This window comes from Nelumbo nucifera, chromosome 8 (genome assembly GCF_055504915.1).
Source record: "Nelumbo nucifera cultivar China Antique chromosome 8, China Antique-T2T, whole genome shotgun sequence".
NCBI classification, from domain to species: Eukaryota; Viridiplantae; Streptophyta; class Magnoliopsida; order Proteales; family Nelumbonaceae; genus Nelumbo; species Nelumbo nucifera.
Genome location: NC_142656.1, coordinates 56376536 through 56448624, shown reverse-complemented (window position 1 = coordinate 56448624; position 72089 = coordinate 56376536). Strand labels below are relative to the sequence as shown.

General features: G+C 38.8%; 4 protein-coding genes across 37 annotated transcripts; 1 reads left to right on the top strand and 3 right to left on the bottom strand.

Moving 5' to 3' along the window:
• Positions 1 to 15045: 15045 nt before the first annotated feature.
• LOC104590963 (UPF0481 protein At3g47200-like) lies at positions 15046 to 16841 on the top strand. The gene has a single exon (XM_010249737.3). It carries the CDS (start codon positions 15081 to 15083, stop codon positions 16479 to 16481), a length of 1401 nt encoding a protein of 466 aa, XP_010248039.1. The 5' UTR covers positions 15046 to 15080; the 3' UTR covers positions 16482 to 16841.
• A 15203-nt stretch (positions 16842 to 32044) lies between these two features.
• Positions 32045 to 36376, bottom strand: LOC148790027 (uncharacterized). Of its 3 annotated transcripts, XM_088893971.1 has the most exons (3): positions 36170 to 36376; positions 32806 to 33226; positions 32045 to 32697 (listed from the first exon to the last, which is right to left on the bottom strand). In XM_088893971.1, the coding sequence occupies exons 1-3, from the start codon at positions 36359 to 36361 to the stop codon at positions 32369 to 32371; spliced, it is 942 nt and encodes a 313-aa protein (XP_088750097.1). In that variant the 5' UTR covers positions 36362 to 36376; the 3' UTR covers positions 32045 to 32368. The 3 variants fall into 3 exon arrangements, with proteins under 3 accessions (XP_088750097.1, XP_088750096.1, XP_088750095.1); XM_088893970.1 differs by lacking the exon at positions 36170 to 36376 and adding an exon at positions 33498 to 35059 and having other exon boundaries at positions 32045 to 33226; XM_088893969.1 differs by having other exon boundaries at positions 32104 to 33226.
• An 11939-nt stretch (positions 36377 to 48315) lies between these two features.
• LOC104591150 (UPF0481 protein At3g47200-like) lies at positions 48316 to 49964 on the bottom strand. Its single transcript, XM_019196644.2, has one exon. The coding sequence runs from the start codon at positions 49962 to 49964 to the stop codon at positions 48651 to 48653; it is 1314 nt and encodes a 437-aa protein (XP_019052189.1). The 3' UTR covers positions 48316 to 48650.
• LOC148790026 (rRNA processing protein pol5-like) lies at positions 49890 to 69810 on the bottom strand. Of its 32 annotated transcripts, none has more exons than XM_088893033.1 (11): positions 69438 to 69799; positions 69168 to 69290; positions 68983 to 69050; positions 68810 to 68881; positions 68630 to 68701; positions 68372 to 68508; positions 59843 to 59858; positions 59565 to 59776; positions 58734 to 58816; positions 58094 to 58138; positions 57792 to 57966 (listed from the first exon to the last, which is right to left on the bottom strand). In XM_088893033.1, the coding sequence occupies exons 2-8, from the start codon at positions 69216 to 69218 to the stop codon at positions 59674 to 59676; spliced, it is 519 nt and encodes a 172-aa protein (XP_088749159.1). In that variant the 5' UTR covers positions 69219 to 69290; positions 69438 to 69799; the 3' UTR covers positions 57792 to 57966; positions 58094 to 58138; positions 58734 to 58816; positions 59565 to 59673. The 32 variants fall into 32 exon arrangements, with proteins under 32 accessions (XP_088749161.1, XP_088749181.1, XP_088749159.1 ...); XM_088893034.1 differs by having other exon boundaries at positions 58734 to 58772; XM_088893035.1 differs by lacking the exons at positions 57792 to 57966; positions 58094 to 58138; positions 58734 to 58816 and adding exons at positions 49890 to 52585; positions 53208 to 53326.
• Positions 69811 to 72089: the final 2279 nt, after the last annotated feature.

Below are 72089 nucleotides of genomic sequence, written 5' to 3'. Positions count from 1 at the left end.
AAGGAATCAGAATCAAACTGGCATACCTGTGACATACCACCTTGTTTTATTTCAATCTTTCAGTAGTAATATATTATGTGTTGTGCCTATACTCCCTCCAGACTTTTTTATTAGTTTATGAAATGTATATATTATGTTTTCTAAATGAGACTGAACAATAAAAACCCCAAAAATTATTGCACCTCTTCTGTCCAATGTCCGACCAAGTGGTGTGATAGATAAATTAGAGCATGGCTTAGACCATCCAATCATGTGCGATATCTCATTTGTGGGTATTGTTTTATATGGAAAACAATACTTATACAGACTTATAATGCACATTGAAGTGAGTAAATCCCAAAGTCCCAACCATTATTTTAAGAAGATGCTGTGTAAAATATATTTAAAAAAATAAAAGAAAATATGTACTATTAAGGAAAGCTCTCTAGAAGGTAACTCCACAACTCTGGCAATTACCAATGGAGGCTCTTAGTCCAGATTAGCAGCTACTAATAAAGGATCTTTAGCAGCTATCAATGAAACATCTCCTCCTAGAATAGCAGTTATTAATGAAGGCTCTCACACAGATTTGGCAACCACTAAATTAGAAAGAGAATTAATTAGCAATCTTTGTGCATAGGAAACTACCTATTCTATTCTTAGTTTCTTTTATTATTTTTGTTTTTTCTGTATATATACTATACCCATCTCAACCTGGTCATTAGGTCAAACAAGACAAGAATTCTTTTATTTTTTATTTTCTTTCTTCTACATTTCTTATCTTGGTATTAGAGCCTATGACATCTCATAGTGCTGATTCGTTTGAAACTATGAGTTCCAATTCCTCTGATCTTCAAAACATGACTACTACAGTAGCCATGAACTCCATTCCCAACATTTCTCCACATCTCACCATCAAGTTGAATGGAGAAAATTTTCTTCTATGGATGGTTCAACTTCTACCAATTCTTAGAGCCTACAAACTGATGGGCTTGATTGATGGTTCAGCCAAAGCACTACCAGAGGAAATTCCAGATCCCAATGGTGGTAGTAAGAAAATTCTTAACCCAAACTATTCTTCATGAGTACAGTTGAACCAACTCGTTTTAAGTTGGCTTGTTACATCTCTAACAGATGGCGTATTAGCCCAAGTTGTTGGACTGTCTACTGCAACTGAAGTCTGGAGTTCCCTAGAGAGATCATTTTTTTCTCACTCATGATCTAGGATACTACAACTAAGGCAGCAGAGATAATAATTTAGTAAATTTACATGAGATAATAATTTAGTATTTGAATTTCACCTGGATTTCTTTTTATTGAAGGATCATATGGGGAGAATTTTACTCAAAGGATGTAGTAGAGATGGACTTTATCAGTTCTTGTGAGTCAATGATGACTGAGAAAAATCAACCAAAGCACTTGTTGGAGAAAGAGCCTCTTTCTAGGATTGGCATCATCGCTTAGGACATGCATCTTTGAAAATAGTTAAATTAGTAATTTCCAAAATTTGGTTTACCTTATTCAAAACATTTGAATGATCATTTTGTTTGAGGCTTGCCAATTAGGCAAAGCACATCATTTATATTTGCTAATTTCTTCTAGTAATGTCTCTTAGCCTGTTGAGTTAATTTATTCAGATGTGTGGGGACCCGCCCTAATTTTGTCTACAAAAAGCTATAAGTATTATGTTTTGTTTATGGATGCATATTCAAAATATTTTTAGATTTATCCTCTTGAAAGGAAATTAGATGTTTTTTATGCTTTTGTTAAATTTAAAAGACATGTTGAAAATCTATTCTCCACTAAAATTAAGATGTTTCAAAGTGACTAGGGAGGAGAGTTTCAAAAATCATCCCCCCTTCTTGGATAGTGAAGGAATTTGACACAGGGTGATTTGTCCTCATACTCATGAGTAGAGTGGAAGTGTTGAACAGAAACACTGACATATTATTGAGTCCACTCTCTCTCTATTGGCATCCTCCTCTCTCCCCAAATCCTTCTAGGTCAAAAAAGCAAAAACTACAGTGTTTCTCATTAACCAGCTGCCTACTCTAACACTTGGTAATTTCTCTCCTTATGAAAAATTGTTTGGCTGAAAACCTGATTATTCTATATTGCGAAGTTTTGGTTGTGTTTGCTATCCTTTTATTCAGCCATATAACAAGCACAAGATGGACTATAGATCTGTTAGATGCATTTTTATTGGATATAGTTCTTCTCATAAATGGTATAGGTGCTATAATCTAGTCACTTCACAAGAAATTATTGATAGGCATGTGGTGTTTGATGATAAATAGTTTTCGGGAATCTCTCAAGAAAAGAACCCATCTAAACCATTTAATTCGACACCAATCACCCTGCTACCTATTCCTTTAGTCATTGATGCGCAGGAGAATGATATCTCCTCTCATGACTCTCTGTCTCTTGAACAAGGTATAACTGCAAGTTCGTCTTCAAACGATACTAATGAATCTTTATCTCATGCTAATAATCGAACAACTCAGTCACGATAGAGAACACAACTGATTCAAGAGATTCTGGACACCACACCTGTTGTTCTTGCTCTGGCTTTATGAACACATTCTATGACTACTCGTTCCATGAGTTCCCACCATGCGCAGACCGCCACAAGGTATCCCTTTCCTGGAGGACTACTTGTAGATGGTAGTTAGAATGATGCAGGACCAACTTCCTACTCTCAGGCGTCCAAGTCTACTCACTAGCACACTGCTATGTCATCTGAATTTCATTCTCTCATACAGAATGGTATATGGTAGTTTGTTCGTTATGATTCTTCTATGAGTGTTGTTGGCTCTAAGTGGGTTTATAAAATTATGAGAAAACCTGATGGTTTTGTGGAATGATACAAAGCTACATTAGTAGCTCAGGGTTTCTCTCAAGTTCCTGGTGTCGACTTCACTAGCATTTTCAGCCCTATTGTTAAGCTAGCCACTGTCCGTACAGTTTTATCTTTGGCCACCTTACAAGGATAGGACATTATGCAGCTAGATGTTCACAATGACTTCTTGAATGGATTTATTCAAGAAAATATTTATATGAAATAGCCCTAGGGTTTTGGGGATCAGACCTATACAGATTATGTTTACATGCTTAAAAAAGCTCTTTATGGTCTTTGTCAAGTTCCTCGGGCATGGTTCTCTTGACTTAGTAACAGACTTCGTGATCTTGGCTTTAGAAGCTCTCAGTGTGATCCCTCTCTCTTCATCTATACCAAAAATAGTATTTATCTATATCTTTTGGTTTATGTTGATGATATTATTGTTACTAGTTGTTCCACTACTCATGTTTCTCAACTCATTTTGGACTTGTCTCGGAATTTTTTTCTTAAGGACCTTGGATCTCTATACTCTTTTCTTGGCATAGAAGCTCATCGAGATAAGACTAGACTGTTTCTTTCTCAGAGGCGTTACATTTTGGATCTCCTACAAAAAACTAATCTGGTAGCCTCTAAACCCTTGACCATGCCTATGGCTCCCACATCTAGATTGTCTAGATTTCATGGAGACTTGCTTCCTGATCCTACTGAATATCGCAACATTGTTGGGGCCCTGCATTATGTTACACTCAGACATCTAAACATGGCATTTGCAGTGAACAAGGTTTGTTAATTCCTTCAGAACCCAACCAATGATCATTGGACAACAATGAAACACATTTTGTGTTATCTCAAAGGCATAATTGAGTATGGGATATTTTTTGCATCTAATTCTCCTGGGTATTTATTTGCTTTTTCAAATGTTGATTTTTCCAGTTGCCTTGATGACCGCCGATCTACTAGTGGTATGCTATTTTTCTTGGGTCTCATTTAATCTCCTAGAGTGTGAAGAAACAACCTACCATTTCCCATTCTAGCAATGAAGCCAAATTTCGCTCATTAGCTAACTCCACAACTGAATTACTATGGATTCAGTCTCTACTATGGGATTTGGGCATTCGTCGGTCTATTCTGCCTATTCTTTACTGTGATAATATTGGCACCACGTACTTAGTAGTGCATCCAGTGTTTCATGCTCGTACCAAGCACATCAAAGTAAACTTTCTTTTTTTGAGTGATCATATTCTTCATAAAAATCTAGGCATCCAATATATTTCTACTAATGATCAACTGGCCGATATCTTTACTAAATCTCTCGCTCCAGTTTGATTTGATTTTCTCCGGTCCAAGCTTCATGTGCTTCTAGCCCTGTTTCGCTTAAGGGGGCGTATTAAGGAAAGCTCTCCAGAAGGTAACTTCACAAGTCTGGCAATTACCAATGGGGGCTCTTAGTCCAAATTAGCAACTGTTAATAAAGGATCTTTAGCAGCTACCAATGAAAGATCTCCTCCAAGAATAGCAGTTACTAATGAAGGCTCTCACACAGATTTGGCAATGACTAAATTAGAAAGAGAATTAATTAGCAATCTTTGTACATAGGCAACCGTTGATTCTATTCTTAGTTTCTTTTATTATTTTTTTTCTTTGTGTATATATACTATACCCATCTCATCTTGGTCGACATGTCAAACAATACAACAATTCTTTTATTTTTTTTATTTTCTCTCTTCTACATTTCTTATCTTGTACAAAGGTGATTAGGCTCAACAACAAGCTACCCAATACCAGAGAACAAAAAAAGATCCCCCATTTAAGACACATGACCACATGGGATCCCATAAAAGAATAAACAAAAAAAAAAGAAAAACATAAAACCCACTCAAACCAATCCAGCATACTGCCAATATAAAAACTGCCTAATAGCTCTAAAATACGACCCACACTTAGTACATACCGCATTTTGTATTTACATGGTAGTAATCTAGTAATCCAGCTAATAGGGAAGTGCAATTACATAGTGTTGGCACCCAATTTTGCTTGGTTCCTTCACCTTACCTCTTGGTATCCTCTTATTAGACCCCAAATACTCAGAAACATAACCAGATCAACTCGAGACTTCCCAAAATCTGAAATACCCTCATTTGACACAATCCACAAGACAAATAAGAACCTTGAGATCAATATCAACATCCGATCAGACATCTTCCCTAGACCTTGAAAAAGTACAACCTAGTTACACATCAATTGTCATGACTAAGTTCTAAAGATCCACATTTCATTGCACCAACTTCCCTTCTAATGGCCCCAATCTATGCAATATCCAAAATCAAATCCAACATATCCATCACCCTAAGATCACTAGGACATAATCAATAAGCGAATCCCATCACCAATTTACAATGATCAACCGCAAAAAACATCAAAGTCCCATTCTGATGGCCCTAATGATTACCAAGATCAACCATATTTTTCTCAAATCGAAACCATTCACTTGAATGTTCCCCTTAATTCATGCCTACCCACCAAATTGTAGTTCAAAATTCCCCATTTGACCTGCCATTAAGCCAAGATCCCATTTCAACAAATTTTATTAAAATGAAACTGACCACCTATTATCCCAACTACATCTAACAAATCAGACCTTACCATTGTGTTCAAAAACCCAAGAAACCCCACCACATCAAATTTCACAACCAAACACCTCCATTTGACCGTTAAAAAAGTAAGATTTTGATTCAGGCCCTCTCGTTGACTAGAAAGCTAAGTCCATAATCCATCAATCTACATATTTGATCAAAGATCCATCACTTCCATCAGATTCAGGATGTTCAAAAATGCCAACCCACCAAATTTCATCCCAAAACTCCCCTGTTTGACCCTTCATCAAACTAAAATTCTATTTTAACAAATCTCATTGATCCCAACTTGTTACCATAGATCTCAATCATCCTGACCCCATTTGTCTGGTCAAACATCATCACTATGTTCAGAGACCCAAAAAAACCCAGGACACCAAATTTCAGGACCAAATTTGCTCATTTGACCATTTAAGTAGAAGATACAATTTCGACACAATTAGATTAAATCGCAACATCATCTGGCCCAACCTGAAGTCTTATATCGATGATGGCTGATGTTAGACCCATTGTTGACCCATTAGAACACCTAGACCAATGAAACAGGGCATAATAGGCTTAAAAACCCAAAATACCAAACAAACCCCTACTTAAAACCAAGAAAAGACAAAATATCTTTAAAAAGTGCATCAAATTTACATTTTCTGCAATGTCAACCCCAAGTACGAGACTACAATGTCTAGCTTGCTCCAATCCCTCATTAGAAGCACAAAACTTAAGAAAATCGTCCCCAAATCAAAGAAAGAGTTTCATTAAACAAGAAAGCTTGACTGGGCACCCATTTCTTTGAAGAATCTTTGCCTATTTTAATAAAAGAACTTTTCTCAGCCATAGGCACTATAGCTGAGCGAAATTCAGACCCATCTCCTTTCATTTTCTCTATAAATCAAGGCATAGCTCAAGCTTGAAAGGGGGGACTTGAGAGGCAACCTGAGGAAGGGACAGAAGAGAGAAAGCCTGAGGGAATCCCCTAGAGAGAGAGAGAGAGAAGGGAGCTTTCTTCCAACCCATACTGCTTCTTGTTCACCTAAAACTTGGAAGTAATCTAATCCCTAGATTTCAAATTCACCTTATCCATTTTCAAGCGGAAGTTGCTGCAATCGAAAGCACTCCCTAGCTCAAGAGCCCATTCAAGCTTCGTTCTACCTCATTTCGAGCTATTGGAAAACTCACATCAAGGGACATATGGAAGGTAAGTCTTCTTTTATCTTTCTAGGTTAATTGAGGTTCTAAAATATTGGAGAACGATTGCTTGCAATTTCTTAAGGAAATCAATACCTAAGACCCGATAACATCACCTCAAAATCGGTCTTAGGAGGAATTGAAAACATATTCCTCCAGATTTAAGAAACTTTTGCAGTCATTTCTGTTTTCTTTGAAAGAAACTAAGCCTGGACAACTCCCGTTTTGGGCTGCAACAACAGCTTGGAGAGAGGGGTGCGTAACACCTTCCCTCTCCTAATTCTTGGGACCCAAATCTCTTGGTTGTATGCCTTTCCTATGGAGGACGGAGTCATTATCGAAGACTTGAAATCGATATTTTCAAACCTAAAGTGAGGGCCCATTTTCTCTAAAAAATGGGTGGCGGCTCCAACTCTTTTGAGCCGGCCATGAACTTCTCGGTGCTCAACACAATCAATGCAAAGTCCATGCAATAGACCAAATTTATTTTATTTGTCATAATCAGGACTACGGTCTTCTTCAACTCAAACCAGAAATGAAAAGAAAAAGAAAGTTGGGCCTTTCCAAGAAACTTTGTCTAGCATATTATTACTAGTTTACTACTAGCTATCATTCCAATTCCACCATTGACAGGAAGATACCAGGACACTAGACGCTGAGGAATTATGCAGGATTTCTGCTTGAGAGACCCAATCTTGAGTCTTGAACAGGCAACACAGAAGGTATTTATTCCAAACATGTTGCTTACATTCCACTTTCTTTTCTTCAATACATAACTATTAATGAGTTTAGATCTCTTACGATTGTGGTCACAACACTTTTCTATAACCACCTAGTAAAATACAAACAGACCATCGATCAAATCAAAATACTAATGATCCACCACTAGGTGTGAGCTTATTAGGAATAACTACAGATGTGAGCGGAGCCTTAGTTTTACGTTGTAATATTAGAACAATAGAAATAATTTCTTAGAGCCTTCAAACTGATGGGCTTGATTGATGGTTCGACCAAAGCACTAGAGAAAATTCAAGATCCCAATTGTGGTTGTAAGAAAATTCTTAACCAAAACTATTCTACATGAGTACAGTTGGAGTAACTCATTTAAGTTGGCTTGTTGCATCTCTAACAAAGGGCATATTAGCCCAAGTTGTTGGGCTGTCTACTGTAGCCAAAGTGTGGAGTGCCCTAGAGAGATCATTTTCTTCTCGCTCACGATCTAGGGTACTACAACTATGGTAGTAAAGATAATAATTTAGTAAATTTACATGAGATAATATTTTATTAAATTTACATGAGATAATAATTTAGTATTTGAATTTCACATGGATTTCTTTTTATTGAAGGATTGTATGGCGAGGACTTTACTCAAAGGACAGAGTAAATATGGACTTTATTAGTTTCTGCAATCCAATGATGACAAAAAAATTAGCCAAAGCACTTGTTGGAGAAAGAGCCTCTTTCTAGGATTGGCATCATCGCTTAGGAAATGCATATTTGAAAATAGTTAAATTAGTAATTTCTAAATTTGGTTTACTTTCATTCAGAACATTTGAATGATCATTTTGTTTGTGAGACCTGCTAATTAGGCAAAGCACATCGTTTAAATTTGTCAATTTCGTTTAGTAATGTCTTTTAGCCTGTAGAGATAATTTATTCAAATGTGTGGGGACCCGCCCCAATTGTGTCTACATAAGGCTATAACTATTATGTTTTGTTTATGGATGCATATTGAAAATTTTCTTGGATTTATCATCTTGAAAGGAAATTAAATGTTTTTGATGCTTTTGTTAAACTTAAGAGACAACCTGAAAATCTATTCTTCGCTAAAATTAAGATGTTTCAAAGTGATTGGGGAAGGGCGCTTTGAAAATTATCCCCCCTTCTTGGATAGTGAAGGAATTTCACACAACGTGAGTTGTCCTCATACTCATGAGTAGAATGGAAGTACTGAACAGAAACACCGATATATTATTGAGTCCACTCTCTCTCTTTACTAGCATCCTCCTCTCTCCCCAAATCCTTCTAGGTTGAAGCAGCAAAAACTACACTGTTTCTCATTAACTAGTTGCCTATACTAGCACTTGGTAATCTCTCTCCTTATGAAAAGTTGTTTGGTTAAAAACCTAATTATTCTATATTACAAAATTTTGATTGTATTTTCTATCCTTTTATTAGGCCATATAACAAGTACAAGATGGACTATAGATCTGTTAGATGCATTTTTATTGGATATAATTCTTCTCATAAAGGGTAGAAGTGCTATAATCTAGTCACTTCACAAGAAATTATTGACAGGCATATGATGTTTGATGAGAAATAGTTTCCGGGAATATCTCAAGAAAAGAACCCATCTAAACTGTTGAATGTGGCACCAGTCACCATGCTACCTATTCCTTCAGTCATTGATGCGTAGGAGAATGATGTCTCCTCTCATGACTCTCTGTCTCTTGAACAAGGTATAACTACAAGTTCGTCTTCAACTGATACTAATGAATCTTTATCTCATGCTAATAATCAAAAAACTCAGCCATGATAGAGAACACAACTAATTCAAGAGAATTTGGACAACACACCTATTGTTCTTGCTCCAGCTTTACGAACACATTCTATGACTACTCGTTCCATGAGTTGCCACCATACACAAACCGCCACAAGGTATCCCTTACTTGAAGATGGTAGTCAAAATGATGCAAAACCAACTTCCTTCTTCTGTTGGTTGTTTCATTGCGGGCTAAGTTAAGCTCGGTGTGAGCCTTGTGGGAAGACTCTTCGGATACGAGGGCCTGCTTCAAATTCACCTCAGATTGATAAGTCAAGGCGTGGATAGTAGAGTTCATTTGCCAAAGACGAGAATAAGCATCAGTGCAGGAGAAGCTAAGAACAAAATCGTTGAATATAAGTCAGAAAACTTACTACCATGCAGTGGGTAGCCGCTCAGGCTCTGAGCTTAGTAACTAGTAATTCAGCCCAGCTAGCAACTTCCTCGGCATACACCAAGCTTTTGCTCTTGAGGAGGTCATATTTCGGAGTCAGAATGCTCCGAGTTGCGTCATCGTTGCCTGAAGAAGCGGCAGCTACAGGACTGGCTCCGAAAACATTGCCTACTCGGGCGTGTAGGGTAGGGAGAGCTTCCCAAATTACTCCTTGACCAAGTCAATCACAGGAGGTTGCTTGGTGATAGATGGCTTCTCAGGCTCTAGAACGATAGTTGGTGGAGTCTCAACCCGAGCTCTTTTTGATGCCAGCTTCTTCTTCCCTTTCCTTATACTCCTGAAAAGTTCAGTCGTGGGGATGTCCATGATAATTGCAACCTAAACAAACTGTCAGAAACAATACCAAAATAAAATAGAGGAAACACTACAAACAGTGACCTACCAGGACTTAGACCGGCCTACACAGGCTTCTCCTCGGTCACATAGTCTTTGAACTTCAAGTCGAGCTCCGCCCAAGATTGGAGGGCCTCCCTTCACTTCATGTCCAATTGGGATCGGGGTCCTAGATTGCCACCCTCCAATGGGTCAGGAAAGGCCACCCCTCGGTGTTGCAGATCACAAAATAAGGCCTTTTCTAGGTCTAGACCTTGTTCGAGAGCTCATGCAAGAGTTTAAAGCCTAGGCATGGTGACAGGTAGTAAGTTTGCTTGTGCTCAAGCAAAACATAGGACGAGTTCTTTTTCATGGAGGGGGTAGAAGAGAAGATGTCGAGGTCGAAAGGAAGGTTGTGGTCATGGAAAAGTGAGATGGTTCGTAATACGTTATGGATGGAGTTTTGGTACAATTGATTTATAGTGATGTTAAACAACTTTATGACTTTGACTATCATGGGGTGAAGTGGAAGTTGAAGACCAGCCACGAGGTGTTCCTCAAAGATCACAATCCATCATGGCCATACTCCTAAGGAAAATTACCTAAGGGTATACTGTACACAAGGGTACTGGGGAGTCTGTATCGGGCTATTAGGGATAGGAGCTTGTCCGCTGTCATCGTCGATGGGCCAAAGTTATCTGGCACCTGACCTTGACGCGAGGTAGAAGCCAGGTCACTAGAGGCCTTTCGCTCCCCCCAAGATGAGTCCACCTTGGGAGGACCGTGGATTGCATTCTGACTCGAAATAACCTCCTTAGTAGGATGAAGACCTACGGCCTGAGCCAAAGTACCCACCTTAGCTCTAACAGATTCATTGCTCCCATCTAAAAGGCTATCAAAACTAAAGCTAGACATGGAAAGACACCAAATAAAAAAGGAGAGCTAGGGGAGACTCACCAAAGAGAGATCGAACTGAAGAAAGGAAGACGACCTTGGGAAGGAATCGAAATGAAGGACTCAAGCACGACCTTAGAATGCGAATTATCAGAATTGTGGCGAAGAAAATGAGTCCCTTGCCCCCTATTTATAGCCATTGTATCTGGGAATCAGCAGTCAAGATCGTCACGATCCAATGGCTCCTAAGAAAACCGACTATGCGATCCCCAAGGTTGAAATAAGTTTAGCACGTGTTTTGGCATCTGTAGAATTTATAAAATAGCTTGACGCCCATGCGTACACTTGACGTGACCTGGGTTATTCCTAGTTGAGCCAACCAGCTGAGCTGGTCTGACCAATGATTTGCCCGTCAGTCCACCTAGACCTCGTGCCAAATCTACCTATACTCGTCATGAACTCCCCGCACCGGGTTGAGACCCTTGGCTTCGGGAGTGGGGGGCAATTGATGAAGCGTGATTTGGTCCTAACTTAGCAAAGAGGGGACATGTGGACATGACCTGACCAAGAGGGGACAACTCAGCCTAGCAAGTTTAGTTCGCAATAATTATGCTCGGGTATGCAGCCACCTCGACATAATGCTCACCTTGGTATAAGGTTCACCTTGGCATCAAAGCACCTTGGTATCCAATCCAGTTTGGAACTAAAAAATTGAAGTACCAGCTCGGGACCAACAACTCGAATCGCCATGTAACTGATTCCCGCGTAAATAACTCCAAAGGTCTCTCCAACAGATCCCAAATCTCTCGAGATCATGATGAGCTAAAAGATCATGACATTTCTGAGATCACGATGAGGACTCATCCCGAATCCACTGGAGTCGAAAGTGGAATGATAAGCTTTACCTGTATGCTGCTCCGTTGGAAGTGGAACAAACTTTATCTCCACACCCTGGATATCTCGGAGCTCTTTCGTGAGCTCCACGACTATGCTAGTATATAAAGGCACCAACCCCAATGGTGCAAAGGTACCTATGATTTCTCCACTCTCTAGCTCTTTAACGTCTCTAAGCTTTCAAAGCTTTTCAGCTCGCATCATGTTATAGTCACACCATCCGGCAGCGCACTGCGGCGCTGTCATAGGCAGCAGCACGCACAGCAGCAGGAACCGCCTGGCAGCGCCGCACAACAGTAGGAACCGCCTGGCAGCGCCGAACAGCAGCACGCATCGCCGATAGCGTGCAGCACACACCGCCAGGCAGCAGCGTGCATCGTACGCACCGTACGGTAGCACGCACTGCGCACACGCCCGACACACACGGCAGCGGCACCATGGCGCACAGCACATACCGCCAGGCAGCAGCGCACACCGCACACACTGCACGGCAGCACGCACCGCGCACACGCCCGGCACTGCACGGCAGCGGCACCATGAGCCGCGCACACGCACCCATCTGCACGCAAGGGAAGACGCAAGGGAAAGTAGGGCTTTCTTGCCGTGGACCGACCCGTGACGAGATCCTACGCACGGGACCATAACATTTGGTATCAGAGCCAAACGTCACGGGCGATATGGAGCAGCTATCATTCAAGGTCAACGAACTGGAACATAGGCTAGCAGAAACCAGCACGGAGGTTCGTGAAGTCAAGAAAAATGTACGGGAGATAAGACGCCTGCTGGAAGCATTCCTCTCCAATAAGGAAAGGAGTTCTATGGGAAGCACCAACACAAACAGCCGCCGTCCGGACTGGGCAGAGGCATCCAGCGAACAACAGATTGCTGCCCCTACAGCCGCAGTTACTCCCAAGGATCAGCGCGCGGAGGATGAAACTGTAAAGTCTCCTCCTTTGGTCGGGGACAATGTCACGAACATTATAGTAGAACCTGCAGAATGCGCTCCTTTGACGAAGACAGGTGGGCTGGGCGATGTTGCTGGGGCTTTACCGAAGGCCTTGGCTCGGCGTGGACAGGGAGTTATGGTTGTGGCACCACAGTATGGTAACTATGCAGAAATCCAAGAAATAGGAGTGCGCAAGAGATGTAAGGTGGATGGGCAGGATATGGAGGTAACTTTCTTTCAAGCTTATAATGATGACATGGATTTTGTGTTCATCGACAGCCCCATGTTCCACAATTTTGAGAAGAATATATATATGGGGGGCCGAGATGATATTTTAAAATGCATGGGTCTCTTCGATAAGGCTGCTCTTGAGGTTCCCTTCTGTAAGTATACCCGGTGCATTCCTGTGATCCACAACGTAGCACATCGGGGCCATGGACAAGTATGCGATTTATGTTATGAAGATCTTCCACAAAACTACTTCAAACTATATGACCCAGGAGGTGGGAAACACTTCAATGTCCTTGCGACTGGCCTGAGTGCAGCAGATCGTGTAGTCACTGTAAGCCATGGTTACGCCTAGGAGCTGGAAACTAATGAAGGTGGCTGGGGTCTGCATCAAATAATCCAGCTTTATGCACTGAGATACGGGGCAGTCCCAGTTGTTCATACTGTTGGTGGACTGAGAAATAGTGTGCAACCGTTTGATCCATTCGTAGAGTCCCAAGCCATGTATCCGGAATACGAGCTTGAGGAAAATCTCGTAGTCCGGGAGGGGTGTAATGTTATGGTCACACCATCCGGCAGCGCACTGTGGCGCAGTCATAGGCAGCAGCACACACAGCAGGCCGCATAGCAGCAGGAACCGCCTGGCAGCGCCGCACAGCAACAGGAACCGCCTGGCAGCGCTGCACAGCAACACGCACCGCCGATAGCGTGCAGCACGCACCGCCAGGCAGCAGCGTGCACCGCACGCACAACACGGCAGCACGCACCGCGCACACGGCCGACACCACACGACAACGGCACTATGGCGCACAACACGCACTGCCAGGCAGCAGCGCGCATCGCACGCACTGCACGGCAGCCTGCACCGCGCACACGCCCGGCACCGCACGGCAACTACGCAGCAGCAGCGCTGTGCGCACGCACCGCACGGCAGCGGCACCATGAAACGTGTGCACGCACCCGACAGCAGCAGCAGAGCGGGGCCCACACAACAGCTCATAGGGGTGGGCCCACCCTTATCTGGACACATCAAGCCAACTCTCCGCCAGCTTGTCATATCCCTTATCCCTATCTTATCCCTTATCCCTTATCTTATCTTTTTCTTATCCTTATCTTATCTTAAGTAAGAGTGAGTTACCATTAGGAGTAGGTAATTAGGAGTTTGAGTTTAATTAGGAATTTCCTTCTGTAATCTCCTATTTAAGGAGCTACGAATTGAAAAAAAAGCATTCAGTTTTCTTGTCAAGAAAAGAGTGAGGAGAGTTCGGGTGGTCACTTGGACAAATCACCCCAAGGGAGAGTTCGGGTGGTCGCTTGGACAAATCACCCATTCAGTTTCCACAATAGGGTCTGCACGCAGGGGAAGACACAAGGGAAAGTAGGGCTTTCTCACCGTGGACCGACCCGTGACGAGATCCTACGCGCGGGACCATAACACATCAATTTACTGACTTAAGCATCGGAGCGACCTTGCTAGTCTAGCCACCCCAGGTTCTCTAATCATTTCTTGCAAGTTCACTTAGCTTGCCGTTCGACTGGAAGCCAAATCATCCTCCAGTAGGGTGTAGTTAGATCACACAACATCAGGTACGTTCAAGTTCTATGCAAAGCTAACATTCTATGTGTTTTACCAACATAGTTCCTGGATCAACGTTGAAAAAAAATTGCGATCGAAAAGGGTGCAAAAACAAAATTTTGTTCATAAAATATGCAAACAATTTAACTGATATTTTACAGATTCTGAAAGCAGTTTCACGTAGCCATATGTTTTTCACTGAATCAATCAAATGGATATTTTACAAATGACTCCGATTTGTGTGGGTGAAAAAAAAATGAACAATTCTAAGGTCTGGAAAGACTTGAGCGCACGGCTGAGCAAGTATACCTACAAGCAAATTACATATAGGTTGTTAATGTTTTAGCTCTGCTTAAACAAGCACGTGTACACCAACCTAATTAACACGACTCAGCTTACATACCTGTCCTACATTGAGTTTTGACTTTCAGGTTACAATCATCACGGCAAGTAGAATTTCTAAATGGAAATGACAAACAAAAAGCTTTCTTGGTAGTTTTGACCGTTAGCTGCTGATTGGTTTGAAAGTTTAGATTATCAGACCATTGAAATACTGTGATCATCAGTTGTCCAGCTTGTGATGAGCAGATAGGGAAGAAGGATGGAAGTGGAAGAGGGTAATAACGCCGATGCTGGTGACATCAATGAAGGCAACAATGATGTTCTCTGCAATAAGTTAGCTGATTCTACACTACGAGAGCTTGATGGTATGTTTCCTATGTCTGGTAATTCTTCATCGTCCCTTGGTTCAGAATGTTCTATTCATAGAGTCCCTAATAAATTTTACAAAGGAGGTCAAAATTATTACGTACCCGAGTTGGTAGCTATCGGCCCTTATTACCATGGAGATGAAAGGTTCATAAACATGGAAGTGCATAAACAGCGATATGTTCATGCACTTCTCGGACGAATATCAACACCCGAGAGTAGACCAGAAAAATTAAAGGCATTATTTGAAGTTGTAGGAAACTTAGAAGAAAAAGTGCGCGAATCCTATTCATCAGACTCCATCATTGTGAATGAGGAGAAAAAAGATGATTTCAGAAAAATGATTCTATTTGACGGTTTGTTCATAGTTGAGCTCTTGCTAAGGAGTGAGGAGCCGGACACATACAAGAAAGATCCCAACGATCCCATATTCAATACCAGTTGGATGTATGCAAGTTTGGTTCGCGACATGATATTACTTGAAAACCAACTTCCTCTCTTCATTCTTGAGAAGTTATTCAGCAAAATGAAGGAATTTGACCAAAATTCTCAAAATAAGACAATTACAAGGCTCGCTCTTCGGTTTTTTAAAACTTTAATTCCTAATGACCAGGAAATATTAAGCGAGGGCGATGGAAAATTTGCAAAAACCAAGCATTTACTCGATGTGTTATACAAGGTGTTGTTTGATGTCGAGTGCGGTAAAGCAACCAACTCCAATTCACGAGGCTTGTCGAGTGCGGTAAAGCTTGAAAGGGCTGGGGTGAGGTTCAAGAAGGCCGATAAGCATAGATGTTTCTTGGACATCAAGTTCAAACACGAGGCGTTGGAAATTCCAGTATTACACATTGAAGATCATTTTGAGGTTTTTCTAAGAAATCTAATTGCATGGGAGCAATGCAGTAACATTAAGGAGAACCGCCCTTTTGTAGTCACATCCTATGCGTTCTTGATGGAAAGCATGATTAACACCGAGTCGGATGTGGAACTTCTCTGTCGCCGTGAAATTATCACCCACAGCCTCGGTTGTGATGAGGATGTCTCTTTACTCTTCAATAATCTCTGCAAGGAGGTTACTCTTGAAAAGTTTTTCTATTCTGAGGTTTGTGAACAGGTAGAAGATTATTCCAAGACTCTGTGGCATACGTGGCGAGAATGGTTAACGCGCAAATATTTCCGAAGTCCATGGGCGTGCATGTCACTATTTACTGCAATGTTATTGCTTCTATTTGCCTTTGTAGGGGCTGTAGGGGGAGTGTTTTCAGCTCTTTCTTACTTATTTCACAAATCCTAAGTCTCCGTTTGTTTGCACTGCAAATTTCATATGCATTTTGATACTTCAGTTAAGGTGGACTTAAGGAGGGCAAGATCAGTTAGAGGAAGAGGAAGAGGCGGGAGAAGCCGGGCCTCGACATAGTCCGAAGGTGATCAGTTTGAGGTGGCTACGATGGTAATGGCTCTTTGTCGCTCAATATGTTGGGATTGTTTTGTTTTTTGTGTTCTTTGTTGAGCGATTGATTGGGCACAAACATCTTGTTCCGGTCGTTAATGTTGTTCTTAGTTTTATTGTGTGGTTTTTCTTCGTTACTTTTTGTATCTAGTACAGATTTGCACCGCAAATAAATTAATAAAGTGAGTCTCAATTTGTTTGCAATGCAAATTTCATTTATATTGGTGTAAATGCATAAGAATGAAAATATGGTATGTAAATTAGAGGTGTAACATGGGACAACCCGTGGCTTGAGCTAAGGCAGGGCCTATGCCCTTCACTATGTTGAGTTCCAGGCCTACTATTTTTCTTTTCTTGTTTTGACAAAAAATTTTGATCTACAAAAGTTACCATTGCCATTTCCAAACTTTACTGGGTACTCTTGCCCCTCACTTCCCCAATGGTTGTGAATTCAAAATTCTCTAAGCTTAATGGTGACCCTTTACCAGTATTCCATGCTCTGAACCCGTCACGTAGAAGTGGACTTCTATTTTCTCAGAGATCTAGTGATCAAGCTTCATGTCCGTCCAGAACATTTTGCTTGAGGGGGTGTATTAGAAGAAAGCTAACGTATAGGACACAAAACTTAATACTTATTCGATCCCAAACTCTGAATTGTGTTATAAGCTCTGCATATTACCTACTGTTTTAGATGTCTGTTCTAACTAAAACATTTGTACTATAAATACTTGCTGGTCGTATAGCTGATTTATCCATGGAACCAGATTTCAATCACTTCTGTGTTTGCTTTCTTTAACTGGAAAGAGTGTAAATGCATGCATACATATTTATTTGTATTTGCAGTACTAAATATAGTAGTATTTGTACTCTTCGTCAAATAATGGAGCTAAAGAGACTTCCATCCCAGTCTTCTCGCCAAGTTAACAGATTTAACAGGATTATTTCTCAATTTTGTTTCGGCTATAACCACCGATAACAGTAAGGTATTCCTTTATTATTCCTTCAACGACAGTCAGAAAGTCCTCAACGAATCTCTTACAAATTAACGATAAGTTGGGGGAAAGTTTTAGAAAGTTGAAAAATTAATTCTTCCTTGAGAACATTCTGTCAACTTTCTGTTTCTTCTTTATTTTCTATCAATCCAGCAACAAACAAATACAGCCAAAGAAGTAAAATGTATGAAAAGAAGGATTGTATACTTGAGGTCATTCATTTCCTAATGATTTTTAACCTCCTGCTCTTGATAAATATGATTATCGAAGCAATGATAAAATGGTAACGGTCCAAGCCAATCTCAGCCCCGTTGTACCCTTACCTGTTGCTGAACCTGATATAGATGACTCAGCCCAGCTTACTACTCCATTAGCAGTGCATGAACCATCACCTGAACCCGGGCCGTTATCCAACCCACAATCTGTACCCACTTGTGATTCTCAGCCCACATACACTCTGGGCCCACATCTCTTGTTCAAACTTCAGATCCACCACCTGAGCTCACAGCCATACGACCCACTCGTACACGTGCCATCTGAACCTACCAACTATGATCAAGCCGGTAAACTTCCATGTGGGATGCAAACCATGAACGCTGAAATTGATGATCTTAATAACACCAATACAATACATGGACTTTGACAGTACTGCTTCAGAGTAAGTAAGCAATAGGATGCACATGGGTCTACAAAATCAAACTTAAACCTGATAGTTCCATCGACTTGTTTAAGGCCAGATTAGTGGCCAAAAGATATACTCAGGCAGAAGGAACTGACTATACAAAGACTTATGCTCCAGTTGCAGAACTTGTGACAGCTTGATGTCTCCTCGCACTAGATGCAGCCCGTCAATGGGATGTCCATCAAATGGCGAACTTCAAGAAAAAATATACATGCTTCCACCTCCTAGATTACTTACGGCAGTAGAAAAAATATTTTCTTGGTATCAAAGTCTCTCAGAATGATGATAGTTTCTTCCTCTATCAAAGGAAATACACTTTATATGTACTACGAAACGCAGGAATGTTGCCATGTAAGCCATGTTCATTTACCATGGAGCAACAACACTGACTTGAACCTAATGATGGGATGCCAATTACCAATCTAGATCGCTATGGACATTTAATTGGCTGACTCATATATGTGACCATTACTCGGCTGGAGATTACATATATATTCACTAAATATTCTCAGTTAGTTTAAGAATAAGCCATGCCAGTCTCACATGGATGCAGGTTTACACATTCGTTGGTGCTTGAGGTCATGTCCAAATCAAGGCATCAAACTATTAGCCAAGAGGGACTTAGTTATCAGGGTCTAGTGTGGCTTTGATTGAGTTGGTTGCCCGTTCTTGTAAATTGTAGATTTTTTCTATATTTTGTAAAACATTCATTAATCATGAATAATTGATTAAATAAAAGACAACTAGTTGGGTAATAAACACCCAAAAATTCATTATTTGCCATTTCCAGTATTCTTCAAATATAATATCTTATGGAATTTTTTTCATTATAAAAGTCCGTGAGAATTTGTTTGTAGGGAATATAATTTTCTAACATAAAATAGATAGAATTCCATTTATGTCGAACATCTAACATAAAATGTTTATATTATAAACCACAATTTTGATATGAATATTCATATTATTGTTTTCTTGCTCCAGAACTTTTAATATATATAATACCATTTGTAATTTTAGAAATGTGATGAGAAATAATATTTAAAGCATCTTGAATAATAAGTTTAAGATGTAACATGCACATGCAATATGAAATGATTTACCATTTAAAGATGATTTTATTTAAGATTTCAAAATATTTATTGATGAATCATTATTGTTGGCATTATCAAAAGTAACAAAAAAAAGTTTATTTTCAATTTCATAAGCATGTAAAGCATTTAAAATACTTGCAACAATAACTGGGCCAATATGTGGCCTTTCAAACCTAGTAAAACTTAAAATACTTTTTTGTAAAAGCCAGTTTTCATTAATAAAATGACATGTAATACAAATATAACTTATATTAAATTTAGATGTGCCAATAACAGAAGTAATTGCAACTCTAGAATTAAGATTTGATAAAATAGAAATTAAATTTTGTTTATATGAATAAAAAATTTTCAAAGCATATACTCTAACATTATTTATGGAAGCTTTTCAGCGAGTTTTCATCAATAAAATGACAAGTAACGCAAATATAACTTATATTAAATTTAGAGGTGCAAATATCAGAAGTAATTGTAGCTCTAGAATTAAGACTTGATAAAATAGAAATTAAATTTTGTTTATATGAATAAAAAATTTTCAAAGCATCTACTCTAACATTATTTCTGGAAGTTTTTTAAATTGAGGGTTTATAGAATTACATAAAAAATTTTCAGGTTTACTATCCTCAGCTAGTAAAATTGGTTGTTCAACATGCACAATATATTTTACTGACTCTTGCCTCATTTTTTTTGTGAATATTTAAAAGACCAAAAACCCCCTCTCAATTTATGTTTGGGGTTTTTCTTTCCCTTCTTCTTCTTGTTTCTCATGGGTAAGCAAATATCTACCCCAAGTGGCTAGTACCACCCTTGCTACAATAGCTTAAGTCATTCCTACATTTTTGACAAACGACCATTTTTCCCTTCCTCTCAACCTCTTCTATTTTAAATAATTTTCAAATTAGGCTAATCAATTTAAATCCCTTATTTTTCATACCCCAAGCAGTAGTATTGGTGTTGGGAACTCTAACAATTTTAGTAGCATCCATATCAATGCTAACGCTATTATGTTGTGACTGAATATTGTTGGCACCGAACATGTCGGGAAATTGGTTTTAGGAAATTGGTTTTGGGTGTTTTTATTTTTATTTTTTATTTTGTTAAAACTTTGTTTCTTCATAATAAAGAAGAGGTTTGACCTCCTACCTGCTGTTTGCAATCGTTTGGAAGAGCAGAAACGTCCATGACCCCGGAAACGTCTACTCAACTCAAAAAAGACACGCTCAATCCAAAAAAGAGGTGAAAACGTCTGTAACCCCTACAACATTTACAACGTCTATAAATGAATAAATTGCAACATTTGGTTGGTTGCTGAAAAGCCTGAAACTATGTGGATTAAACAGGTTCAGCTCTCACATCCTCTCAGTCTCCAACATTCAGGAGACCAAAAGGTTGAACCATCTCAGCCACTTTTTCTTTTCATTTTCATTATTTTCTTGCTTTATCTTCACATGTCATTTTTTTTTTTTGTTTTTTACGCAGGTTTTTTCCAATTTCTTTGATTTGAATATTGCAAATGTTGCAGGGTTTTCGGGCGTTTTCACATTTTTTTTGGATTGAGCGCGTCTTTTTGGGTTAAGCAAACGTTTCAGAGGTGGTGGACGGTTCAGCTCTTCCAAACGATTGCAAACAGCAGGTAGGAGGTCAAAAAAGAAAAAAAAAGTAAAAACACTCAAAAATCTAATCGGATCGCCACAAGACTCGTGTGACAGTTTGGGCGAAGAAGATGACCTACGCAGGTCAGTGATGACGTAGTTTCGAAAAGCCTAAATATGAAATGATGGGTTCAGCTGATCCAGTTCGTACAACCAAACCCGTGCATCATATGGGTCTAATCCATGTATTACACCGGTTGCTTAAAAGGATAGAAGGGGTATTTGAGAAAAACTGCTACATTAGTCTAACATTTTCTGTTTGAAAAGGTGACAAAAGGGAGGTTTTTGTCATTCAGAGGTGGTATTTGTTAACATTAAACTGGGAGGGAGGTTTTTATGGTTGTCTGAAACTTAAGGAGTGGTATTTGCCCCCCATGTGTGACTGCAATCTCATGTGAATTGGTGTGGGTAGGGCCATGGTGGATGGGAGACCCGGACTCCCACCACCAAAACACCAAAGCTTCCACTTCCAACCACCCTCACAAGTGCAAGCGATGACTCCCATGACCCTCTTGTCAGTTTGTAGATCATTGGGGGTATCTTTGTAATATGCCATCATATTTATACAAGAAGTAGAGAAAGAAGGGTCAAGTTTGATTATAGATACTTATAGTACTATAATATATATGTCAAAGAAGGGTCAGGTTTGATTCGACCTGAACTCGACACAAACCCATTACCCATACCAACCTAAACGCAACTAAACAGAGTGGAATTACCCAAAAACAACCCAACCCTAACGGGGAAAATAGAAGGATTGTCAAACCCAACCGAAAAGCAGATGGACCATAAAGCAAAGTGAAGAAACTAATAGATCTAGGTATTGCTGAACATTTCAATATTAAAATACTAATAGCTAGATTGAGTCTAGCACGAGTATATGTATACCTCAACCTAAACCTGACCCAAAACCTAATTGAGTCCAGCCTGACCCTATCACCTAAACCAATTGGATTGGGTCATTACACACTTACCACTTAACCCAAGACCCATTGATGACTTCCAATCCATATGAGCCCTGATATGTTTGTAACAACCAAAACCAATCCCAACCCAATTGTAATCAGGACAGATACTTACAGACCTAGACCCTATATAATTGGATCAATTTGGTTTGGATGTGGTGTCTAAACGACCCATTGACTACCCTTCTTCCCTCTCTTTGTTTTTCACCTTCTGCAACTACTTTCTTGTGTCACATTTGCTTGCTTGTTCTTCAATTTGTAGTTGCAGTATTGTTATTATTATCACTGTTTACTGTTGAACTATTTGCTTCTTTCACTTTGATGCATTTCACCTTCAGTATATGCCTTTTCAATACAATCAGCACTGCTTGCTTTTCCTACTTCACTTGCTTGTGTTTCACCTTCAGCCTTTTCCTCAACATTAGAATTACTTACGTTTGTCACTTCAGTTGCTTCTGTTTCACCTTCCATAGATGTCGCTTTCTGCTCGTTATAACTACTTGGTTTTGCCACTTGGCTTGTTTGTGTTTTGCCTTCCACTTCCCATGCTTGTGTTTCACCTTCCACAGATGTCTTCTTCTCATCATCCTTTGTTTCACCTTCCATGGCGCCACTGCTACTTGTTGAACTATTACTTTCTCTTGCCAGTCCCCTTCTTCCATGTTTTGCACCTTAGTTTGATGCTTTTATCACCTCTTTCTTCCTAGATTTCTCAGGCCTAATGTTGTTGACAATGCTAGGTGTCACTGGTTCTCCCATTTTCCTGCAAAAGATTTGAATGCATGATTATTTGCGAGAATCGCCTATGCGGCTGAGCTGAAGTTTGTCTTGGTCCTTGATATTGTACTCTACAAGGGTTTTACCATTCTCTTTGAGCTCATCATCATCATCATTAAGTTTCAGAGAAATTTTCTCTTTTGAATGAATTTGCAATTTATGTTTGACCATTTCCTTCAGTTCACTTACTGTAGTGGAGTTTGTAGGCTCCAGGCCGATGACCTTATCTTCATTATTTATTCCACTTTTCACTTTAATCCCTATTGCACCGCTATTTGGTCTGGATTTGTTGCCTCCACCTCTTAGATCGAAGGTCAAGTGAATCGTGTCCTAATTCTGAATTCTGTATTCAGCTACGGTCTTGCCATCTTCGAGTGGTTTCTTTTTAAATATGAAGAATTGCATGGGGGATGTTATCCCTTACTTGTCCTCAATCATTTCTTTCACCCTTCCTAAACAACATTGATCGGAACTGTTGTGGATTTTTTATCATCTGGTTCACCTACAAAATCTGTATCATAATAACCCAGTAAATATAAATCGTTTGCACGATAGGTTAATTTGAAGTGTTTTGTTACCTACAAATATCTAAATATTCTTTTACTAGTTTTCCAAAGTATTTTATCTAGGTTACTTTGGTATCTACTAACAATACCTACAGCATACGAAATATCTGGTCTTATGCAAAGCATGGCATACATCAAGCTACCAATAGCTTGAGCATAGGGTCTATACTTCATTTTCTTTATTTCTTCTTTATTAGTGGGATCCATATCCCTACTTGATTTGGCTCCTTTACAAATTGGAGTTTCAACTCCATTACAATCTGTCATATTGAATTTCCTTAAGATTTTTTCCGAGTGATGCTCTTGTGAAAGAGTTACGGTTTTAGTGTTTTTATCTCTTTCTATTTTAATTCCAAGTGCATAACTTGTATTATCCATGTCCTTCATTTCAAAGTTGGTTTCTAACCAATCTTTGGTTTCATTAATCATAGACACATCATTTCTAGTAATAAGAATATCATCTACAATAAGAAAACTACTCCCACTGTTCAAGGAGTAAACACGATGATCAAATGGATTAGGTATAAATCCATCTCAGTCACTTTTTCTTTTCATTTTCATTATTTTCTTGCTTTATCTTCATATGTCAATTTTTTTTGTTTTTCACGCAGGTTTTCTTCCAATTTCTTTGGTTTCAATTTTGAAAATGTTGCAGGGTTTTCGGACGTTTTCACATCCTTTTTGGATTGAGCGCGTCTTTTTGGGTTGAGCAAACGTTTCAGAGGTGGTGGACGGTTCAGCTCTTCCAAACGATTGCAAACAGCAGGTAGGAGGTCAAAAAAGAAATAAAAAAACGTAAAAACACTCAAAAATCTAATCGGGTTGCCACAAGACCCGTGTGACAGTTTGGGCGAAGAAGATGACCTACGCAGGTCAGTGATGGCATGGTCTCGAAAAGCCTGAATATGAAATGATGGGTCCAGCTGATCCAGTCCGTACAACCAAACCCGTGCATCATATGGGTCTAATCCGTGTATTACACCGGTTGCTTAAAAGGATAGAATGGGTATTTGAGAAAAACTGCTACATTAGTCTAACATTTTCTGTTTGGAAAGGTGACAAAAGGGAGGTTTTTGTCATTCAGAGGAGGTATTTGTTAAAAGAAAAACTGGGAGGGAGGCTTTTATGATTGTCTGAAACTTAAGGAGTGGTACTTGTATCTTGCCCTATTATATATATAATTATAATTATTTATAATATAATGTATTACATATACTTATATATTTATTTATACATATATAAAAACTGAATAACTGAAGAACTAAACCAGGTAAAAATTGAAACCGGTCAACGGGTTGACTTGGTTTGTTTCGGTTTGGAAAATCTGAAAAATCAAAAGACCAGTTTGGTTTCAAAATTTTTCTGCTCACGATTCGGTTAACCTAAATGTGAGCACCCCTAGACTTTGCCCCTTTCTAGAGCTTGTGTTTCACGTTCCTAAATGCTGCTTTTTTTTTCACATTTTGCCCTTTACCTACTTGTGCTTGTGTCTTACCTTTTTGGACACCCATTTTTTCACCTTTAGCATTACTTGTTGTTGTCGGCACCACTTCCATTGCTTGCCTTGTACCTTCACTAGATATGCATCTTTCTCAACATTACTCATTGTCTCCATTGCTTCTTCCCTTGTCCTATTGGCTCTTAAAAACTAAATCCTATTTTATGTTTTGAATTTTTCTGTTTATTTCTAGGAGTCTGAGTATTAGAGTCGGGATAGGAATTGTGTTCTCAAGAGTATGTAAGAAGGGGCAATGTATGTTAGAGCAATTTAATTAATTAAAAAAGAAGAATAATGTTTTGTTTAAAGCTTTTCTCCTATTTTGTTTCCTTTGTTTTTTTTTTTTTTTATTTCTTGAATATGTGTAGAAAGTTAGAGAGCCTTCTACCCAACAAGACTAGTATCACAGCTCTCAAAGTGCATCAAGAGATCCAAATTTGTGGAAGCATGTTAACCGACAATTCCAACTTTCAATAAAGAAAATTATCATCAATTTTGGAACATCAAGATGAAAATCATATTAATTAATCTCAACATATGTGGCTATCCAACATATCAAGATGAAAATCAAAGAATTTATCTACTTCATCTGTTAATCATCTCATGGATTCCTTACAAGCATATGAATAGGGATCTGTTAAATCACTATATCCAACAAAGTCCTATTTCTCCTTTCAGCCACTCCATTCTTTTGTGCCATGAAGAACATGGTTAATTGGTGTATGATTCCATTATGTACAAAAGTCACTAAATAGGTTAGAGATATATTGTCCACCTCTATCACTCCTAAGAGTTTTTATTTTTCTACCCAATTGGTTTCTACAAGTGTTTTATATTATTTAAATTTTTCTAAGACTTCTAATTTTCTTTTAATCAGATACACAAAACCAAATATGGAGAAATCATCTATAAAAGTTATAAAACATTCGATACCCTTATATCTTTTTACTTTCAAAGGGCCACAAACATTAGAATGTATTATAGCCAATAATTCCTCTGATTTCTTTCTTTTCTTAAAAGGAAGCCTAGTTATTTTTCCACTGAGGCATGGTTCACAATCATTAAAATTCATTTCTATTTTTGGAATTAAGCCATTGATGCTCATTCTCATCATTTTATTTTTGTTTATGTGACAAAGTCTCAGGTGCCATATGTATGCATTTTCATTCACATGATAAGTACAATCATAATTAGAAAGAGCATCAGCTTTATTGATAGTCAAATGACACAATCCATCAAACTTATTCCCAAGCATTAAAACTCTACCATGCTTTCCTATGGTCACTTTTCCTCCCATGAAACATACATCAAAACCCTTCTCATCTAATAGAGGTACAAACAACAAGTTTCTCCTAAAATTAGGTGCATACAACACATCATTAGGGATTAAATTTGTGTTCTCATTTATGGTGATCTTCACTTTTCCAGTTCCAAGTACATCAATGTAGGTGTTGTTTCCCATAAAAATTTTGTGTTCTCCTGTCTTCATTTCCTTCAATTCTGGGACCATCTCTTTAGTTTTGCAAATATGCTTAGAGGAGTCAGAATCTATGAACCAATCAGAAAAAAACAGAATCAGAAAAGTAAGATTCAGAGACTACACACACTATGTCTTTCTTTTTAGTTTTTCCTTTTTCGTTATTTGATTTATTCTTCTTGCATTCAAGGCAATTATATTTTGTATAGCCTTGTTTTCCACAATTAAAGCAATGTTTACCCATTCTTTCGGCCACTCCATTCTTTTGTGCCATGAAGGACATGGTTAATTGGTGTATGATTCCATTATGTACAAAAGTCACTAAATAGGTTAGAAATATATTCTCCACCTCTATCACTCCTAAGAGTTTTTACTTTTCTACCCAATTAGTTTTCTACAAGTGTTTTATACTCTTTAAATTTTTTTAAGACTTTTGATTTTCTTTTAATCAGATACACAAAACCAAATATGGAGAAATCATTTATAAAAGTTATAAAATATTCCATACCCCTATGTCTTTTTACATTCAAAGGGCCACAAACATCAAAGTGTATTATAGCCAATAATTCCTCTAATTTCTTTCCTTTCTTAAAAGGGAGCCTACTTATTTTTCTACTGAGGTATGGTTCACAATCATTGAAATTCATTTCTATTTTGGGAATTAAGCCATTGGTGCTCATTCTCATCATTTTATCTTTGTTTATGTGACAAAGTCTCAGGTGCCATATGTATGTATTTTCATTCACATGATAAGTACAATCATAATTAGAAAGAGCATCAACTTTATTGATAGTCAAATGACACAATCCATTAGACTTATTCCCAAGCATTAAAACTCTACCATGCTTTCCTGTGATCACTTTTCCTCCCCTAAAACATACATCAAAACCCTTCTCATCTAATAGAAGTATAAACAACAAGTTTCTCCTACAATTAGGTGCATACAACACATCATTAGGGATTAAATTTGTGTTCTTATTTATGGTGATCTTCACTTTTTCAGTTCCAAGTACATCAATGTAGGTGTTGTTTCCCATAAAAACTCAATGTTCTCTTGTCTTCATTTCCTTCAATTCTGGGAACATCTCTTTAGTTTTTCAAATATTCTTAGAGGAGCTAGAATATATGCACCAATCAGAAAAGTAAGATTCAGAGACTACACACACTGTGTCTTTCTTTTTAGTTTTTCCTTTTTCGTTATTTGATTTATTCTTCTTGCATTCAAGGCAATTATATTTTGTATAGCCTTGTTTTCCACAATTAAAGCATTGTTTACCCTTAGTCTTCTTGAACCCTTTTGAGAATTTAAATTTCTTATTAATTTTCTTCCCATTAGCATTTTTAAAAGACTTGCCTTAGGCTTTTTACATATTTGGGAAGTTTCAGTTGGTTTAGAAGTAACCATTAAGGAGGAAGGTTGGGATTTCGTCCTCTTCCTCTCAGCCTCTAATCTTAACAAGGTAGGTAAGTTTTTTATGCTAACTTCTCTCCTAGATAGGTTTAAAGTTGTTACTACAGAATTCCAAGAAGATGGGAGGATATTAAGAATGGTGGAGACCTGAATTTTATCAAGAATAGGATTCCCAGTGACTGCCAATTCTTTGGCAATCACATTCATTTTACTAACATGATCTACTATAAAGTCCTCTTCTCTCATTTCACAGCCATAATATTTTTCAATTAACATTTGAACATAGGTTTAGTTATTTTTTCATATGTTTCTTTAATGGCTTCAAACATATCTTTAGCATTATTGTATTATTCAAACACAACTTCTATGTCAGTCTCCATAAAAGTTAATAAACAATTTCTTGCCTTCCTATTATCCTTTTCCCATTTTTGATATTCACGAATTACAGCCAAAGAATTATCATTAGTAGGTTTAGCAGGAATAGATTTATCTAAAACATAATTAACATTTTGTTCATCAAGTATCATTCTAATCCTATGTTTCTAGAGAGCAAAATTGGTGCCATTCAGTTTCTCAGTTTTACTGAGTTCTTGGGATAAGGCAGTAGCAGACATGAAAAAAAAAATTGCAACAGTATTCTAGAAATATATAAAGCAAGTACAATATCAGTTGGCTATATTTTATGAGACTATCATTCAAGTTCGGAGGCAAGAAAAATAAATGAAGAGAGAGCACTTAGCTGTATATGCAAAAAAAAAAAAATTGCTAATCCGCAGCTCAATTGGTCAGTTATCAGATTTAATCTGTCCAGCTCCCACTTCTCCTACTAGTTCAGGAGCAGATCATGCATTCGACAATGATGCTTCAATCCAATTTGAAATACCCTCAAGAATGACAGTAAATAGTAAGAATCAATGAATGCAAAAAAAAAAAAGAAAAACGAACAACAAAAAGGGAGAAAGAAGAGAAATAAATAAATGAAATTCTAATACCCGATTTGAGATGTTTTGGGTTTGCCTCACTGGTCGAATATGCCTTATCTAACCAGATCTATTTTGCAGTGAACGAAAATAGTGAAAAAATCCCTATATTTATTTAGGGTTTCTTGCCTCACTTCAGATCAAAGTAGCTACCGTTTCTATAGTTCTTTGAGCAGTTCTTCATTTATGTATCAAAGAAAACTCGAACTACCAATGACGCTTTTGAGGTTGCAGTAATGTAAGAGTGAAGCCGTTGTCATTAGAAGCCAATGGTTGGACTGGAGGAGATGAAAAAAATTCAAACAGGGTTCTGTTGTCTTGGAGTTGCCGGAGCTACTGAAATTCAGAGATGGGCAATCGAGCAGGGTTTCACAGTGAAGACCAAATGAAACCCTTGTACTAGTTCTTTTCTCACAGCGTAGGGTGCACAGATGGGAGAGACGAGCAGAGAGGCAAAGATGTAGAGAGGAATCCCTCGAAGTGGGTTTTTTTCTCTCTCCTCTCCTTCTCTAAATCTTAAAAGATGAGGTAGGATTCGGTGTGGCGCGACTATGCTTTAAACACTATGCCAGTCAGTGTTGTGCTCTAATACCATTGATGCTCCAAATATATGTAGAAGCGAACGACTGAGATCTCTATGTGTAAAACCTGCACGCAAAGAGAATAATAGCAGCTACACAGTATAGGATCCAAGGCACCAACCTCTTAAACAATGTGTAGGAGAGAACTGCTTAATCTGATCAGAGCTGAGGATAAGAGGATATTTTTCCTTTCTCAATAAAGAACATATCTCATTGTTGTTGAAGCACTTGGGAGTGATCCCTTATATAGTTGCTTCTCCAACGTTAAGTTCCTTGACACTAGGAACAAATAGTTACCAAAATAACCAATTGAGATAAGTGTTTCTTAACATTAGAATTCATGCTCCATCAGATTTGAGACAGGTGTCTCATGTTGACCAAGGATCTAACCACTTGGTCATCCAGTCTACACCAGGTCAAATGGATATCCATTGACCTAATAAGAGCTGGAATATGGATTCAAATAATCCAACAACATTGGTATCTCAATGAATGAAAATGTTTTCAAATAAACAATCAAATAAATTTGTTTTTATAAAAAAATAAATAAATAGGTAATTATTTAAAATGAATGACTATGTGTGAGAGTGTTGCATGGAGATAACCATCAACCATCAGCATGTGGCTTGTCACATGGCCATTGGATATTCCAACATGTTCAAGTTTAAACGAGGGCCAATGGCCACTCTACCATCATTAAGATCCCCCAATCCCCAAAAGCCATTGTCCAATGATTTTATCAACTCAAATCTATTATATATCAAGCAAATGTGATGGGTCTGGGAGGGAGAGGAAAGAAAGAGAAATAGAGTTGAATAGAATGTAGAAAGAGGAAAATGAATGAAGAGGGACAATGTAAGAAGGGATAAATATATTTTTTAAGTGTATTAGACTTTTCTTATCGGCCTAGGCATCTGGACAAGTATCTAATAATATAGGACAAATATCAATAGGTCAAAAGAGACAATGATGGAAGTCTATTATTATTGGAAAGAATTTGGGGTCCGTTTGGTTTTTAGTTGGAATTTGAATCGGGATTCAAATCTTCCAGAATCCCAATTGGATTGACCCATTCTTATAGTCTATTTTGTTCAAACGGGAATGGGAATGGGAATTGATATTAAAATCAGTAAGAATGGGATTTTATTCTCAAGGGAGGGGCAGGGAAGGGCCATTCCTTCAAATGGGGGAATGCTATTCTAGGGGGAATGCTATTCTAGCAGGAATGAGAATGGAATTCCAATTCCATCCCACCAAACAATAGGAATTGAAAGAGCCTATTCTGATCCCGATTCCAAACCCCTATTTCTGCAAACCAAACGGGGCCTCATTTCATTGGAGGAAGGATGTTGATATCTTCCTCAAATTCTACAGATGCCATGGATATAACCGAAAAGGAATGGTGACCAGATAAAGTTTAATGAATAGAAAGGATGGGGATACAAAATGAAGTGCATAAACTAGGGGAGGCCAAACTCTATCTCTCTTCTAGAAAAATTAGGGCCCATTTGGCATGTCTTCCCATGTGGTCTTTCAACTGTTTACAAGCCGGGAAAATCGATTTTTAGTCTATTTCTATTTGGCACGTAGAAGATCTAGTCACCCAAAGACGGAATGATGAAAGGACACGAAAAACTCATTTTCTTCTAATTTCGGGAAGCTTCAAATGAAGCTTCTCGTGCCCTTAATGTATGAAAAGACACACGTCTACCAAGCATGCTTTGGGTTGTTCAGATCTTCATACAAAAGCTTAATACATCTTTTGACTGCCAGAATTACTAGAAGATCTTCCCAAAAAGACATGCCAAACGGGCCCTTATTGTATTAAGTCTTTTCATTTGAAAATTAATGGTTATTTGGTTTGTTGTTAGAATTAAAATCGGAATTAGAATTAAAATGATTTATTCTTTTTGCCTGTTAGGTGCAAACGGGAATTAAAATTGGAAATAAGAATTAGTTAAAATTGGATTCTCGTTCCCAAGGGAATGGAGGGCATGGCCAGTGGTGAAGCCAATGATGTGGATGACATTTTGATGTATAAACTGAGATCTCCCAGGTTGTAAGAAGATAAGGGTGCAACCGGGTGTTTATTTAGATAAATGGATTAAGAATGGAAAGAAAGGTTTCAAGAGTGTGAGGGGAGTTCATGTTTGTTTGTTTTCTTCAAGGTGTTGTTAGGTATTCTGAAGGCGGGTGGGGTTGTTATATTTGTTGGGTTGTTTGGTTGAGTAGAGGCTTACGTTTTTTTTTTTTTGCAATAATCTAGTGCCCTATTTATTTCAAATTTTTAGACCTCTGACATATTCCTCCTTATTACCTTTTCCTCTTTTTTTATACTTTTTATTCATCTTAAAAAAAAATCAACTATGGGAATAGGATTCTAATTATGTATAGTCAAACAGTTGGAATTGGAATGAAACATTTTGATTCCAATTCTAGACTCTATTCCTACAAATCAAACAGACCCTACAGAAGGGAGGCTTATAGGATTGCAAGAGAATGAAAATCTGGGGAAGGTTTTTGTAATTCTGCCCCAACCTAAGCATTTAAACAATTCACTCTTGAACTATATTAATGCTTGATAAAGCAATTGAAAATAAGTTATCCCTAAAGATGTATTTAGTTTGAAAGAAAAGGTAGGGAAAAGAAGAGAAAGGTTTGTATAAGTTTCCCTATAAAAGGAAAAAACAAAGAGTAAATTTATGAGTCACAGTGAAATAAAAAGATACAAAGATAAATACAGTTGCAATGTGTAGAATTTTAGATAAAGTAGAAAATAAGGCATTGATAAAAGAAATTAAAACAACATATATATATATATATATATATATATATAAATCGAGAGACATGAAAAGCAATTTAACTCAAACTTTATCCCATCTCTCAAACCTTCCATTCCAATCTCATCTTGATACTCAATCTTATCTTATTACAATACTCTAAAAGACAAGTGCGGAGATCCCAGTCCCACAGCCTGCTGAAAAGCTATTCAGAGCAACTTGCTTTTCCTACTTCACTTGCTTGTGTTTCACTTTCAGCCTTTTCCTCACCATTAGAATTACTTACTTTCTCAATTTAATTGCTTTTGTTTCACTTTCCGTAGATGCCACTTTCTGCTTGTTAGAACTACTTGGTTTTGCCACTTGGCTTGTTTGTGTTTTGCCTTCCACTTTCCATGTTTGTATTTCACCCTCCACAGATGTCTTCTTCTTATCATCCTTTGTTTCACCTTCCATGGCGCCACTGCTACTTGTTGAACGTTTTGCACCTTTGTTTGATGCCTTTATCATCGACACTTCCTTTTTCTTGAAAGGGTTATTAATGCATAATAGTTTATGAGAATTGCCACAGCGGATGAGCTGAAGTTTGTCTTTGTCCTTGATATTGCACTCTGCAAGGGTTTTACCATTCTCTTTGAGCTCATCATCATTAAATTTCAGAGAAATTTGCTCGTTTGAAGGAATTTGCTTTTTATGTTTGATCATTTCCTTCAATTTACCTATTGTAGTGATGTTTTCTGGCTCCAGGTAGATGACATCGTTATCATTTATTCCAGTTTTTACTTGAATCCCTATTGCATTGCTGCTTGGTCCGGTTGTGTTGCCTCCACCTCTTAGATTGACGGTCAAGTGAATCGTGTCCTGATTCTGAATTCTGTATTCAGCTACGGTCTTTCCATCTTCAAGTGGTTTCTTTTTAAATGTGATGGATTGCATGGGGGGCGGTATCCTTTCCTTGTCCTCAATCATTTCTTTCACCCTTCCTATGGTGTCTGAGTTCACAACATTGATCGGAATTGTTTTTCCATTGAGCATCTGAACGTAAAACGACGTAACATCAGTTGTGGACAAGTTCCCAATAACATTGTCATCTGCCAGGGTCTTCTCAACATCGCTGGACATCAGATTCTTCATTGAGCCCTACATTCAAAATCAATCCATTTTAAAATTCTCCACATATCTATATCTACATTTATATATCTATACAAAAGAGCGAATGTCCTTTTTTTTCTGAAATTTTCACTAGACAATTTCTACCCCTGTTGTCTAAGTAGACATAGGGCGTAAATGGTCTAAGTAGACATAGACCATTTAACTAACCTACTATTTTCGTATGATTTGCTTACTGCTTAATTTATTTTTACTCTTTTGCAACATGTGCTCTTACACTTATATTATATAAAAAATATACCTTAATTGAGTTGATGTTTTGCAAATGCCGGAAGAGACACCAAGCTCCGGATTGGGGATCCTGGCACTTAATTAAGGATAGATTAATGCTATGTCTTGATACATTAAGTGGCTGGTAAATCATATACATACTCTAGCTTAATGTTTTGGTTTAGTGTATATTCTAATTGACAACCATGTCAATGTGCTTCCTCTTTCTTATTATATTGTAAACTCGTTAATAAAATATTGATCAAATAGTACCTATTTAATGACCCTGGTAGAGGGTCTAAAATCTTTGGTCAAGTTAAATTCATGGTTTATAAAAAGTGTGGTATGGCTGCTTAACCATACCAATCTATATTTGAAAATTACATCATTGATTGTATAATTCAAGTGTACATGTATTTTCTCTATTTACTTTTTAAGGATATGGTTCATCATCAAATCATGAAATGGTGACATTATTAACTAAATGGTAAGCATATGACAGGGTCCAAAATAGGTATATAGACTAATTAGGGATATGTATTAGGAGGTAACAACTAATGTTAAAACGCCAATGGGAGAGACTTTAGATTTTATAGTTATGATGTGTGTTCATCAAGGTTCAGCACTTGGCCTTTATCTATCTGTGTTGATCATGGATGAATTCACTAAACACATCCATGAGAAGACGAGTGTAATAGATATGCATATGCTAAGTTAGATGAATAAAAAAACCCGAAAGGATAAGATTACAAATGAAATCATCCATAAGAACCTAGGAGTAACTCCAATAAATGATATAACGAAAGAAAGTGGACTAAGATATATAGTTTGGTCATATACATAAGAAACCACCAACAACTGTAATTTAGAAGAGTGATTTGTTACAAGTTGATGGGGATAGAAGAACTAGAGACAGATCAAAAAAGACGAGTAGAAGTAGTAAGAAGTGTTTTAAGTACTTGCCTTTAAGTAAAATGGATTGGCAAAACAAAACAAAAGATTCATGTTAGGATTATGATGATGCTGATTGACTAGAGCAATTTGTATGTTAGACATACCAATATCCTGTCAGTGAACCATGTTTTCTGCTTGAGAAATCTATAAAAAGTTGTGTTAAAAAATGCCATTTTGCTGGTTTAACACATTAATTCCACAACCAGCAATAGCGTATAGATGACATAGAGGAGGCTGTTTGTGTTTGTGAAACAGATGAAATACAAATCCCACTACAAACCAAATGCACCTAATGACCTAATTGTAAACTTTTGGGGTGGGGATGGGGAGGATGGTGGGGAAGGGTGCTGGGATAGAGTCCAGATCTCCTGCCCACGTTTTTCGTAGTCACGCATAAAGAATATCTCTTCCTCTGCATAGTATTATGCAGGGGGAGATGTTTCCAATTCATGGGGGTGGTGTATTGTGGGTAGGTGTGGATAGAATTCTCGTAGGCAGGAGATCTGGAATTGCTGGGATAATGGAGGTTGGAGCAACTTAGAATGTACCACTTATACTACATGTAGGATGGAACTTAGGCAGGTTGGGCTGGACTAAGGGCGTGTGCTTAGGCTAATCATGTAATATAGTTAATAACTTATATAATTCAGAATATTTTGACCAAAAAATATATATTTCAAAAGATAAATAATGATATAAATATGTAATATATATGCATGCATACATATCATAAATACACAACATATATATATATATATATGTATGTATGCATGTTTATCAAATAATTAATTGGTTTTGGTTCAACCAAAGGATTGGTTTGATTTGAGAAAAGAGTCCATAATTCGGGTTTGGTTAACCGTGAACACCTCTATTAATGACTTAACAATAGATGTAGGAGATTTCTAGGATCCTTCTCCTTGTAATTAAAATAATCACCATATTGCTTATCTACATTTTCAGCTGTAACAAATAAGCAAGATAAATAAAGCAGAAAGGCTAAAAGAAGTTTGATAAATCCCATAGGGATACCGGTCATCACTTGTAAATATCAATTTCTATGATATCCAAAATGAATTATATCTTAAAAGCTTTAACCAATCAGAAACCCATGTGAACTTGAATGAATATCATCTGCAGATTGTTTATTAATATTTTATATTTTGATTTCCCTTTGGTTTGACATAGAAAGTAAGAGAAAAATAAGAACTTTGGACTCTTTGTATACCAGCCATCACCTGTAAATTTCAATTTCTATGACATAAGAAAGGTGTTATACCTGAAAAACTTTAACCACTCAGAAACCCATGTGAATCTGAACGAATACAAGCAGATTGCTTACAATTTTTTTTTGATAACCGTTTGGTTTTAATGTAAAATAAGAGAAAAAAAGGAATTTCAAAATCCTAATTTGTAAATTAATTCCTTTTGTTCTTATAATATAACAGATTAAAACTAAGACTCCACACACATTTGCAGTTATTCCTACTAGCGACTTTCTTGAGTTCAAACGAAAATCCCATTTCTTTGAGTTCAAAACACCTTGTGATCATCAGTTTTTGGATTTGATTTATGGCAAATGAAGATGTAAACACGTAGCGGAATGTAAACTCATTTCTTCGTGTTCAAAACACCTAGTGATCAAAACACAAACCAAGATCTAAACACATTACTAGTTATGTATTACAAAATTATTATGGCAAATGAAAAGGAAAGCTAGTGGAATGTAAGTAACATGTTTAAAATTAATACCTCTTGATTGAGCTGGTCAAGACTCAAGATATTGGATCTCTCAAGTAGAATTCCAGCACAATTCCTCACCTTACAGTCTTTTAGATATCTGCCTGTCAATGGTGGAACTGGAATGGTAGCTAGGTATAGCACTAATTTGCTATAAAAAGCTTTTTTCACCACTTGATGATGACAAAGGCGAAGACTTTTCATAGTCAATTTCTTGTGGCTCAAGACGAAGGCGGCTGAAGTCTTGATGATGACAAATTAACAAATTTAGCTGATTTTTCCATGTAAATTACAAAATGATGTAGACTCTTGTTTTTTTTTATTTGGTGACACCCACTACTAATAATTCAGTCCCTTGACCCAAATTGGTGATTGTGGAAATGGATTTGGCATCAGATCAGTACTGGAGCGAACCGGTAATAGACTGGGGTTTTTTTGTCCTTTGAAGTGAAGATTGCACATCAAGGTTTGTCGGTAAAGGAAGAAAAGTCTACACCACTTTTCCAATGATAGGACATTAGATGTTATTAATAGTAACAGCCCCTCTTTGCATTTCATAAAGAAAAGTCAGTGTCAGATTCAATAATTTCAAGGCAAACTCCATAAAATTTCCAGTCCAACAACCTTGTCCAGTTTTTTATTGAATCTAGAGCCATGGGCCAAGCTAACTCGTAGCATTTAGCTGATATGCCCATGTTCAACAATGACAACCAGTTCAGATCCCCCAATCCCCAAAGGCCATTGTTAGTGATTTTATCAGCCAAGCAAATGTGATGGGTCCGGGAGGGAGAGGAGAGAAAGAGGTGATGGGTCGGGGAGGGAGAGAAAGAGAAGGAGAAACAACGTGGAAAGAGGAAAATGAATGAAGAGGGACAATGTAAGAAGAAAGAAATATATTTTTAAGTGTATTAGACATTTTTTATCGCTCTAGACATCTGGACAAGTATTTAATAATAATATAGGACAAATATCGACATGTCAAAGAGACAGCGATGGAAGTCTATTATTATTGGAAAAATTTTCGGGTACGTTTGGTTTTGAGTTGAAATCCGAATTGGATCGGAATTCAAATATTCCGGAATCCGAATTGGATTAACCCATTCTCATAGTCTGTTTGGTTCAAACGGGAATGGAAATTGAATTGATAGTAAAATCAGTAGGAATAGGATTTTATTCTCAAGGGAGGGGTAGGGAAGGGCCATTCCTTCAAATGGGGGAATGTTCCAATTCCATCCAACCAAACAATTGGAATTGGAGTAGCTTATATCAACATAATTTTTTGTGGCATAAGATGATATGCCACAAATATGCCGACATAAGTACATGGTGGCATATAAATTGATATATAACAGCATAAAAAAACATCTCTATAAGCATTTTTGCAAGAAAATAGATCAAATGTTGTAAAAAACATATTTCACAACACTTTATTGTTGCAAAACACTTTTAACAATAGCTTCGCTAACAACAACTCATTTAGTTGTAAGCAAAACATTTGACAATGACTTTTCCTATATTGGAAATAATTTTTGAACTGTTACCAAAGGTCATTTTTCTTGTAGTGAATAAATCACTCTTGCCTCTCTTAGTTTGATATGCTACTGTCTTACAGAAGATTTTTCGGAGAATCTTTAAATTTTTTAGTTACAGATTTTCGCCCAAACCCCTATTGTATCATAGGAACGAATTTTCCTGTAACCCATAACAACAAACTCGATAAAACTGAGTGGAGGCAAATAACGTTTTAAAGATAGTATCATCAAACATGTCTTAAAGTTTTTTCTCCAAGTTTTCGTAACCCCAATTCTCAACAATATGTATCAGCCATTATAACCTTTTCCCATACACAACTATGATGTCCCATAAACGTGAGAACATATTGTGTGTAAAAGATCCAAACACTTATGTGCAACTCCGACTGTGTTGGATTGGATTGATGTAAATCTATGACCAACAAGAGATCACGAGAGGTGAGGGCACATCAACCTTAATCCAGCCCATGTTGGGGTGTAAACGGTATTCAAAATCCGATTTCATTCGAATTTGAGAATTGACATAATCAAATTAAATTTGGATAATTCGAATATCTAATTGGTCGAATTTAGATATCGTATTCATACTAAATAATTAATCGGATTCAAATTCAGATGTGACCTGATTCAATTCGATAAATATCCAAATTTAATCGATTATTTAATTATTATATATTATATATAAATTTTTAAATATCTTATATAATTTATATATAATAATTAAATTATATAAATAATTTATATATTTACATACTTTATGTAAATAAAATATTCAAATATTTAATCAGATTCGATATCCATCGGATATCAAATCAAATTCAAATTCAGATATCCATATTTTTAATCAGATTCAAATTCGAGTATGGCTCAAATTCGATACGTTTACACCCTTTGTCCCGCGCGTCCTGATCTTCAGTTTTAATGACTTACAACCTATCTGTTGCAAGGGATGAGGACAAGACCCTAGTTGTTGAGTAACCAAAAAATCATTCAAAGTTGTTGACTATTTTAATTAATGTAAGCGATTATTTTAATAGATAAGTTAAAATGTGAGTGGTTGGTGTTATTATTAATGGGGCATGTGGTGGTTTGCTTGACACGGTAGTTTGGATTGACTAATACAAATTATTATATTTGATAGAAATGACATTCATATAATTAAATTGTATTGATCAATCCAAAGGCCATTGTACCAACTCCCTCTTCCTTAGTTGATGGGGTATCCATCATGAATTTGGGCAGCTAAAAACCATTAACCGGAAAGCTGAACAAATCCTAGATGGATGTTTGATGGTTTTGTTCATGAAATTAATCACTCGCTCGAGATATGCTGGTTTGGAAATTGGAATCCATTGCTTGATTCTCAATAGAAATCCACTACCCAATTAATGAAAATGTTTAGAAAATAAAAATTAAAATAATCTTCTTAAAGTTTTAAAAGTAGCAAAAAAATTGTAAAACTAGCTAGTAAAATAATAGAGAAGGATGGAGAGGCTAATATCAAAAACTGCATTATGTATATACAATAAATAGATAGATCGATCGATAGATGGATGCTTGATACATTATTACATTTAAGTTATTTTTGGTTTGAAGGAAAAATAGGAAAACATAAGAAAACCTTTACAAACTTTGTATAGGTTTTTGATGAAGGGAAATTTGGCCCGACCTCGCAATCACTCGACACGTGGTAAAAGCAAGTCGCTCGGGGCAGCAGAGCGTCCAAAACACGCACCAAAAGTAAACAAGTCCAGGAGCCCGAGCTCCCTACTAGGAGTCCGAGCTCCCTACTAGGAGTCGTGGTTGAGTCTGACCGCACAAGGCCACGTGCCGACTTCCACAGGCACCGTTATTTTTCCAAGGGGCCTGACTTCCTCTCCGCTGAAGCCCACCAGAGGAGTGCTTGCGGGCTTTAGTTCGCTCCTCGGCAGCTGTAGCCGATCAAATGCCGATTTGAAGAGGATGTCCACCGAGCTGCCTGAATCTACAAGTACGCGCCTAAACTCGAAGTCGCTGATCCTTAGTTTAATGACAAGTGCGTCATCGTGAGGGTAGCGAACTCCTCGCGCGTCGTCTTCTGTGAAAAGGATTGGCTCCTCAGTCTTTGGCCTTTTCGGAGGGTTCCACTCCTTGAGGACCGCTTCGCGAACTGAAGTCCGGGCTGCCGCTGATGTACACCCCGCTACCACCGAACCTCCCACAATTACATGGATGGTTCCCCGAATTGGCCTTTCTGCCGGAGGCTGTCGCTGCATCGGTTCGGCAGGCCTGCTGCTGGTTTCGGGGGCGTCCTTTTCGTGCTCGCCTGGCCGATCCGCTTTATTGCTATTATTGTTGTGCTGTACAAAGTTTCTTAAGTATCCGCGACAGATGAGCCCCTCTATCTCGTCTCGGATGTTATTGCACTGCTCGGTACTGTGACCATGGTCCCTATGGAAACTAAAATACAAATTCTTGTTTCTTTCGTTCGGATTTCCCTTTAGGCGAGGTGGCCATTTCACGTATGGGGCGTTCTTGATCGTCATTAGGATCTCAATCTGCCTCGTGTTCAGTGGCGTGTAATCCGTCCGAACTAGCAGGGGAGCTCGGAACGACTGGTTCGATTTTCGGTCCCGGGCCGGGTTTTTTCGGTCGACTGAGTTAGAGGGCTTGCCGTCCCTCTTCCTTTTCTTGTTTCTGCCCTCGGTTCTTTGGTTGATTTCCTCCTCAGTCCTCATGAACTTGTCCGCGAGCTTGAGGAACTCGGCCACGGTCGCGGGCTGGTTGGCTACCATGTGCCATTTGAATTCCTTGTGCGTCACCCCTCTTTTTGCTGCGACGAGCTGCACCGCGGGGTCTAACCGCGATATCTGTAAACATGCCTCATTGAATCGTTTGATGTAGCCCCGTATGGGTTCTCCTTCCCTTTGGACTACCCCAAAGATGCTTTCCTCTGCTCTGGGGCACCGTTTGCTGGTGACAAAGTGTGCAGTGAAGACCTACACAAACTGAGCCCAACACTTTATCGAGCCGAGGGCCAGGTTCTTGTACCAAGTGCGGGATACCCCCTTAAGGGTGGTGGTGAGAGCCACGCACATGCATGACTCGCTGGCTTTGGCGAGGTGCATTTGGGACTGGAAAGCGTCCACGTGGTCATTGGGGTCGAAGGACCCGTCATACTTGTCTAGAGGCGGGAGCTTGAAATCTCTGGGCAAGGGGACTGCCAGGAGTTCTGATGCGAGGGGGGAAGGAACTGAGAGAATCGGGGCAACTCCTACCTTGTCCGAGCTCGTCTCGCCTTTGCCTCTAAGCTCCGACAGGACGCGGGTGGCTGTCCGTCGACCTCGACGGCGCCTTCGCTACTGAGTGGGCCTTGTACTGGCGCTGCTGGCCTCCATGTTGCCGAGCTCGATGGGCCTGGAGTGCTGGTCGTCCGCTGCTGCCAGTACGCCGAATCGGTTCACCAGTGGGGACTCCGGTTTGGAGCCTCGAGGTGCCGATCTCGCGGGCGAGGTTCCCGATCTGCCTGTGAGCTGCGAGGCGATGATGACTTTTCTTTCTCTCCGGCCTGGGGACGAGGCTTGGCTGTTTGGGGGATTCTGGGGCCTAGAGGCCTTTCCTTGGTGGAGGCGCCCATCCTGCGGAGAGGCCTTGACCGGCTTCGGAGCAGGGTGGCGAGGTGGCAGTAGTGGTTGGCTCAGTGTCAGTTGGGGGAACTGCTGTTGATAGTGGTATTGGGAGAGGTTGTGCAACACTTGGTGCTGGTGAAGCTGGTGTTGCTGGAATTGTTGCATCTGGGCTTGCATTGCCCGCATGCACTGCATTAGGTTGTCCAACCAATTTTGGCTATCTGCCAGGGGGACGGCAGTTGGTTCAGTGAAGGTAGTCTCAATGGGGAGAGGGAAGGGGATGTTTGTGGCAGGTAGGTTTACAGGCGCCACTGCTTGTGGCGTATTCAAATTGGGGATTCCATCCACCGAGAGGGGGATGGTGAACGGCCCAACACACACCACGGGAACTTGGGGCTGTTCCCCGGTGGTGTTTGTTTCTGTGCTGCGTCCGGCGTTGCTGGATGAGGCCATGAGTATTGAGTTTTTCAAAGGAGAAGAAAGGGGTATGAGAGTTTTGGAGGGAGACCTTTTGGAAGGAGACCTTTTGCGCCAACTGATGGAGTGCAATCCGGCCGGTCTTTGCTGTCGATGATCTTGCCTCTGAATCGGGTGGTCAGGGACCTGAAACGGAGGGAAAAGAGAAGCTCCGGGGAGAACCCGGCGTGAGGGCTCCGAAGCTCAAGTTTGAGTTTCTCAAAGGCAAGATAGACCAGATAGCGCAAAAGTTAGCATACCTCGTTTCTGGGGGGTAGAAGCCTTTTATAACCACCTCGCGCACTCACTTCCAGGCTTCTGTTAGATCGGGCATGATTACTTCTGAGCTCCTACCAGTTCGGATGTCATTTCCTCTGGCCGGTCAGAACCGCCACTGCTCCTTTGTCGGAGCCGTCTCTGCGGTTAGTAACGACGGTGGCAGGTGGCGGTAGCAGGAGGCCGTTTGAAGTGCGGCTGTCAGGCGTCAGATCCCAAATCAGTCAGGTGAGTCACCCAAGGATACGGACGTCCTTGGCGTCAGGTACGTTCGATCAGCCTGGTGTTTCAGAAGCGAAGTGTTGGAGTGAGCGAGATGTCTTGAGTTTGGTTTGGGGAGTGTCCCGAGCTGCCACGGGCCAGCTCGGGTCACAGCTTTGCGAGGCTTGGGGCCCAATATAGTTTGTGCTCCTTGCAGGGAGCTCGGGTTCTCAGTAGGGAGCTCGAGTTATCAATAGGGAGCTCGGGCTCTTGGTGGGGAGCTCGGGCCCTTAACAGGGAGCTCGGACTCCCAGTAGGGAGCTCGGACTCTTGGTGGGGAGCTCGGGCTCTTGGCGGGGAGCTCGGGCCCTTGGTGGGGAGCTCGGGCCCTTGGTGGGGAGCTCGGGCTCCTAGTAGGGCAGTCTGGAGTTCGGGCTCAATAGCGAGCTGAGACTTTGCTTTCGGTGTTTGCTTCGGGCGTCCTACTGTCCCGAGCTGCTTGTTTTTGCCACGTGTCGGGTAATTGCGAGGTCGGGCCAAATTCCCCTTCATCAGTATTAAAATCAGTAAGAATAAGATTTTATTCTCAAGGGAGGGGCAGGGAAGGGCCATTCCTTCAAATGGGGGAATGCTATTCTAGTAGGAATGAGAATGAAATTCCATTTCTATCCAACCAAACAATTGGAATTGGAGTAGCCCATTCCGATCCCGATTCCAGACCCCTATTTCTGCAAACCAAACAAGGCCTTGTATCATTAGAGGAAGGATGCTGACATCTTCCTCAACTTCTACCGATGCCATGGATATAATCGAAAAGGAATGGTGATCAGCTAAGGTTTAATGAACAAAAAGGATGGGGATACAAAATGAGGTGCATGAACTAGGGGAGGCCGAACTCTATCTCTCTTCTAAGATGGCAGAATTCTCTCTCTCTTCTAGAAAAATTAGGGCCCGTTTGGTATGTCTTTCTGTGTGGTCTTTCGGCTGTTTACAAGCCAGGAAGACCAATTTTTGGTCTATTTCTATTTGGCACGTGGAAGATCTAGCCACCCAAAGACAAAATGCCGAAAAGACGTGAAAAGCCCATTTTGGTATGATTTTAGGAAGCTTCAAATGAATCTTCTCGTGCCATTCATGTTTTAATCTCATGCGGAAAGACGTGGAAAGATGCATGGAAAGACACACGTCTGCCAAACATGCTTCAAGTTGCTCGGATCTTCATACAAACGCTCAATACATCTTTTGATTGCCAGAGCTACTAGAAGATCTTCCCAAAAAGATACACCAAATGGGCCTTTATTGTATTAAGTCTTTCCATTTGAAAATTAAGAGTGTTTAACTTGTTAGAATTAGAATCGGAATTGGAATTAAAATGATTTATTCTTTTTGCCTGTTTGGTGCAGACGGGAATTAAAATTGGAAATAAGAATCAGTTAAAATTGGATTCTCATTCCCAAGAAAATGGAGGGCATGGCCAGTGATGAACCCAATGATGTGGATGACATTTTGATGTATAAACTGGAGATCTCCCGGGTTGTAAGAAGATATGGGCACAACCGGGTGTTTATTTAGGTAAATGGATTAAGAATGGAAAGAAAGGTTTCAAGAGAGCAACCGGGTGTTTTGACAAACTTCAGCTTCAGGAGAGCGACCTAAAGCCCGTGAACACTCCCCTGGTGGGCTTCAGCAGAGAGGAAGTTCAGCCCCTAGGAAGGGTGACAGTACCTGTGGAAGTCGGCATCAGGCCTAGCATTGTGAGGCTCAACCATGACTTCTTGGTGGTCACAACCCCCTCCCTATACAATGCCATAGTGGGTCGGCCGATTACCCATGCTTTACAGGCCATGGTGTCCACCTACTACTTGGCCATGAAGTTCCCCACGGACTTCGGCATCGGGGTAGCGCAAGGTGACCAGCTTGAGTCTCGCAAATGCTACGTCATCGCCCTCAAGGGAAAAGCCAAGGTGGCCAACAACCTTGAGTTGGAGTGACCTATGGAGCAGAGCGAGGAGCGAGCTGCGCCTACGGAGGAGACCGTCTCTATCCCAACCTCGGAACAGGACCCTGCCCAAACGCTTCAGATTGGTGCTTCCATCCTGGAGCCCTTGTGATCCGAACTGGTACGCTTTCTACTTAAGAATTTAGATGTTTTTGGTTGGTCCGCGGCAGAAATGCCCGGCATAGACCCCAGCATCATAACTCATAAGCTTAATACTGATCCTGTAGTTAGGCCCGTTAGACAGAAGAAACGCAACCTAGCTCCAAAGTGGTGGAGGGCAGTCGACGAGGAGGTCGGGAAGCTCCTTGCAACCAATTTTATCAGGGAAGTCCATTACCCGAGTTGTGTGGCGAACCTCGTTCTGGTGAAAAAGGCTAACGGTATGTGGCGCATGTGCGTTGACTACACCGACCTGAACCGAGCTTGCCCAAAGGACTGCTTTTCACTCCCCAGAATTGACCGCCTAGTGGACGCGACCTCGGGGTATGAGTTGCTGAGCTTTCTAGACGCCTACTCGGGCTACAATCAGATTAGGATGGACCCAGCCGATGAAGAGAAAACTGCCTTCATAGCCGAGCTCGGCCTGTACGGTTACAAGGTCATGCCCTTCGGATTAAAAAATGTCGTGGCAACCTTCCAAAGACTTGTAAATAAACTGTTTGAGCCATTGATTGGCCAAAAGGTGGAATGTTATGTAGACGACATGGTCGTCAAAACCCAGCTTTCTTGCGACTTAATACAAGATTTTGAGCATGGTTTTTGAATTTCTGCGTAAATTCAATATGAAATTGAACCCGAATAAGTGTGCCTTTGGAGTCACCTCGGGTAAATTCCTGGGGTACATTGTGAACCGGCGCGGCATTGAGGCCAACCCGGAAAAAATAAGGACCATTGTAGAGTAGCTCGCTACGTCATAACTCGCTATAGGGGGAGCTCGCTACAATGCGAGCTCCAGGTCCCCTGAGCTACTGAGAAAGGAATACTCCAAGACTATTTCAGCTCGTGAGCTAGGGAAACCAGCTCGCTCCAGCACCTGGGCAGAAGAACTGCCCCGAAGACCAACATTGATAATGGTCACCCTGAAGTACTCCTAAGAGCTTGCTACAAAGTAGCTCGCTGAGCAACAGAGTAGCTCGCGGCTAAGCAATGCTACGCCCTTAGGAAGCTTCTATCTGACAAGACTGTACTCGTCAGACTGCACCACGCCTTGTGTGAGCAGTAGATCTGGTCTCATCAAATAATTTATTACTATCCAAAGAGAGTGGAACAATTGAGGTTGGCATGCCATTTTGTTTCCTATGCCGATTCTATATGGGACAAAATAAAAAAAAATAAAAAAAGGTTTTAGTGAAAACTTTAAAACCACTTACGTATATATGTATTCTATTGTATAATTGATTAATCAAATACTAATTAAATTTAGGCTCAGTTTGAAAGGAATACAAAGACAAATATGTACAGTGCACATTCACCTACCAGCTACCGGTAAGTTATCACATGCTCTAATGAGATTGGAATTTGCCAAGGAAGGGGAATGTCTTGGCCATTGGTCTTCTAAAAAGACTTCTCCGGGATAAGGATTCGTTTGGTGAAGGTTCTTTTAACAATTAGTTACGGAAGACTTGCTTGTAGAGGTTCAGGTTTCCTTCTTTTTGGTGCTTCAGGAAATTCATGAGCTATTTTCTCCTCGGATCGTCATCAGTATTGCATACATGATCAGTATTGCATACAGCTTTCTCCTGTAGCAGATAAAACTGGTCATCCAGAGGGACAGCGATACATGAACACTGACTTTTCGTCTGGTTCATAAAGAAAAGTCAGTGTCAGATTCAATAATTTCAAGGCAAACTCCATAAAATTTCCAGTCCGACAACTTTGTCCAGTTTTTTATTGAATCTAGAGCCATGGGCCAAGCTAACTCGTAGCATTTAGCTAATATGCCCATGTTCAACAATGACAACCAGTTCAGATCCCCCAATCCCCAAAGGCCATTGTTAGTGATTTTATCAACTCAAATCTATTATATGTCAAGCAAATGTGATGGGTCCGGGAGGGAGAGGAGAGAAAGAGGTGATGGGTCCGGGAGGGAGAGAAAGAGAAAGAGAAACAACGTGGAAAGAGGAAAATGAATGAAGAGGGACAATGAAAGAAGAAAGAAATATATTTTTAAGTGTATTAGATTTTTCTTATCGGTCTAGACTTCTGGATAAGTATTTAATAATAATATAGGACAAATATTGACATGTCAAAGAGACAGTGATGGAAGTCTGTTATTATTGGAAAAAATTTGGGGTACGTTTGGTTTTCAGTTGAAATCGGAATTGGAATCTTCCGGAATCCGAACTGGATTGACCCATTCTCATAGTCTGTTTGGTTCAAACAGGAATGGAAATGGAATTGATATTAAAATCAGTAAGAATGGGATTTTATTCTCAAGGGAGGGGTAGGGAAGGGCCATTCCTTCAAATGGGGGAATGTTTCAATTCCATCCAACCAAACAATTGGAATTGGAGTAGCCTATTCCAATCCCGATTCTAGACCCCTATTTCTGCAAACCAAACGGGGCCTTGTTTCATTAGAGGAAGGATGCTGACATCTTCCTCAAATTCTACCGATGCCATGGATATAATCGAAAAGGAATGGTGATCAGCTAAGGTTTAATGAATAGAAAGGACGGGGATACAAAATGAGGTGCATAAATTAGGGGAGGCCGAACTCTATATCTCTTCTAGAAAAATTAGGGCCCATTTGACGTGTCTTTCCATGTGGTCTTTCAGCTGTTTACAAGCTGGGAAGATCGATTTTTGGTCTATTTCTGTTTGGTGCGTGGAAGATCTAGTTGCCCTAAAACGGAATGTCGAAAAGACACGAAAAACCCATTTTGGTCTGATTTCGGGAAGCTTCAAATGAAGCTTCTCGCACTATTCATATTTTAATCTCATGCGGAAAGACGTGGAAAGATGCATGGAAAGACACGCGTCTGCCAAACATGCTTCAGGTTGCTCAAATCTTCATACAAAAGCTCAATACATCTTTTGACTGCCAGAACTACTAGAAGATCTTCCCAAAAAGATACGCCAAACAGACCCTTATTGTATTAAGTCTTTCCATTTGAAATTAAGAGTGTGTTTAACTTGTTGTTGGAATTAGAATCGAAATTGGAATTAAAATGATTTATTATTTTTGCCTGTTTGGTGCAAACGAGAATCAAAATTGGAAATAGGAATCAGTTAAAATTGGATTTTCATTCCCAAGGGAATGGAGGGCATGGCTAGTGATGAACCCAATGATGTGGATGACATTTTGATGTATAAACTGGAGATCTCCCAGGTTGTAAGAAGATATGGGCGTAGTCGGGTGTTTATTTGGATAAATGGATTAAGAATGGAAAGAAAGGTTTCAAGAGTATGAGGGGAGTTCATGTTTGTTTGTTTTCTTCAAGGTGTTGTTAGGTATTGGGAAGGCCGGTGGGGTTGTTTGGTTGCTGGTTGGTATATTTGTTGGGTTGTTTGGTTGAGTAGGAGCTTGTGCTTTATAAGTTGTTGGTTTCTGCGTAAGTCATGGATTATTTCTTGATTGTTTTTTTTTGCAATAATATAGGGCCCTATTTATTTCAAACTTTTAGACCTCTGATATATTCCTCCTTATTATCTCTTCCTTTTTTTTAATATTTTTTATTCATCTTAAAAAATCAACTATGGGAATAGGATTCTAATCATGTCTAGTCAAATAGTTGAAATTGGAATGAACCATTTTGATTCTAAGACTCTATTCCTATGAATCAAATAGACCCTACAGAAGGGAGGCTTATAGTATTGCAAGTGAATGAAAATCTGGGGAAGGTTTTTGTAATTCCTTTCTAGCCTAGGCATTTAAACAATTCACTCTTGAGCTATATTAATGCTTGATAAAGCAATTGAAAATAAGTTGTCCCTAAGGTTGTATTTAGTTTGAAAGAAAAGATAGAGAAAAGAAGAGAAAGGTTTGTATAGGTTTCCCTATAAAAGGAAAAAACAAAGAGTAAATTTATGAGTCACAGTGAAATAAAAAGATACAAAGAGAAATGAAGTTGCAATGTGTAGAATCTTAGATAAAGTAGAAAATAATCCATTGATAAAAGAAATTATTGCATCATATATACATAAATGGAGTGACATGAAAAGCAATTTAACTCAAACTTAATCCCATCGCTCTAACCTTTCATTCCAATCTCATCTTGACCACTCAATCTTATCTTATTATAATACATTGAAAGTCTAGTGCGGGGATCTCAGTCCCACAGCCTGGTGAATAGCTTATTCACAGTAAGAAAATACATAAAGATTTTGATATCTTATTACAAACTGAACCGGTCTGATTGGTGTCTTCAAGAACAACCTTATTAATATCCTTACTAGAAGTCGACCCTCCAATATTATCCATTAGAAATAGTTTCCTATGAAAGTCGGTAGCCACACACGCAAACGATTCTTGCAATAAGATTTTACCTGGTTGCAGACCTCAGAATAGCAAAAATTAACAAGGGTAACCTCCTTGCAGAGATTATTGAAGAGTAAAGAGACCTCTTCATCGCCACCCAGGTAATTGGTGATAATTCCACGGTGGCAGAGAAATCCCACTTCCTCCGTGGTGCTAATTAGCTTATTCATCAGGAAAGCATAGGATGTGACTACATGAAGGGGGCGACTATTACTGCATTGCTCCCATGCAATTAGATTTCTTAGCAGAACCTCGAAGTGATCTTCAATATGTACTGGTGGAATTTCCAACACCCCATGACTGAATTTGATGTCCAGGAAACTTGTTTCTTCGTGACCCTTCTTGAACTTGATCCCAGCCCGTCGGAGCCTTGTCACACTGAGCAATAGATTCCCTCCTGGATTCGACTTTGGTTGCAAATATTTCACATCGACTAACAGAACCTTGTATACCAGATCGAGCAAATGCTTGCTACTTGTAAATTTGGAAGCCTTTAAAAGTAGGTGTTGGTCGTTTGGAATTAGAGGTTTGAAGAAACGAAGGGCAAGCCTTGTGAGTGACTGATTTTCATGGCCAGAGAACTTCGACTTCGTTTTAACGAATAACTTGTCAAGAACGAACAGAGGAAGTTGATTTTCAAGTAATATCATGTCGCGGACCAGACTTGCATACAACCAGTTGGTATTGAATATTGGATCGTTCTCATCCTTTTTCACCTCTGCACTCCTTAGGAAAAGCTCGATCATGAAGAAACCATCAAATAACATCATTTTTAAAAAATCGTTTCTGCTCATTTTACTGATTTCTGAGTAGGATTTGTGAATTTCTTCTTCTAAGAAACATAAAATATTGAAAAACTCCCCCAACTTTTTAAAATTTGACTCTTGTGTTGTTGATATTCGATTGAGAAGTGCTTTAACATATCGCTTTTTGTGCTCTTCCATGGTCTGCAAGCTTTCTTTACCATGGTGATTAGGGCCGATAGCTATCAACTCGGGCACGTAGGCATATTGGTTTATTTTGTGAAATTTCTCAGGGACTCTATGAATACAAGAAGATGAACTATAGGACGACGAAGACTTACCAGTAAGCTCTTCAAGATCTTTGAGGGTAGAAGCAGCCAATTCCTTGCTGAGATCACTAATATCTAATGTAACATAGGATACATCTGCATTGGTATGATGAGAATCGACATTACCAGACGCCATTCTTCTGCTGTGACATCTAAGATGTGAGTAACAGCGTTGGGCACACATAAACTGGACGGATAATTGCGCTCACCATCGGGGATCGAGGGGGCGGTTCATAATGGATTATTGCAAATTTTTTCTCTAATTTTAAGAAAAATTTAATTTATATAGATCCAACTAACCTTCAAAGCTTGCTACCATTAATACTCTTGATTATTTGAAATTTGTAAATGTTACTTTGACCAACTACCATTCTTCCAAGCATTTTTAAAAGCATTCTTTCCTTTCACGATCAAAACTCTAGTTGTTTAATTTTTGGATGCTCTAATATGTAAACAAAGTCTTGTTTTGCTCAATGATCAACACCAATTCAACTCCTCTTGGCCCCAACAATTTGATCTCACTGCCATAACTTGCCAATTCAAATACTTTAATTAGAAGGGTTTCTAAGTTGAACCCTTGATGCGAAAGATTCAAAATATAACTTTCTTCCTTCCAAAACCTCTCTTCCAGCAAAGAATGTTAAATGCTTGGTTTCAACCTCCTTAGATCAATATTTGTATGTATATGTCCATTGAATCTCAAAAGCATAGGTTTGGAATACTTGGACCAGAGTAAATAGTGTGAAATGGGAAGAATGCAGAAGCCCAGAAAGTAAGGTAAGATTTTACTATTAATTTTTTTGAACTTGCTGAATAAGATAAATCGGTATGTCTACCTTTCAAAGAATTAAATATATGGGAGATGAATAAAGGAAAAAGATGGCAATGGCTTGCATTGGAACATGAAAATAAGACTTATAGGGATTTATGCATACTAAACTAATATTTATTATGCTGAAAATACACTAAATTAATATTTATTGTATTTTAAGTAATTATATATTGCATATTTGTGATAAAACTATTTTCAATAATTGTGTATAAAATTTATTTTTATAACAAAAAAATTTTAATAATTATTAGAGATTAAATTACTGTTGCTTAAGTTTCTAAATTTAATTTATTGTACTTTTTGTATTTTTGTTAAAAAATTACTTTTACTAATTATGTCGTTTTGTAATAATTTATTGATTAGTTTTTATTAGAGATTAAACTATTATTTGATATTACACTATTTACTCCATTGTCCTTTTTTTATTAAGATTTATGAACAGGGCATTCATCCATTCAGGAGCAGCAAGATGTTCTACAACACACAGGACATACTACGAGAATGAAGTTGATGGGTTTGCAAATTTTCAATGTGAAAGTTGGGCATTTTCTTATCATGTCCATGTGCCAAGCCCATCAAGCTTTGTTCTTCAAATTCTAAGCCTTGTATATCGTCTTGCACATAAAGATAGGTGGTTATCCTTGGTGAAGTTTTGGGAACTGCTAGAACAGTCTTAGAATCTTTTATAACAGCCTCTTTGTCATGCACTTCCATGATTAAACCTTGTAGAGCCTCTTTCATCCTCTTTGTTCTTGCCCTAGTCATTGGTCCACCGATTCTTTGCAAAGGATCTTGAGAATATTTGGGAATATTAGCTTGAGCCATTTGGCCAGTACCTCGATCTCCATTATTGGTATTATTCAGTAAGCTTAGCTTTGCATTCTTGTGTTCTTGGTAGAATACAATATCTTGACTTATCAAAGGAATGATAAACTTTTGTGGCATCTTCAAGATTGGATTCTTTAAGGACTTAGTTTCCTTAAAGTTCTAATCTGATCAACTACAGCTTATTTTCTAGCTTGTGGGTGCACATAACAATTTGATTCAAGAGTTCCTAGAGTAGGTTATCTAGTGGGTTCCTATCATTTCCTTAATCCTAGGCCAATTTTTCCATCAATAATCTCCCAAAAGCTATCTTTAAGTTTTTTTTTTATTAATCAGAAACAAATACTTTTATTAATTGTTATAAAAGATTGGATGTATAAACAAGAAGTACTAAGCACCCCTAGAATGGTCCAACATTTCAACCTACCTCTTCCCTTTCCCCAAAAATAGATATTGAATTTACAAAATTCCCTGTCGCCACATAACATTTTAACTCTATTAACTGTTTAGCCTTGCCTTGCCTTGCATATTCCACCAAGTTTGCTAATCCTTCAATCCATGTATAATTGGCTCCTATTATTCCCAACTGTTCAATTTCTCTTATAGCATTTCTGTGCTGCCATGAATCTTGGGAACTACTTCTCTGCCGCCCTGTGACCACTTTAATCTCCCTCCAACTCTAATCCTCCAATGTAGAGTGAAGCACTCAATCTCAAGCCCCAGAGCACAATAGGCACTTCAGATCTTAGAAACTCACCACTTCCAATGCTGCATCCATCAAAATTTAGTTTGATTTGGGTATATAGAGGAATTCAACTCTTAGAGAGTGTAGTTCTGGCGATGGTGGTGGATGCCATTGTTTCCAGCTTCAACTAATATCACGTTTAGAGAAAGTGAGAAACCATTAAATAGGTTTAGGGACTTGATCTGATGAACTACTTTTATCTTTTTCTCTTTTTTTTTTTTTTTTGAAATTTGTCTTTCTTTGATCTACTCATCTCCTTAAAAATCATTGTTTTTTCTTTCCTTCTCATTATCATCTATAAATTGCTTCCTTCATGCATCTCCACATTATTCACCCACTCTTACTTGGAAGGATGAAAAAAAGACAACTTGAAAGGATTTTCCACATCATCTGGTGGTTACACCTGAAAACAGATACAGAGAAAAACAAATGTTGAATACTAGAAGTAAAACAGGAAGTTGTGCTGAGATTAATAGGTGGTAGGTGGTTTCTTCATTTGCATTGTACAAAAACCACTTCTGGGGGACAAGCAAAAAAGCCCTAATTTTTGGGGGGAGTAGTCTACACCAAACTTCTTTGGCCTGCAGAACTAGTGGTGAGGTAGAAGAGGTAGTCAAGGCATAAGAAAAGAAGCAAACACAAAGGAGCCAGAGGAAGTTGAGGTCCAAATTCTCTTATCTGGTTTGGAGAAATCCAAGAAAATCCCTTAAAGAAGATGAAGTAAGTGCAGCAATTATGGTCCCTTTAAGTTTGGTACCCAAAATTTGAGGAACTAAAAGCAAGCATTAGTATGGTTACATTAAATCTCATAGAGTTTTGGGAGTAGTTTCTATAGTATCCTTATAATTGGTAATAAGGTTTGTGAAATAATTTTATTTTCTTTAAAATGGTCATTAATGAAGGTAGATTAATTGCAAAACTTCAATAATTTACTTAGAAGTTATCTACGAATACCATCTTGTTTGCTGGTAGCTTTTGTTTATACTGGCTTGGCTAGTATTTGATGGATAATACTATGAGCCTACCTTGGTATTTCTCAGTGAAGAAGCAGCAATGAGCCTGGTGTTGTAAACTGAAAAAACACAATGACACCTTCATCTTGCATTAAATGTTAAGACAGTAAAATTGCAACCAGCAAAATGTCCTGGATCACACAAGCAGTTGGTCAAAAGCTGAAGAAGCAGATACAAACCAGTCTGGTTAAACACACAACAATTAAATATATGTTATGTATACATTATAAAGAGAACAATTTTAGCTCCACTACTGATGTGCAGTCAAGGAGATTAGAGGCTTCTTAATGAATTCATAGGAGAAACTTGAGCTTCCACAGAAATAACTCAACATTTTATCTCCAATAAAATGAATCCCCAGGTTATCGTAATCATGACTTGAGAATTCACAACCATTACTCAAAAATCATGTGAACCTTCAGAATAACACTTCTCTCATAAATGGACATGAACACGTTTGGATTTGGGTAAATTTTTTGAACTATTCTTATGGTTTAGTTAATTGATTAAGTGTGTTCTTACTGTTTGAAATGACTAACACTATCCCTATTATTTATTACAATTGATTAAGTGTAAATTTTTCTTCAAATTTTCACCTTTACATTTATCACCAAACAGCAGCCGAAGGGGTTTTCACCGCTCGGACCACAGAATGAATGGATTATCGATGACAGAGGTGATGGCGAAGAGCCACGAGGGGATATATTGGAGCGATGGAGGAGCAGCGGGTGAAACTTGGTGGAATCGATAAACTTTGGCGAAGGGTGCAAGGAGTGCACTTGGGGCACGGGAGTATCAGATCGGTGTGGAGCCCACATCGAGGGGATTGGGAATTTCTAGGATTCCCGGAAAACAAGGGACCGGAGGTTGCAGTCAATCTTTTAACATGAGAGATGATGGACATTGCTATGGCCTATCAGTCTATCACGGAGCCGCTAAACTGCACGCTTGAAAAGGCCAAGTTATTCACTTCAGACACCTCAGACAGCACCAGTGACCTGTGGAGGTCTGGATGTGGCCTACATCGTTTCAATCTTATCGGACGCAAGGCTGAATCTAACAAGTGCAATACAAGCCACCTAAAATTTAACTCGGAAAGGGTGCTTCCCCACCGGCAATGGAAAAAAGAGGACAGAGGACCTGTGTTAGGTTGTTGCAGGGGTTTCAGGGTCCGATGTAATATCAGATCCTCTGTCCTCTGTTCTCCATCCCGGTGGACAACCAACATAAATTTTGGCAACTGGCCGATGAGCTTCGTGGAAGAAACAGCTGGAGCTTCCATGTAAAAATGCCCACCGGAAAACAGAGTCTGCCTCTAGGAACGGAAGAAACAACCGAACGACCTTAATCTTTCAAAATTATCGATGTTGTTTGTGTAGGGATTGGAGATTCAGGCTATGTGGGAGAATGGAAGAAACGACTGCAGTAAATCAGACCCGACTAATCGTCGCCGGAGAAATGCCCGCTACCTCTCCTTTCCCCATGTACGAACAAGCCCCTTAGGGATGGTGGTGGAGAGAAAAAACAGGAAAAAAAAACACTATTGAAATGGCACCTGGAGACCCCACCGCCGAGGTCGCCGCCGGTCTTCGCCACGCCGGTTAGAGTTGAAGAGGACGCTAGTGATGAACGGGATTCTGGTCGATTCAGTGCCGGGTGGACGTACGAGGTCGGGCTAAATTCTGACTCGATCATCGGGGATCAACCTCTATAAGATGGAGATAGCCAAGCGTGGGAGGAATGGCTGCTACCTCTCCCTTCCCCATGTACGAACGAGCCTTTCAGGATGGAGGTGGAGAGCAAAAAGGGAAAAAAACACTGTTCAGATGGCACCTAGAGACCCCCGCCGTCAAGGTCGCTGCCGGTTTTTGCCACGCCGGATAAAGTTGAAGAGGACATACTAGTAATGTACGGGATTCTGGTCGGTTCAGTGAAGGGTGGACATACGAGGTCGGGGCCAGATTCTGGCTCGTCGTCATCGGGGAACAACCTCTATAAGACGAAGATCTGCCGAGTGTGGGAGGATATCTGTAATTGCTGCTACAACTCCAAATGCCGAAGTAGTGTTTTCCGATCAATTGGGTTCGAATGGGGTTCCAAATGCCAGAGCTCGAATAGGGTTATAATAAGGATAAATTGGGTATTTTCAGAAGTTATAACAGTCAGTTAACGATAAAAAAAATATTAATCGATTATATAGTATTGGTCTATTTTAGAACAGTAAGAATATACTTAATTAATTAGCTAAGAATTTACCCTTCACTTCACTGGACTAATTTACACTGACATGCCAGTACTGAAATTAGACCAGTAGGACCGATGAACAAAGAAGCATTGCTTGAAAAATTTTTGTCGAGTTTTGGTAAAAAGGTAGATGCATTGTGGAGGCAATTAATTGCAACAAAGCATGGATGCAATCACTCTACTGTTGCTTTTATGATTACTTTGAGGTTTAGTGCTGTCCATAACATTAAAAGAAAAATTTTTATTTTTACCCTATTTTACATCAAATTTGCTTTATCCCTAAAATCTAATCCACACAATCTGATCATAGGAATCCTAGATAAACCTAGTTTGTGCAGGTCTGAAAATATCCTAGGTATGGTACAACAAGTACCTCACTGACTCAAAAACTCAGGGCTTGGGCACAAGTTTCTTTTTGAAGCTTGAATGTGCATTAGACCCACAAATTTTGCAAGTTGAGTTTGTTTCTAATACTTCAATCCCAACTTGGGTCTAGCCTAGATGAAACAAAATTAGAAAACTTCATTAAACAATTAATTAATTATATTGACTAATTAAAAAATATGTTAAAAACATTTATTATCTTGTAAGTAATATTAAACATTCATCCCAACATGGGGCTTTTCTAGGCGAGACATAATTAGAGGAATTAATTAATTAATTATATTAGTTAATTAAAAAATTATTATCTTGTAAATAATATTAAAAGTTCATGGACAGAGTTGGAGTGGAAAGAGAAAGAGAGAAGGTTGGGTTGGGTTTTGTAAAAATCGGAACCGACCCGACAAGAATTACTAAGAACTGAATCAGACTTGATAAGGTCTGTAATTCTAGACAATCAAAATGATTAGGTTCTTTGGTCTAACCTGATGGACCTAGTTATAATAAAACTATTGAAAATATCAGGATAATGTATCAGGAACTAAAACCGAACAGATCCAATCGATTAAGGTCCATCTGGTCCAAATGACCTATTAACAACCCTAGAGAGAGAGAGGGAGAGGGAGAGAGAGAAGGGGTAATAAATGAAAAGAAAAGAGAAAATAACAATTTTGTGAAAATTTTGTAATTAAATGTTGATGAAACTCTTATAATTATATGAAAACACAATGTGATATGCACAACTAAAAAAGAGGCAATGATTGCTTTCAATGGCATTCTTGTAATTAGTAAAAAATTTAATGAGACAAATAATGGTATTCTTGTAATTAGCAAAAGTTCATGAACACCACAACAAGCAATTGTGCCAAAATAGCAAAATATTTCACATAAGCCCATATAACCACGCACCAACATTCTTATAACTTTGTATTTCGATGCCTTAAGGCATCATTTTAGGGGTATTTTAGACCTTAGACGAACTAATTTGTACCATTTTTCGTTTAAATTCAATGTTGTGACCTCTGAGGGTCCCTATGCAAATTATGAGTAAAAACTGAGAAATTACAGAGTTTTCTACATATTTTGGAAAGCTGGTGAGAATTCTAGCTGAGAGACGGGGTGTTTTTGTGAAAAACTGAATACAGGCGGGCACCTCCTATCTGCTAAACCCAGAAAAGTGCCCCTCCTACTATATTAGCATACTCCCCTCTCCTTATCAAACCCTAGGGTACCTCCCCATTCATTCTTTTCACATCTAAAAATTTAAAAAGTTTTATTTTAATTTTTAATTTTTTCTTTAAATTAATTTTAAATTTTTATTGATACTTAAAAAAAATTTTATTTCGAATAATTAAACTAGACACATTTATTATATTTTTATTAATTAAATTAAGATAGTAATTAAATTTGATACACCATTGAAAATTATGGATACATTATGGTCACTAGAATTCACTACAAGAAAATTGGTCTAAACCGGTTTAGGCCTTAAGACCACCGGCTTTGATCTAAGGCGGCAGTCTTCATTCCGCCCCCTAAACCTCTTCCGGCTTAGGTCAAGACCGCCGCCCTTGAAGGCCGATCCAAAATGGTTCAATTAACTCTAAACCGGCAATATGCCAAAATCGCCGACTTAGCTTTATAAAGGTGGCAGTTTTGACCGTCAGCTTAGATTGTATTTGACCACCACCTTCGGTCAATCAAAATCTTACCTACCTTTCTAGGTGGCGGTCTAAACGCTGGCTTAGGTTCTATTTGATCGCCGCCTTAGGCCAATGAAGATTCTAGTTCCTTCTTAGGTGGCGGTTTAAGCCGTCGGCTTAGGTCGTATTTGACCGCCACCTTATAGCTTGTTTATGGTTAATTTTTTATACTAGCTTAATTCCATGACAAATCTCAATTTAATACCTATTTAATACAAATATCAGGACAATTGATATTGTGACACATAAAAAAAATTTAAATAAAAAATGTAACTAAAACAAAAATCTATTAATTGAATTATTTATTATTATAATATCCAAAACAAATTGTTTAAATACAATATCTAATTGATGCATAAAAGTACAAGGAATTAAAAAATTCCAATTTCCAAGACAATGTAACATGTCTTTCAATGCAAATCCATTTAATATAATGGCTGAACCTGCAAACCATACCCTATAAATTGTTAGGGAGTGGATTATGTTTATCAGTAAAAAATTGGTCAATGCTCAAAATACAAGATCAAGTAAAATGAAGTGAAAATCTTTAAAAGAATATTGTTTTCTCACTTTGTAAGGGCTAACTTTGGCCAATTTGGATGTTTGACACTTGAGCTACAAAAGAATGTCGATTTAAGTTATTTATAAGATCAAAATTTTGCAACTGATGATAGTTCAAAAAAAAATGCAACTAAATTAACCAAATGTCAGTATAGATGCCCTTCAAAGTGGATCCTACAAATGGATCAAAATTTGTGTCTTTCCAAGTGGATCCTACAAATGTCAGTACAGATAGGGGATGCAGTTATATTTGAAATCCTAGTAGCATTACAAGGGTTGAAGCTTGCCAAAAGAACCAAAGTAACCAATATCATCATTGAAGGGATTTTAAAGTGGTGGTAGAGTGGGTTTGTAATGAAGATGTCCTTGGTAGTACAAACACATCATGAGGGAGATTTCCGAGTTAAAAAGGGACAGGTTTGTTGTTGTTCAGTGGACTTGTAGAACTGCAATGGGCTGGCAGATGGTTAGCAAAGAGAGAATTTGGTTCTGGGGGAATGGTTACACAACTCATTCTCTGAGCCATTACACAACTCATTCAAAGGGGTCCAGCAAATTGGCTACCCAATTTAAAGAAACTCCACTGCATAGAACCAGGCTCTCAGACCAAGCCCTTTCAAATTCTAACATATGCCTAACCGAGGCTTACCCAAGTCGCACCCCTTAGGCACTCAGTTCTATGCCATTCCTGCACCCACATCAATCCATTAACCTCCATTTCTCTTCTCCAAACTGCCATTCCACAAATAAAAAGGAAAAAAAGTAAAACTTGAAACAAAAATAATCCAACTTAATCATATCTATAAAGCCTTATTCCAACAGTTGTAGCTTTAGATGCACTAGTCCTGTTTCACTGATCTGATCCGTCAAGGGACAGCAATTTTTTTATTGCAAATGACCAAACGATATTTTACTAATTTATATGGAGGCCTTCGTATAAAACATGTTAACTCAGCCCTATTATAAATTGTTTTGTATAATTTGGCCCCATATCTTGTGTTCATTCAAGACACGAAATTTGCCAATAGTTACTTCATGGATTTCTGCAAAAATCAGTTATAGATACTTGATAGCAGCAAGATCTCCTCTATGTGTGTGTTTGTGTGGTTCAAGCAAGCAATTTTTGTTCTTCTTTTATATCTTGTAACAGGGTAGGGTGGGGCCTCTCTTTTAAACCACAATGGAGATTTCGTTCTTATTCCTAGTGAGCTTTGAATTAAGTCTTTGTTGTATAACCATACGCTCGCTGTTTGTTTATGCCTCATAGATGATTCTTTAATTTATAAATGGTAATGGAACTCTATAAAAAATAGGGACAAACAATCCCTGAAGGTAGTATAGAAAGTTTAATGAGACTGATAAAAAAACATGAATCTAAACAGCGTTAAAATCACTGTAGATGATTGTTATAAAGACTTGACATGTTTTACAGGTAACAAAGCATAATTGTTCTCATAAAAATTAGATGAGAATAAAATACCTGTTCAACCAAGTTTAAAACATCCAAGACAGCTGGCTCTTTTAAATAGAGCTTCTTAGCAGCAAGAGAGATGACATGGTTGATGAATTCCTTGACAAGAGGAGTGTTTTTATTGGAAACCCACCCTTGAGATATTCGCCCAGATTGGACAAGAGAGCCATAAGCAAACAAACGACCTAAAAGACAATCCCTTACTTCCTGAAATTGCATAAAGAAGGAACTGAAAAATATCACATGCAGAGAGTGACAACTATATACCAGTATTCTTCAAAGCATGATTTAGCATGTACTTACCTGACCCTTCATTGAAGAAGAGACCTCTAACAAATTAACTATTAGTTTCATCAAAGACTCCACTCTAATGCTAGGAATAGCACCAACTACAATAGTCAACCCCAATGCAAACCCTTGTCTCGCACACTACAGAAACATCACAATGTTGACAACATGTCTGAAGTCGGCTTCAGAAATTGCACAAATAAGTGGACTGGTTATAACAATATTTAGTAAATCAGCATAATCAATTAGAACCCCAAAGAACGACATAAAATGAAAATATTGCAAAAATGTATTACAGTTTCAACATGCCATATATATCTCGACCAATCATGCTAGATATCTACCACTAGTGAACAATCGGTAACCATTACATTAGTTTCTAGTATAACTTCTCCAACTGGAGAGCATATTCAACTTAATACAACTTGCTTAAATCATAAATCTACTTAAGGAGACGTTGCATGGTTGCATGTACATTGTGAAAAAAAATAACCGTCCACGTTTGACAGCCTTTGCCGTCCACAGGGCTATGTTTGCATGACATGTTAATCCACACAAACTCCATGTAATGGACTAATGGTAAAGGCACTGGATGCATGGATGTGGGCTTATGTTTCACACAGAGAGACTATGGAAAGCCCAGGCTGTCAAACATGGACAGCCAAATGTAGCAGCAAGCATTAGAAAAGGCAAACAGAAGAGGGGCCCAAACATTCTAGAAAATATCAAAAGGCACACTACTGAATAAAAGGCAGGATACAACATGAATCTCAATATCCTCTCCAGTCAATAAGCCATATAAGAGTTTCAAGTAGAATCAGGAGCAGGAAAATTGTACTAGACAGCCACACTATCTCAAGATACCTCACTGGAAAATAAAGAAGCTCCACTTCTACCTCTGGAAGAAGTGGAAGCTCCATAATTGTTCCACATGAGCCATGATTTTAGACCCACTCGCACACAACCACACATTCTAACAAAATAACCCTGTGCCCCAATCTACCAGCAGAACATGGAACTGCTCACGCTATCACGAAACCAAGGCAATTCGACCACGGGGAGGGCTGAAGGGGTGAATAAGTGGATCTTTATAAAATGGAAATTCGCTGCTTTTTGCATGCATGCATATTAGAACATGCCATACTTGAAGATAGCAATTTTCTGCATTTATCCCATGGACAAATAGTATGCCACTTTATGACATCATTTTGAATCCAGATAAACTAGTAAAGTTCAAAGCATTTTATGGCACCATAGTTCCCATGGGGTGTGGTCACTTTTCTGTGCAACAATCACCATGAACTTTGGAGCTCACTTCTCATCTAGGAACTTGCAGGCCTGAAAACAATAAAAAGGGAACCAGAGAAAAAATTCTTATATCCATTTCCTCGGAGGCTCTTTCCAAAACTGTTGACAAAAGGGGCGGTAGTTTTAGCAAAAGTATTAAATGTTGCTACACATTTTCAGAAGACATTTGAATCTGCTCTTTTTTTTAACAGTAAAGTTAAGCTACTTCCAAAGTTTGTTTCTTTCCAATATGTGTCGTTACACCTCCCAAGATTAGTTAGTTCCCATGTTAGCCGATTCTGCTCCCAAGGTGTGTTAATGCCTGTCCTTGTTCAGTGTAAGTCGGTTCACCTTCAACCGACTCCATCTACTATAAAAACCCCTCTTCTGTACTGATTCAACCATCAGAGAGAAATACCAGAATACTACTAATTTTTCTCTCATTCAACTAAGTTCTATTCTGTTTTCTATCATATATTTTTTACAGTATTTACTATTACTATCATCCGCAACCATCAGTGGTATCAGAGCCCGTTCGATCAATCTCTTGGGCGTGATTTCTTCTAAACATAATGTGTGCAGAAGCCAATCGTTCCACCCTTTACCAATCTTCAATGGAAAAAACTATGACTTCTGGTCCATTAAAATGAAGACCTATTTTTGGTCACAAAGTTTATGGAGAATCGTTGAGGAAGGATTCCGCATTGCTGAAGATACTTCCACTCTTTCAGCAAATCAAAAGAAGATCTATGAAGAGAATCAGCAAAATGATTGTCAAGAACTATTCTGTAGGAGGAGTTTCAAGGATCTGTCAAGGTACGCACTGTTAAATTGCAGAAGTTTAGAAGGGATTTTGAAAATCTTAAGATGAAGGATATTGAGACTGCAAAAGATTACTATTCTAGAATAAAAGAAATAGTAAATCAAATGAGAGCCTATGGGGAGACTATTTCTAACAAGAAAATAGTCGAAAAAATTCTAATCTCTTGTACAGAGAGATATGATCCAATATTTTCGATGATAGAAGAAACAAAGGATCTAGAAAAACTATCACCAACTGAATTGATGGGCTCTCTCGAGACATGAAAATAGGCGTGACAGGCAGAATGAAAATTCGGTTGAAGTTGCCTTTCAATCTAAAGTTAATCTGCGGTCTCATAAAACAAATGTTGATGGAATAAAGTCACAAGGAAAACCAAAAGAAAATAATGACAAGTATTCTTCATGTGGTATTTGCAAGAAGAGAAACCACTTGGAGAAAGATTGCTGGTTCAAAGGAAAACCACAGTGCCAAAACTGTAAAAAAATTGACCATGTTGAAAAAGTTTGTAGATTCAAGAAAACCCATCAAGCTAATTTTTCAGAAAAGAAAAATGAGGAAAATAGTCTTTTTTATACTTGTCATTCTGCAATAGAAAAAAAAAAGGATACTTGGTATCTTGACAATGGGTGCAGTAACCACATGACTAAAAATGAAAGCATCTTTCATAGTCTTGATAAAATCAAGACAAAAGTCAAAATTGGTAACGGCGACTTCTTGGAAGCAACCGGCAAAGGCACCATTGTATTTGACACCAAACAAGGCAAGAAATACATAAATGATGTACTTTTGGTCCCCAATATTGATCCAAATCTACTCAATGTGGGCCAAATGATAGAAACAGGTTACTCTTTACATTTTGGGGGAAACTCTTGCACAATTTATGATAAGCAAGACAAGTCCCTTGAAATTGCAAAAACAAAAATGATAGAAAAAACAGATGTTTTCCCATTCAATGGAGAGATGCAAGTTACATGGCAATGCAAGCACAAGTGGACGAGTCGTGGCTATGGCATAGAAGATTCAAACACTTTAATTTCCATGGATTAAGGATTCTTCAGTAGAAGAACATGATGCGTGACCTAACAGCTATCAAGGAGTTCAACAATGTCTGTGAAGGGTGTATGCTCGGAAAACAACATCGACAACCCTTCCCATCCGGCAAAGCTTGGAGAACCTAAGAGCCATTGGAGTTAATTCATACAGATGTTTGTGGTCCAATGCGTACTCCATCAAATAATCAAAACAGGTATTTCATCCTCTTCATTGATGATTATACTAGAATGACATGGGTTTATTTCTTGCGAGAAAAATCGCAGGTTTTTGATATTTTTAAAAAATTCAAAGCCCGTGTTGAGAAGCAAAGTGGTTACAACATCAAGACCATAAGAAGTGACAGAGGCAAAGAATACACTTCTAATGAATTCAACAAGTTCTGTGAAGATGAAGGCATGTAGCATCAACTTACAGTCGGATACTCTCCATAACAGAATGGAGTATCCGAAAGAAAAAACAGAACAGTTATGGAGATTGCAAGAGCCATGCTCATGGAAAAGGGTCTTCCCAAAATTTTCTGAGCAGAGGCAATAAACACTGTTGTCTATCTGCTCAACAGATGTCCTACTAAAGTTGTGCAAGATAGGATACCAATTGAAGCTTGGAGTGGGCAAAAACCATCAGCAAAGCATCTCAGAGTTTTTGGATGCATATGCTACACCCATGTCCCACAAGAGAAAAGAGGCAAACTGGATGAGAAGACTGAGAAAGGAATTTTCTTAGGCTATAGCACTCAATCAAAAGGCTATCGAGTCTATAGCTTAAGGAAAGAAAAACTCATAATCAGTTGAGACATAAGTTTGACGAGGATGCTGCATACAATTGGGAGACAAAAGAAGTTGAAAGAAAGACTATCAACTTGCCTCTATTACCAAGTCAAAGAATTGAAGAAGATCATGATCAAATCAGTTCGCCAACACAATCGGAACCGGAATAAGCTTCACAGTCTACTCCGGATTCACCACCAAGGCGAACTAAATCCTTAACAGAAATATATGAAACATGCAATTTGATGATCATAGAACTAGAAAGTTTTGAAGAAACTTTTAAGGAAGAAAACTGGAGAAAAGCTATGGATGAAGAGATAAAAATGATTGAAAAAAATGAAACTTGGGAGCTTGTGAATTGTCCACAAGACAAAGACACTATTGGAATTAAGTGGGTCTACAAGACAGCTTAACTCAGATGGCTCGATCCAGAAGCTTAAAGCAAGGCTAGTTGCCAAAAGATACTCACAACAATATGGTATCGATTACAATGAGACATTTTCTTCAGTTGCTCGCCTTGACACAATCAGGGCATTGATAGCACTAGTTGCACAGAAGAAATGGAAAACTTTTCAACTTGATGTAAAATCTGCATTCCTCAAGGGCTATCTTAAGGAGGAAATCTATGTGGAGCAACCTCAAGGGTTCATGGTGCAAGGACAAGAAGACAAAGTTCTCAGATTAAAGAAGGCATTGTATGGCTTAAAACAAGCTCCACGAGCTTGGTATAGCAGAATCGACAATTACTTCTTGGAGCAAGGATTGAGGAGGAGCTATAGTGAGCCAACACTCTACATCAAAACTCAAGGTACAAATGACATTCTCATTGTTTCTCTATATGTTGAAGATCTTATTTATACTGGAAATAATGAGAAGATGGTCAAGAAGTTCAAAGAAGACATGATGAAGACTTTTGAGATGATTGATTTAGGCCTAATGCACTATTTTCTTGGAATTGAAATAACTCAAGAAGAAGAAGGGACATTCATCTCACAAAAGAAGTATACAGAAACTCTTTTGAAGAAATTCAAAATGGAGGGGTGCAAAACAGTTTCCACTCCACTAGACAACACTAAAGCATTCAAAAAGGAAGATGGCTCACCAAAGGCAAATGAATCACAATTTCGAAGTATGATTGGAAGTCTTCTCTATTTAACTGCTACAAGACCAAACATCATGTATGCGGTTAGTCTACTATCAAGATTCATGCAGAATCCAAGTCAAGTCCACCATGGAGCAGCTAAAAGAATACTAAGGTATTTGCAAGGTACAAAGACCTATGGAATTTGGTACAGAGTCACACATGACTCTAAGCTCATTGGATACACAGACAGTGACTGGGCAGGTTCAGTAGATGACATGAAAAGTACATCTGGTTATGCTTTCACACTTAGATCAGGGATATTTTCTTGGGCTTCAAAGAAGCAAGCAACTGTTGTCCAATCATCAGCTGAAGCAGAATATATTGCAGCAGCAATAACAACGAGCTAAGCTATATGGCTCAAAAGGATATTTGATGACATGGGAGAACCACAAGTTGGTGGTACTGAAATCTACTGCGATAGCAAATCTGCTATTGCAATGGCAAAGAATCCCATATTTCACAGCAGAACCAAACATATTGGGATCAAGTATCACTTTATCAGAGAAGCTGAAGGAAACAAAGAAATAGAACTCAGACATTGCAAAACTGAAGAACAGTTAGCTGACATATTTACAAAGGCTCTGCCAAAAGGCAAGTTCGAATTGTTACGAGACATGATTGAAGTTGCTGAAATGTGTATCAAGGAGGAGTATTAAATGTTGCTACACATTGTCAGAAGACATTTGAATCTGCTCTCTCGAAGAACAGTAAAGTTAAGCTACTTCCAAAGTTTGTTTCTTTCCAATATGTGTCGTTACACCTCCCAAGATTAGTTAGTTCCCATGTTAGTCGATTCTTCTCCCAAGGTGTGTTAACGCCTGTCCTTGTTCAGTGTAAGTCGGTTCACCTTCAACCGACTCCATCTACTATAAAAACCCCTCTTCTGTACTGATTCAACCATCAGAGAGAAATACTAGAATACTACTAATTTTTCTCTCGTTCAACTAAGTTCTATTCTGTTTTCTATCATATTTTTTTTACAATATTTACTATTACTATCATCTGCAACCATCAAAAGGTAACCTCAATGATTTGATCCAGTTCAATGTTCAGGACCTGGTTGAATTGCGATTCGCTGACACCATCCTTGATTTGGCATCTCAATTCCTTTTTGTTCCCCACATTTGATTAGACCTCTAACAGGACTGTGTATGTCACAACAAGATAAGAAGTTCACAACAGCCCAGCGTTCAACCTTTTGATGGTTGAACAAATTTCTGCTCATAAACAGGTTAGCATCAGAACCATGATTTGGTATCTCAATTCCCATTTCTTTCTACTTATCTACTCGTAAAGTCTTCTCAAGAAAGACCAGGGCCTCCACAATGGGTAGAATGGAGCTAGCTTAAATCTTACTACTTAAGATGCTGAAACCATGTTCCCTTTTCAGCATCCTATTATAAGAGGAGCTATAAGAACTAGACCTTGTCCCAAAGGAGTTCAAAGCTTTTTTATAATATACAAGCGTGTCACCCAATAATTTTACACACACAACCCCATTATTTGGTTTAATGGTAAAATCTTGGGCCGACAAGAGTGAGAACATGGGTTTCAAGTGGCCACTTTGTGCTAGAAAAATGCCAGAAAGCCTAGATCTGTATCCAGTCTACCATGTATGTATGTATGTGTGCACTTAGGAATACTGGCCACAAAGCCTATATCTGTACTGCTACCAGATATACCAGCAATTCACATGTTTATGCATCTAATTTGGTAGCAGAGTTGGAATCCCCGTATGTAGAATGTAGCTTCTAAGTTTTCATGATCCTTCCATCTACTCTCTAGGCTAGAAAAGTCTCCTACCTTAAAGTCTTATAGAAGGCCAACATATCTACCCTTGTTACTGTATTCTCGCCATCTGAGCCTGAAATGTGACAATCAGATCTTTCCTTGTTCGCTTGAAAGCTTTCCCCATCCTTGGGGGTCAGGTTATAATGGAGCAGCCATGAATGTTTGACATTTTTCACTGAATACTGCTATCATTCTGTTGTTCCTTGTAAATCAATCCAAATTGTTCAATTGATACAAACTCAAGACAATGGAACAAGTAAAGTTCCAAATAAAAGATTGTAAATGGACCACTCTTATAAAGTTTTTCCTCACAGACATTAGTTCTGGTACAGTCATTTGATAGCCATACTTCAAGTTCAAGTATGCTGTGATCACAGTTAGAGTCAGTGATTGAATTGTCTACCTTAACAAAGTTCAGTTGATCAACCATTTCTTTCTATCACTTAACCTCTTTGTAGGATCTTATCAGCTACTACTTAAACTTCTAATGTGATTGATATTTTTAAAGTACTATGATCTGGAATCAACATGTTTTTACACTTTCTTTTTTCCCGTTTTAACTTCAAAATTTTCAGGGAAAAGTGAAACAAATTGTTGGATCTACCCTCAAGGAAAAGTGAAGCAAGACTTATAACAAGTTTTGAATCAGACAAGTCAGCAGCAGAATATGCAAACCTGTACAAATAGGTTAGACTTACAGGTGGTCATGTAATAATGTTGGGCACAGATGCATTGAGTATGTCAGCAGCAATTGAGGCTTTGCATCCCACCTTGAAGTAATATTCAAGTTGATTTTAATAAAATCTATTCTTACTGATCAAAAGAAATGCAAAGCATGCTGGGCAGAGGTGCCCCTGTAGTTTTATGGGCAATCTAGAATGAAAGGAATAGTAGAGTTTTTGAACAGAAGTGCAGCCCAGAGGAGGAGGTTTATTACCTGTGCTGTGGACATGATAAAATTTTTGTTATCCACTCATACTTGTTCTAGTGGAACTGATCTATCACGCCCTTTTTTGAATATAGATTTTCTGGGGGGTCCTTAAGGTTAGGTTAATGTACAGAAACTCTTTGTGCAGGGGACCATATTGTATATTTTTTTCAGTTAACATAATTTACTTCACCTTTTTCAGAAAGAAGAACAAGAATGGCAATGGGCTCTCAGATTTCTATATAGAGAAGTTAAGGCATTGCTCAAAATAGCTGTTCATCTAAGTTCCACAATCAACTAATGCCTTGGCTGATTTTTTGACCAAGAATGTGGTAAAGAGATATAATCTGTTAGAGAGGTGTCTATGCCCAATGCCCATGTGTACAGCCTCAAAGCTGAAGTGCCATTTATAACTTTAGATGCTAGTTAACATTTTTCTGTTTTAAATAGGGTGTGGAACATCAACTTCAACCGGGCATAGAAGTTTAGAGAATGAAATCATTTCACAACTGGAGGAAAAACTACTACTACTAAACTCATCATCTTAGCTGTCTTTAGCATATTAGAAAATATTTCATTTCTAGTTCTTACAGGTTACAAATTTACAAGCTATGTGTTTGTATTCTACCAAAATAGGGGAAAAGTATTTCAATAAGAAGCAAGGTAAAATTGACCCATTGTAGAAATCTACAGGTATTTATTTCAATAAGAAGCAAGAACTAATACTAGAATTACAATTCCAAGTGTGATTGGCAAGATTTGTACTGATGTTGCTCTGGCTGTTGGTGGGGTGCGGCAAATTCGAAGTTCCATTTACAGAATTAGCACAGGACGATTGATTGGGAGCACATAAACCAGTGTTACCTGAATAACTGCAGCATGAAAAAAAAAACAAGAAATCTGAGTTGATGATGATGGTGATATTGTGTCAATGTTATTGTTGCTTCTCAGAACAACAAAGACAAGAAAAACAAGGGCACTGGAATTGCTTACTCCAGTGTTAAGTTTCTATCATTGGTGAGTGAGGAAGGTATTAATCCACTAAAGTTGTTATTTGCCAAATTTCTATAACAAACAAGAGATAAAAGCAAATAAAAGAAGTAAGAAATACAAAGTTCCAATTTCCAAAAAATTAATTAGTCCACAAAATTGCAAAAGTGATGAAATACTAACAGCATGTTCAGGCTGGGAAGGTTTCCCAGGAAGCTAGGAATTTCTCCACTTAAACTGTTATTACTCAAGTCTCTGCAAACCATAAGCGGAAATGTTAAAACAAAATACCAACTAGTAAAATTTCCATTTGATTGCTTTTTGTACGGTTCTTTCTTTCTGATTTAACTACTTACATTAGTTGGAGAGTATCCAAGGCGCTAAAATCTGGGAGAGAACCCTGAAGCCCGTAGTTATGAGATTCCTATGAATTGTTTGAAAGAAAAATGAGTAAATAATGTACCTTTGGTAGTCACCATATTTAGCAGAAAAAAAAAGTAAAAGAAAATAAATGATGAAAAGGAATAGACAGCTGGTAAACCAGAAAATAATCAAAACACATATGAGGAACCCAGTCCCAAGGGGAATCCATGTGGAAGACAGGAGTCACCGCTCCAATTTTGAAGTTGAACAAAAGTTTGTTGAAGCAAAGATAGCGCTTTTACTGGTACAGATAACCAAAAAAAGGAAAGTAAGCCCAAATTTGAACACCAGATACCTTCTGGACATTTAGAAAGATGTATTAGTGGATAAGAAGCTTCTTCCTCATCACAACCTCCGGTGAGAGAGAACCCTAGAAGAGGTAGTAGACCTGTTGGCAACTCCAGTGAGAGAGAACCCTAGAAGAAGCTTCTTCCTCATCAAAACCTCCCATGATCCATTCTCCACAGCAGTAGAAGAAAGAAAGTTGATCTCCTTCGGCACGTTGCTTTTATCCATAAAGTGGTGTTAAGCTCAGCCGAGAAGTTGTCGACGATGGAGCAGATTGCCTTCGAACAATGTTTCTCCCTCCATAAAACTCCTCATCGAAAACCTAAGCAACAAGCAACAAAGTAAATACACACAAAAAATGTAACAAAATGACACACAAATTAGAAAAGTGTTGTAAGGATTTCGTGCTTAAATGTAACAAAGTAAATACACACAAAAAATGTAACAAAATGATTCACTCGATTACCTACCTCCCATAAAAAAGTACCTTTGGAGAATGACATAAACATACATCACAATAATGAAAAATCATATTAAAATAATTATAGAAATGCTATTGACAATCCCCCCATACAAAAGTATATACATAGTCCATCCATGACACACACTTGGACACCGGAGCAGCGGTTGTAAGCATGATGGATGGCACTTGATGGCACAGCAAAGAGAATACTTGTGACAGTCTCCCCCACTCAATTCAGTTTTTGTTTTTAAAGACTAACTTTTGCTTGAGGCTTCGGTCTACTATTGATGGAGGGTCCTTTAACTGCTCCATGAAGTTCATCTCTTCCAAAAGCCAAATAGGAGGTTGGGTGGATGGCTTGTGAGTATTTTTGATGGTGGGAGAACCTATGGCTAGTCCCTAAAAGTTAAGTCCCTACCTGGATGCTTCAAGGCAGGATTTTGGGTGTCCCCAAATGGTCGTAAGAAAATTGGTGGTCAAAGCTGAGTCAAAATGATAGTTTGGATTTTTCGAGTACTGGTTCCCCTGCATTTTTGCCTAATGATGACTGCTCACCATGCTACTACGTGGTTCGACTTGAGAAAGGGTAATAATGTGATTCCTATATTGTTTAGGTGACACTTGCTCTCCTCGATGATTGAGGTAGTGGGTATAGTGATGGTTGAAGTTGGCCTTGGGTCATCTCTCAGGCCCACCAGTTGTGAGTGTGTGCCTTTGTGGCTTCTGCTGTTGTTGCTAGTGCTATGGCAGCGTTGGCACTGACTTCTTCCTGGAGCTACTACGATCACTTCTGGTTGCAATAGTGGTGGTTGTAGATCACTTTGCCATCAAAGGTTGAGGTTGGTATTGGAGTTACAAGGCCAAGACTTGCTTCTTCTTAGTGCTGGCTATGGCGATCATGTTGACCATGCAAGGTGACTGCTCGTCCAAGATCATTAGGGTGTCAAGGTGAGGCGCCAGTGCCGCTTTTGCCTGTATCATGAAACCCATTCTAAGGACAACATCAAAATCATCTATGTGAACGGCAGAGAAGTCAAACTCTCCATCCTAGGTGCCAAGTTGTAGTCTTACTTAGTGAGCAATGCCTTCAGTAGGTCTAGCACCTGTGTTAACTGCTTTGAGCCAATCGGGCTCTTTGGAAATGGCCAAATTAAGTCTCTTGGCCTCTTTAATGGACATGAAGTTGTGAGTGGCCCTTGTATCAATTAGGACTCTGGTTGGCCGCCCACTAATGGTTACATCAACATACCTCAGTCCTCTCTTAACTGAGGTGGGTTATTTGGAGGTAGCCCCTTTCTTCATCATGGCATTGAAAAGTTAGAGGGCTCCCACTCTTGGCACATGGGTACTCCGTTCCCCATCACTCTGTTCATCATTATTTAGCTTAGCAATGAGGGCATTCAACTTTGCTCGCTTTGGGCAACTCCTGGTCAAGTGCTCCTCCCCACAAATATAGCAAGTGGGAAGATGGTTGGGTCTCCCTTGATATTTGTTGTTGTAGTTCCTTTGGCTTCCTTGTGGCTGCTTCCCTTTGTGGTGCTCGACTGGTTTGTGGTTGAATGGCTACTTCTCCTTCAGGGAACTTGGTTGTTTATCGCCCCCACTCGAATGTGTAGTACGTGAGCTGAATGGACTGCTTCCTTCATCATCTGATACTCTCTGTTCGCTAAGTTGTTAAGCCACGGCCATGGTGGAGGCAAGGTCCTGAACATTACGTTGTTGGAACTCGAGCTCGGCCCAAGGCTTTAGGCCATCCATGAAATTGAACAATAGGTCCTTGTCTGACATATCAATGACTTCTAATGTGAGGGTTAAAAATTATTTGACATATTCATGGAGAGAGTCGCCATGCTTGAGAGTCTTCATCTTGCGAAAAGCGGGGTACTCCACGTTCTCTGGGTAGAACTATCTCTCTAACTCTCATTTAAAGTTAGCCTAGGTATGGATAACAATTGGACCACATTCTATGTCAACCCACCTTCTGTGCCACCATAACATAGCGACATCAGTCAAATACATAGTAATAGTATGCACCTGAGTCATTTCATCAGTCACATTGCCGGTGGGAAGGTACTGTTCCATTTGCCACATGAAATTGTCAAGCTCTTATGCGTTGAGGGTACTCGAATAGGGAGTTGGCTCCCTAATCTTAATGTGGGAGGGAGTATGTGCACATGAAGTGCTACCTGGATTAGCGATGACCCTCTTCAGAATTGCACATTCGGATTTGAGTTCCTCTAGTTGAGCTTGGATGTTGGAGGAGGCACATGCGGCGGCCTTCATTGAGGC

Coding starts and splice junctions, on each gene's coding strand:
- LOC148790026 (XM_088893035.1), bottom strand. CDS start 69,218: ATGGATTCCCCTTGGGACTGGGTTCCTCATATGTGTTTTGATTATTTT. Junction 68,882..68,982: donor TTGGATACTCTCCAACTAAT/GTAAGTAGTTAA, acceptor TATGGTTTGCAG/AGACTTGAGTAATAACAGTT. Junction 68,509..68,629: donor GATAGAAACTTAACACTGGA/GTAAGCAATTCC, acceptor TTCATGCTGCAG/TTATTCAGGTAACACTGGTT.
- LOC104590963 (XM_010249737.3), top strand. CDS start 15,081: ATGGAAGTGGAAGAGGGTAATAACGCCGATGCTGGTGACATCAATGAA.
- LOC148790027 (XM_088893969.1), bottom strand. CDS start 36,361: ATGAAAAGTCTTCGCCTTTGTCATCATCAAGTGGTGAAAAAAGCTTTT. Junction 33,227..36,169: donor TTGACCAGCTCAATCAAGAG/GTATTAATTTTA, acceptor TTTTGAATGTAG/GGCTCAATGAAGAATCTGAT.
- LOC104591150 (XM_019196644.2), bottom strand. CDS start 49,964: ATGTGTGCCCAACGCTGTTACTCACATCTTAGATGTCACAGCAGAAGA.